The sequence below is a fragment of the Nicotiana sylvestris genome, chromosome 9, assembly GCF_000393655.2.
Source record: "Nicotiana sylvestris chromosome 9, ASM39365v2, whole genome shotgun sequence".
Classification (NCBI taxonomy): Eukaryota; Viridiplantae; Streptophyta; class Magnoliopsida; order Solanales; family Solanaceae; genus Nicotiana; species Nicotiana sylvestris.
Genome location: NC_091065.1, coordinates 35,976,226 through 36,048,314, shown reverse-complemented (window position 1 = coordinate 36,048,314; position 72,089 = coordinate 35,976,226). Strand labels below are relative to the sequence as shown.

Genomic DNA, 72,089 nt, shown 5'->3' with positions numbered 1-72,089 from the left:
AATCTACAACAATGATAACAATACTATCATCAAGTTATGGAAGGTACAACTATCGCACAACGAACGATAAGCTTATTTTATAATAAAATGGGCAGCATCTCCCCTATAATCTCTACTTCCTCCCAATTCGACATAACACCGCCAACAACAAGAGCACAATAATCGAAACATATATACATCATTTTCCAACCTTATATCCATAACAAAATACCACAAAACAACCCAACATACCCCGATCACTTCATACACAAAACAACAATCATAATAGTGTCAAACAATCCAACATGTTATGACGAACGACCAGCAAACCACCCTGTTATTATGTGGTGTTTCTCTACAACCTTTCCCCTCCCAAACTTCATATAAATAGTAGCAAAAGTGACAACCCAACAGCAACACGAAAGCCCACAAAACAGTCCCACAAGTTCAGCAACTCAAAATTGATTATTCAGTTTACTAAAACACGTTTCGCATTGTCTTTTCTTTCAAATTGAGCACCACACCAAATAGTACATAATTAAGACTCTTATCCAATAAACAAGGAAGGAATTCAACTTAAAATAAGTCTACAAACAGCAAACAGTGATGCAACAACAAACAACATACTAATATTTCGAAACTTGCTAGGTCTAGTCTTTATGATCGAGTTTTAACTCGTACAAGAATAGATAATGGAAGGAGAAACATATATTTACCTTGGACTGAGTAGAACCCACAAACACTAACTCTTCTTCATCGAAAATTAGTCCCCTAACACAGCTACAAGAAGGAGAAAGAGAAACTAATAAGCTGTCCGGTGTTTTCAGCACTAGAATCACATCGAAACACCCGAAATAACCTAGGGTTTGTGTGGGATTTTTGGGGAGGAGTTGCAGGGGTTCAATTTGGTTTTCTTGGTCTGAAAGATAGGTGAAATAAATGAGTTTAATATCCCTTAAAAGTACCCTCTTGTCCGACTTTGGAGCTTTTAATTGAGGTCTCTCCTTTTGGCAAGTAGGTGATGCACCTACTTGTCACCTACTGTCTGCGCAGTCTCGTAAAAATATGAATATCTCTCTACTCCAATATTTTATCAATGAACGGTTTAATTCATTGTAAACTAGACTCGTAGATCTTCAATTTTGTAGGTAGATCATCCCGTAATTCCAAGTACATTGGGATAAATGCTCAGTTACATTTGACCTAATTTTTATCATATTTATGAATGTAACTTGTGATGACCTTTTCCAACTTTTGTTTCACAACTCGCTTGACTTCAAAACATGATACATGACTATAAGACAACTACAATAACTCATAATATAATCTCCTTATAAGGTTAAGCACTATAGTCTCACCCCAAAAGTACATGTTATAACATTCCCAACTTGTCGACTTTTGACGAAATTTATTTTCTTCAATTCATTTAGGTTCGAAGCCTTAAAACCCTCTTAGTACTTGGTATTCATGATCTTAAATATTTGTAACCTCCATTGTAAAATGATTAACTTACCTTACATACTTTCAAAGTTGATCTCATTTCTGAGCTTACATCAATTAACTTACGAATAATCTAACGTACGAAAATATAGGGTGTAGCACGTACAAAGGTAAACAGGACAGATAACTGCTGTAGGCCGATTCATCTCGAGGTCTTCGGATCAAAGTCATATGTTCTTCTCACTGCTAAAAAAGAAGAACAATTTCATTTGAACCCCAAAATGCCAATAGGAATTGGAAGAATTAAAGCGGTATCTTTCGAGTCCACCATTGCATCATACTGCGAAAGCAGACGAACAACTCTACTTATATTTGGCAGTTTCGGAGGTCACGATAATTGGTGTTCTAGTTTGAGAAGAGCATGGTACACAATTTCTTATTTACTACAATAGCTTAAATTTAGTTGAAGCAGAGACCCAGTACCCACACTTAGAAAAATTAGCGCTTGCTCTAATAAGCGCATCTAGGAAATTAAAACCGTATTTTCAATGTCACCCAATTTGTATTGTAACCACTTATCCCCTTCGAAACATTTTGCACAAGCCCAAACTCTCAGTCCTACTAGCCAAATGAGTCATGAAAATTAGTAGGTAAAATAATGAGTATCAACCCCGAACAACCATCAAGTCTCAAATCTTAGTAGACTTCATGGCCGACATTACACCAGCACTCGTACCAAGGTCGAAAAGGAACTATTGCTAAAATCAGGTACATCCTCGAGGGTGTGGACCCTTTTCACAAATGGTGCTTCGAATGTGAAGGGTCCCGGGCTAGACATCGTTCTGAAGCCACCCCCAGTCAATATAATTAGACAATCTATCAAAACCCCTAAGTTGACTAACAATGAGGCCGTGTATGAGGCCATTATTGCAGGTCTCAAGCTTGCTAAAAGTTTGGGAGTAGAGGTCATCGAGGCCAAGTATGATTCCCAACTCGTGGTTAACCAAGTCAACAAAACCTTCGAGGTTGAGAAGATTGAATGCAGAGGTACTTGGACAAATTGCAGGTAACCTTACATCGGTTCTAAGAATGGACCCTACAGCATGTACCTCGAGAGCAGAACGGTGAGGCCAATGCCTTTGCAAATTTGGGGCCATCAATCGAAGATAATGAAATTAGCTCGGGGACTATCGTACAACTTTCAAAGTCGGTAGTCGAAGAAGGCCACGCCGAAATAAAATCCACAAGCCTAACTTGGGTGGAGGAACAAATATGTGGATTATCTAAGGAATGGAAAACTTTCGCTGGACCCTAAGGAATTGAGGACTCTGCGAACGAAAGTTGCACGATTCACATATGCCGAAGATGGAACATTGTACAAAAGGATGTGTCACACCTCCTGTTTCTACTACCGGAAGGGGTATAAGGGAGTTTTTCCAATTTAAGTGACAATCAAAATGAGATTTATTATTTAAAAATCAGAGTCGCTACTTGTGATAATTTATGGTGTCCCAAGTCACTGGTTTAAAATCCCGAAACGAGGAAGTTGACTCATAATTATGGTCTGCGAACACAGAAATCCGGGTAAGGAATTGTATTAACCTGGGAGAAGGTGTTAGGCATTCTCGGGTTCTGTGGTTTTAGCACGGTCGCTTTGATCATACTTGACTTAATCAAATTATCTAATTACTCATTTTAGAACCTATGTGCATTTGCCTTTTTAATTAGGAAATTATCTTGAAACGGGTCACGCGCATGCGTACCCCCTTTGTTTGGTGCGCCAAAAATCATGTCACGTGAACGTGTCCATAATTAATAACGCATTGTTATTATTAAGAAAGTTTGGTCGAAGTTGCGCGAACGCATACTCCGATTTTATTTTTAAAATCGTAATTATGTCACGTGAACGTGTCCACAACCATGACGATACATTAAACGTGCCTAAAGCGAACTACGAATATTCATTTTTCAAATATCTAAGTTATAGTATTAATGTGAGGGCCATAGGTGATTTGATTATGGATGGCACACCCCAATCTATTTTTAAAGAATTATACTTAACTAGGCCTAAGTATGTTCTTATTTACAAATGGTTTGAACTTAATACATAGCTATTAGTGGTAAAAAAAGGGTTTGAGGTACATGTTTTGGGCCTTTAATTTATTTGGGGAGAATTGGACCAACAACGGGCCCATTTGATCAAGAAAAGCGTGGTGTTGAGGCTGCCTGGGCTCGAAGCTGAGCCCAAAAGGCATGGATCTTCGAAAACCTCAACAGGCCCAAAAATGATCAAGGCTATTTATTTGGGTTGATGTCCAGCCCAACAATTCCACATTGAAAATCCTTTTCTTATTAAACTAACATAAAATTTTGAAAAAGAAAACAACCTAAGGCTGAAGATTATTGGGCTCCAAATTGAGCCCAAAGCAAAAAAAAGACCAAATCTGGTCACGTCCAAGCCTCCTGATAAATGGGCCGACTTATGAGGCCAAGAATCCAGCCCATATTCAAAACTAAACAAAAAACTTTAAACATGCCAAGGCTTTTCTTTGATATTCAAGATGCTCTGAACATACAAATCACAAAAATGATATTCAAGTTTGAAAATTAATATGCTGGATCAACTACACTATCTACATGACATTCAAAGCATGGATATTAGCTCGATAAGTTAAAAACAAATGCCCTAAATCAAACATGATGTTCAAGGGAATAAACTCCAACTAACTATGATTTTCAGAAACCAAAACAAACTAGAATTGATCCAAGCTTACCAACATGGCTCACACTTAATTGAGAACTATCAAACAATTACAAAATTGCTCTCAAAATCAAACAGATCTTAGCAGTGACCATACAAACTATTATGGTTGCCTACTGCTTCAAAATTGTCCAAAATAATACAAGGAATGGACTGAACTAAGTTGACTATTCATGTGAAATCATATAAATTGCAAAAAAAAAACAGTATGTTAAACGACACAAACTATGAACAGCAAACATATGAAGCCACAACTTTAACACCTTGAACATTGAGATTTCATATTACTAGCTCGAACACAATGCATTCTTTACAGCTTTGTTTGCATTTCAGAAAGTTCATAGAAGTACCTGAAGACAAAGAATAAAGCAAAAATAGGGTGAGGATTTCAGCAAGAGCAGAGGTATGTGCAAAGCAGCAATCAACGGCCTTCAACCCCTTTAAACCATCTTTAAACCCAGAAAACCAGAGATCTCATGAAAGCTTTTCAAAGTTCTTACAAAAAATAATTCGAGCTAATTTTTCTCAAAGTAATGCAGAAACCTTTTGTGTATTTTCTAGGGTCTGATCTATGATTTTTAGTGTGAAGGAAATGGTCTATATATAGCCCTTAAGAGTGCCATGTGCTGCTGAAACAGAATGAGAATTATTCCCTCAAACAACATCTTTTCTAACAGAAATGGGACAACTGTCAACCTCTAATTAGTTTCAGCATTTTGTGCTGGCCAAATAGGGCCAGCTGCCCCTATTCTAGAACATTCCCGCATGAATTTTACCCAATTTCAGAATTATCTACCCTCTTTTATGACCCCCTTAAGTTTTCTTTCGTTCAATTAGGTCCCTATAAGCAGGGGTGGATCCAGGGTGTAATATACGGGTTCCAGGGAACCCAGTAACTTTTGCGTAGACCTGTATTTTTGTTTAAAAAATTATTAAATATCTATTTGTGAACCCAGTTATTATTGTATATTAATTTAAAATTGTGATAGGAACCCATAAACTTAAAATTCTGGATCCGCCTTTGCCTATAAGTTGCTACTGATTTTCAAATCAGGCTAAACACAAATGGACATGCTAATATAAATCAAACAACAAAACTTGACAATGATTGAACTTTAAATTTCTGGACACTTAAAAACCTAAAATTAGCTAATTTCATAATGAACTTCTGATTTAAACACACAGAAACCTAATTCTACAATAAAATGTTATACCAATCAAATCGAATCTAAAAAAGATGAACAATGAAGCCTGAATTAGCATGAGGCATTCGAATCAATACTGACAACAATAATCACAATAGAACAAGAAAACAAGAGCATGCAACTAAACACAAAACGAAAAACAAAAGAACAAGAAAACAAAAGCAGGAAAAGGAAAAACAATTTAAGGATCCTAAAATTTAATTCATGTTACTGATTAATTAACCAAAAAACAAAAAGGAAAATAGAGATGCCTAAACAAAAACCTAATCAACATATTTTTTTCATTTTTTTGTTTTCAACCAGTGTGGACCAAACCATAAGTAAAAAAAAGAAATAGGACAAGAAAAATAAGGGGAAAGTAATACCTAATGAGATTCAAGAAGGAAGAAACTGACCCTGGACTTGCACAAGGCTGGCTAGTCTCTGATTGTGCTTCGAGCTGAGTCCAAAATTACATTAAGCAATCATTCTTGCTAGGAACGATTAGTTAATGTAAATTTTGGGCTCAACTCGTACCTTGAAACTCGAGGAACCAGAAGGAAATATGGCAAAATGAGTAAGCTAGGGTTTCGAATTTCCAGATTTGGAATTAACGGAATTGGGTGGGTCTTTTGGGGGAAAGGTTAGTAGATTGGTATAGAGGGGAGGCTAAGGAGTGTATATGGTGAATTTGGGTTAGTTTAGACGAACTAAGGTTTAGAGTCTAATTTTTAGATCTAAGATTTGAGGATTTGGGTGAGGACTTTGGGGAAGAAGTTTGTGGATTTGGAAAGGGGAGGGGAAGGAGATTATGAGGTGTTGATTTGGGGCTGTTTGGAGCACCGGAACTACCGTGAGGCGATTTTCGGTGGTGGTTAGAGGCGGAGGCGGCGGGGAATTTAGGGGCGGCTAGTCTCTTAGGGTTTGGTTGAAGGAGATAGGAATAAGAAAGGGTTCGAATGGGGGGTAAAGGGTTTTCGGACAGTTATATGAGTTTGGGATAACTAGTTCAGAACCATTGGATCACTAGGATCCAACGGTTGTGATCAGGGATGGGCAAAACGGGGTCGTTTAGTTTAGTGAGGGGTTGGACCGGGTAAGGGGCTTTTGGCTCGGGCGGATTTGGTTTAGGTAAAGGATGTGTTTGGGGCGGATTTGGGGCAAAACTTGGGCTTCAGCATCAATTGGCTCAAATTGGATTTTAAAACCAAGCTTTTCAATTCCCTTTTTCTTTTTCTTTTTTTGTTTTCCTTTCTTTCTTTAATTAATTAAAAATCTAAATTAAATTTCTAAATTAATCTAAGTTGTAAAATTAACTAATTATCAAATTATAAAATTTATAAAAATTAATTGGTCCTAAATTAAAAGAGAAGAACTACTGATCTAGAATTAAAAGCTAAAAAATATAAAAGTAAGCCAATTTTTGTGATTTTTATTTTTAATAAAGCAACTAATTTAATAATTAATCCTAGAATACGAAAACAAAATCTCAATGCAATGTATGGTATTTTTGGTATTTATTTTTTCATAATTTAAATAAAAGTAAACATGCACAGAAATGCAAACAATTAACAAAAAATCCTACAAAATCCTATAAAATTGCAAACAATTGGAAAAAATCTATTCTTAAATTTGTAGGAGTATTTTACATAGGGCAAAAATTACGTGCTCACAGTACCAAAGGATGTTCGATGGGTTGTTGGCAATATGCTTGGATCCGGGAGACACAAACTACGTCCTACGAGAAATTCACTAGGGTACTTGCGGGAACCATTTCGGTGCCAAATCACTGGTTCACAAAGTCATCAGAGCAGGGTATTATCGGGACAATATGGAAAAAGATACTAAGGAGTTTGTTCGAAAATGCGATAAATGCCAAAGACATGCACCGGGGAGCAGCTTCATTCAGTCTTATCCCCACGGCTTTTCATGAAATGGGGAATGGATAGCGTCGGCCCTCTGCCATGGGCCCTAGATAAAGCTAAGTTCATTTTATTTATGACTGACTATTTCTCTAAATGGGTTGAAGTACAGGCCTTCGAGAAAGTCAGAGAAAAAGAAGTCATAGACTTCATTTGGGATCACATCATATGCCGATTCGGTATACCCGCCGAAATCGTGTGCGACAACGGGAAACAATTTGTCGGCAGCAAAATAACAAAGTTCCTCAAAGATCACAAGATAGAAAGGATCTTGTCGATGCCATATCATCCTAGTTGGAACGGACAGGCCGAAACAACAAACAAGGCCATCATTTAGAACCTAAAGAAAAGGTTGAACGATGGGAAATCGACTGAAATTTTGCCCGAAGTCCTTTGGGCGTATGGAACAACATCAAAATCTAGTACGGGGGCAACACCATTCTCCTTAGTATATGGCATCGAAGCCCTGGTCCTGATCGAGGTCGGGGAACCTAGTGTCAGGTTTCGATACATAACAGAAGAATCAAATCACGAGGCTATGAACACGAGCCTCAAATTGTTGGACAAAAAATGGGAAGCCGCCCTCGTTTGAATGGCCGCCCAGAAACAACGAATCAAAAGATATTACAATCGAAGAGCCAATCTCTGACACTTGAAAATAAGGGACTTAATTCTATGAAATATCACCATCAACACTCGAGATCCAAACAAGGGAAAACTCGGCCCAAATTGGGAAGGACCATATCGGGTCCTCGGAGTCATCGGAAAGGGATCTTACAAACTTGGCACGATGAACGGCAAACAATTACCAAATAATTGAAACATATCGCTCTTCAAACAATACTATTTCTAAGTTATGACTCTTTCCTATGTCATTTATATTTGATACTAACTATTGCAGGTGTTCGGTCGAAGACTTCGAGAAGTTCTTCAACACAAAGACCTCAGGTTTTAAAGCATGTGTTGCACTCCTTTTTCCTTAGATCGGTTTTTTCCCAAATGGATTTCTCCGGCAAGGTTTTTAACGAGGCAACAATTATTTGTTCTACCTGGGGACAATTCAACAGTATCCGAGGCTTCCTTATAATCAACCTCAAATACTGGGGGGCATCACCCTCGGATGTTATGTTTTCAAGAAAAATACTTTGTGTCAACGGGGTCTCGATAGGTAAATTTTGTAAAGGGCCAAACGGTCAATTGAACCATGCCAGTGTAGACTACTCGAGCCCTAATGGAAAAACATGTACGCATGAACAATCTATTGAAAGAATTACCTTTTCCCTACCAAATGTTCCATGTCTAAGTGAAATTTCTACTTCACAATTTCATGCTTACGATCTATTGGAGACCGGCTCAAGAGCCAATCGTAACTAAAGCTCGAGCAATTAACCCCTTACCCGGGGACTGCCGTCCGAAAATTGACATGCTCGAATTACTAAACTTTGAAATCATAAGACCTTAAAAAGTCAATCCTCAATTTTACAGGCCAGGCCACCCCATTCGGGGACTGACACTTTGAACAAGTTCGAAGTATAAGCAAGCCCAAAGGGCAAATCTCAAGTTAAAGACTACGACCAAATTAACATGGTTCGGAGACGTCCGAATTCCGTAATCAAATAGGCCTTCAAATATTTTCATAAAACCGGTTGAAAAAGGGCTACCCTCGGGAAATTTACATAGGGTTTCGATAACAACAAAAACCTTAAGAGGTATCAAATTATTCGAACTCTCGAACAAACTTATGCTAAGGTATAACAAAGTTTTTCGATAACAATGAATCCTAATGGTTATAGATTTATCTCGTGCTAAGGCATAACAAATTTTTACATAATTAAACTTTTTAAGCCTAAAAAAGGAAAAAAGCCACTCTTTTAAGGCCATATAGGCCCAATTCAAGAGCCCAAGGGCCATTGTATTTTTGAGTTCGAGAATCCACCCTCACTCAATTAAAACCTAAGGATTTTTTACTTCGAGTTCGAGCAAATACTCACTCGATTATAGAGACTACACTAGTCCAATTTCGATCAAATCGCCAAAGTTTCTGGTTCTCAAACAAATTTTTTGCAAGACAACGAAGCGAGTCAAAACCCTCACAAGATATAAAAGTATATCAAAATTATTATAAGGTAAAGCAAAACAGAGTTTTCACAATTCACAAAACAGAAACCAGAGACAAATCGGAAAGAAAAACAATCTTTCATATATGCAAAAATATTTACAAAGACCACCCAGGGTCTTACACAAAAAATCCAAAAAAGAAGAAAAATTCTCAGTGCATATCTTCCCCGGGAGCCTCATCTTCATCCCCACCACTCTCGGATCCACTCGAGCTCCCAAAACCATCATCATCAGAAATCAAAGCTTTGGCTTCGACCTCTAGCACTTTCACGTTCTCGATATCGGCAGTAAGATCAATACCATGAGCATGAATCTCTTCGTGAGTCTCTCTCCGAGAGTGGCATTTGGCATGCTCAGCAATGCAGAACGATCGAACCTGAGAAGCATCGGAAATTTCCTTTGCCCGAGCGTGAGCGGCTTCAACGTCAGCTCGATAGACGGCCACGACGGCCTCTACTTTGGCCTTTACTCTTTCCGCCTCAGATGTGGCCTTTGTATAATCAACGGCCAACCGAACCTCGAGCTCCTCAATTTTCTTAGCTCGGGCCAAACTATCCGCCTTCATGTTTTGGAGTTGATGTTCGGCCGAAGATAGCTGGGCCCGAGTAGCGTCTTTCTCCGAGGCAAGGCGGTCCATATTTTTCTTCCACCCCAAGGTCTCTGCCTTCTTCATCTTGGCCTCCTCGCGAAGTTGCTCGATATTTTCGGCCTTCTCATGAACCTGCAAGATTGAAGTGTTAGTCATTGTCTTCAGATTAAATAAGACGAGCTTCCAAAAAATTGCTTTACCTGCTTAATCAAGTCGGTTTGCCCTTTATGAGCTATTACCAATTCAACTCTAAAGCCCTTGAACTCCTGTTCCTTTTGCTCAATAAGGAGTTTTAGGGAATCTCTCTCCTCTATAAGCTTTTTGAGATCGCTCTCATACCGGTCCAGCTCTGCCCGAATTTAGAAAACGAGTCCCGATGGAGCGTCAAAGCCTATGAAGAAAGAAAGGAAATCAGATAAGAAGAAATAAAGACAAAGATAATATTAACAAAGGAAGCTAAGGCTCACCTGACTCAGAAGTCGATGGGCTTCATTGAAGATACTCGATGCATCACCCAGATCGGAAGTCTCTTCGACCCCCGTAAAGCAGCCACGGAAAAGGTCTTCCCCTTCGTGGGTCGTTCCCATATCGGGGGTCCCGATGGCCTGGGATTTCTTAAATTTTCCCCCTAAAAAAATGCTGGGATGGGAGAATCGCTAATGTCTATTGCCCCAAGCGAGTCGCTTGGGGCGTTCTCTTCATTTTAAAGGGACTCAGAATTGGCCCCTTTAGGTACATCCACCGGTTGCCCGTCACGACGGGAGAAATCCTCAGCCTCTGATGACTCGGGGACTTTGCTCAAGCCATCTTCCGAGATTCCCTCGGTTCAAGGTTGAACCTCTTCGGTCACCACCGGCTCGACGGCCTTTGGGACCTCCGCGCTCCTCTGTCGAGCCACCAACTCGTAGTCAACATCATTATTCTCCTCTTCTTCAGGGGTCTGAATCACCACCTCCTTGTTTTCCCAACGACAATCTTTTTTCACCTGCTCAAGATTGCCATCAGTTATTGAGCATATGTATCTCGACATTGGCTCACATCGGCCAGGTACCGACGATGGTTTCTCAACTTTAAAGCCAGAAGTAAGATCACATGACCCAGGAACACACTCTTCAATGCGTGGCTCCACCGGCTTTTTATCGGCGACCGGCCGCGATGAATAGGCTTTTTCTTTTTGAGGAATGGTTTTCGATGTTTTCGCCATTTTTATACGAGTTCAGAGAAAGAAAAAGATAAAACTTGTTGTTTGATGAGAAGGTTGGCAAACGATATGTGAAGAATTGAAAAACTTGAAGGGAGAAGAAGTGCTTTGAAGATTAGAAGATTGATAAAATTATGAAGATGATCTATTTATAATATTTTTTATGACGGTTCAAGGGCACTAAGTGGCCGACCATCAACTGGTGCTAATTAATGATCTTGGGAATCGTACCGACGCGACGCTTCTGTCGTTTCCGTCGCTTACGTCACAAGAGTGAGATCATAAATGTTTGAGGTATAAAATCGAAGGCTCAGTTTGTTTCTTCTCATCACACTCCAAGAAACGAGGGGACTATCTATATGCGGTTGATTTCGGGCTTGCCCGATTTTGCTATTTAATCGAGACTAGGGAATCGCTTCGGGGGTCGGCCTCGTAATGGATTGGGCAAGAGTACGAAGACGAGGTGTCAAGTTCAAGAATTAAGGTGCCCATCGAGATCGAGGCCAACAACGATCGAGACTAAGTATGACCGACTTCGAGTGAAGTGCAATGACGAAAAGGCGAGATATCGGTAACCGGGCGGAGATCACGGCGAAAATTTCGGAACAGATCAAATCAAGAACGGTTATTCGTACCAATCATGGGATTTACTTCCATAATAGAATTGTGCCATAACTAGGATTCCTCTAGTATATAAAGGGGAGTCCCCATTATTTATAAGGAACTTACATTCGCGCAGACAAAAGCAATATAATATTCTCTCTTTAATTTACGTTTTCTTGTTCATCGGTTCACTGCCTTTTAATTGTTCTTGCTTTACTAATTCGAGGGTATTTCAACTCGAGGGCTCTGTCCAAACACTAATTTGCTTTACATTATTGTTAATTTCTGTTGCTTATCTTTACATTTCTCAATTAATATTAAATGAAATCACGTATCCTTAAAATCACATTACAAATTTAGTTATTACTTAATTTTTAGGGTAAACAAACATGAAGAATAAAGTTATGGATAGGAAAAGAAAACTTTATGACCAATTGCAGCAAATGTCTTGAAAGTGACATTGAATTGGACGAGTTGTCTTCTACATACCCCCATTAATCCTTATCTACGTATTTCGAATCTGATCAAAATATTTACGACAGTATCTGCTTTTATTCAACTCATTTTGAGTTATCTAATTTTTTCTCAACGTTCAGTTAAAACTTTTAGCGAAAATCAAAACCTTTGGTTATATCGCTTCGTTTAGACTAGCCTTACGATATATTCTCGTCCTCCAAATTTTTCATCGCGGTTGGTTTTTAGAAAATATCTTCGCGTCGAAACCGCGTCGAAGCGTGACAGGGTTATAAATGTAAAATCAAGAAGAGCTAACGTGCCGACAACCAGTCCCTTTTCCCCTATAAAATCCTCACTCTCTCTCATTAATTTCCTCACCCCGATCACAATTCTGCTTAACCCATTTCTTATTCAAGTACCAAAAAATGGCAGGAATCATTCACAAGATAGAGGAGAAACTCCACATTGGAGGCCACAAGGAAGGAGAGAAAGACAAACACCATGAGGCTGATAAGCACAAGGAAGAAGAGAAGCACAAAAAGGATCACGGCCATAGCAGCGGAGAGCACAAGGAAGGGATTGTTGAGAAGATAAAGGAAAAGATCCATGGAGAAGAAGGCGGAGAGCACCATCACAAGGAAGGAGAGGAGAAGAAGAAGAAAAAGGACAAAAAGGACAAAAAGGAGAAGAAGCACGATGGGCATGACAGCAGCAGCAGCGACAGCGATAGCGATTAGATCTAATCCTCGATCCCTAAATAATGATCCTTCCTTATTAGCCTTTCTCCAATGTATTTCCTACTGCTTTCTGATATAGATCTATCTTCCTTACCACTTAGCAGTTGCTTGTATGTTTTATTGGAATTTAATTAACGTTTGAATCGCTTGCTGTATACCATCTTTGATTTTCTTCTTATTTTTTTCTCGTTTTGCAATTAAGAAAGTCATGTGCAGTTCTTCGATTACATTTTAGCGGCCAAGGTGTCTCCGTCGGCAAGAGGAAGGGATATGGATTACTGAAGTCAAAGAAGTGGACAATGATTCTTCAAAATTTTTAAATACTATTTCTATATTTAAATCTTATTTAAAGATTACAATAAATGAAAATTGTTAATATGGATATTGAGAGTGTGTCATGCTTGTCCTAGTGGAAGGGAATAATTAGGGAGGGCGCAACTTGTCAGACACACCATGTTGCAGCAGACAACGCCTTTAATTTCACGCAATCAAGATCATGTATGTGATCAACTATGTGAATAATTATTGATCACATACCTGCATTTAGGCACAGAAGTTTTGATGTTAAAGGGAAATACTACTTCCTCAGGTTACGTGTGGTCTATTTTTTTTTATTCAAAAAAAATAATATCTTTTTATATTTTAAAAAATTAACTTTAATTTTAGTATGATGTTTTACCGTCACACAAATGTGTATCACAATATATCTTGGCCCACAAGTTTTAAATTTTTGTCCCTTTTTTTAAAATTTCATACTCAATCAAACTATATTGTACATAATAGGATTTCTCATTTTACTTTAATAAAATGATTTACAATCACAAAAATGTTTATGACAATATGTCTTGGTCCATAAGTTTCAATAAATTATTTTTCTTCTTAAATCTCATATGATGGACTATATATATCGCAGCGAATCAATTACACTATTATATTTATGTGTGAATTAAATAATTAGCACATACAGAGATTATTCGAGTTACCTCTTAAAGCATGAACAAAACAGATTAATCTCAGTTTCCAGTTTCAGAGTTGCAAGACCGCGACCTCAGCAAAACCTCCACAGTTTTCTACCGTGTTACCCAAATAATATCCGGAAAGAGAGATCTTCGGGTGGGCGAAATTCCAAGGAAGAAAAACGTGTAAAACAAGTGTAAAAAACGACTAGCCCTATATGGAGAATATCGTGTAAGGCCACGTAAAATTTTGTCTGAGGACCCGAAATTTTATGGTGCTGAGTTAGGCTTATTTGTTAAAGATTATAGAGATTCTTCGCGGCTCGTAAGCTCGCCGCGGTACAGACTTTTTGAGTTGAACAGTGCACTGGAAAGTTGAAGGAAAATGTTTGGCGAAGTTGGGCATTTTTGCGGCTCATTATGCGGCTGCATAATCACTCTGTGGGCCGCAGAATGGCCGCAGAGTGAGGCAATCTTTTGGTTCATTTTTTATGTCATTTTGGTGGCCAATTGTGCGACCACAGAATGACTTCGCGGGCCGCACACCTATCGCAGATCCAGCATGGAAGTATTGTCGGAGGGAGGTTCTGTGGTGCATTATGGGACCGTAAAACAAGTCCGCGGACTGGTCGCAGATTGAAGTAGAAAATACTAGTTTCGGAGGGCCAATTATGGGGCACACTTTGCGGATGGCAGAAGCATTATGCGGTCGCATATGCGACCGCAGACCTGTATTGGGGCTCCTATTTTTCTAATTTTTAAATCCGACCCCATCCTAATATAACTCCTTTGGGGGATCATTTTAGAAGGAAAAGCCTTATATTTCTAGAGAGAGAATACCATAAAGTGAGAAGGGAGTCCCTAAGCTCATCACTCATCAACTCTTGCTCAAAGCTGAGGAATTTGTGAGAAGAATTCACTAGGGCTTCATCCTAAGAGGTAAGAATCTATATTCTGGCCCTTAATTTCAAAAATTAACTAGAAGGGGTAATTAGTAAGATAGTTCATGAGGATGGGAGTTGCCTATCTTGTATACATGTGTGATAAAAGAGTGTAGGAAGATTGTGGGCTAAAAATGGTAAAGAGTGGGTTGAGGAGATGATGAAATCTTCCAGACATTGAAACCTTAATACACACTTGGTGTTTGATAAAATGCTCAAGTGAGCTACCATAATCGTTTTCCTAATTTTTGGTTCAATTTGTTATATTGCTAAAATAGATTGAAGTTACTAAGAATTTTGGAATATTTTAGAGTTTAAAGAAGCTCAATTGAGGTATGTTGGCTAAAACCCTCTTCTTAGAATTGAATCCCATGGTATTCCTGCAATCGGTGTAAGTCCCAAATTGATCGTTATAGAAATTACTATTCCGAATATGCTTGTGTTGAAAAATATATGTGAAATATGTATCCCAATGCTTTCATCATGTTATCTTATCATTTGAGGAGGTGTTCAATACATGAAATATGTGCTAAAAATGCCTAGACTTCAAGTCAAATTCGAATAAAGATTGTTATGCCAAATTGTGTGAAATGTCTCTATGTGCCTTAGATTCTAAATTGCTCACCTGTGTAATCAAAGACTTGAATGAAAAGCCTTGTTGTTGTTGATGATGATAATAATGTTGGAATGTGTAAAAGAACTTGAATTATGAAATACGACCAAGTGCCAAATATGATATAACAATTATGGCCATTAGTGCCGATGAATTGAAAGATGTGAAAGAAGTATGAAATGAGGTAATTAATAGAAAATGGTAATGTCTGGGACGAGACGGCCTAACCGACCAGACCGTGATCGGATGCCATGCTGCACACATAGTTATGACTGTACTGGAAATTATAAATGAAATTGTGATTATGATTGATGTCTCAAATGAGATGACCTAGCTGATTGGATCGTGATCAGACTCTGTGTAAGAATGCAGTGGTATTGTGGATGATGGTATATCGGTACTTAAGACCTGCCAACCTAAAATTATGGAAACTTACTTGAAAGTTTATGCGATTGTTAACTCGACGTTTTGGTATTGTTTGGGGTTTCTATTGAATTCGTGATTGTTCCTTCTTGTATTAATGATCGTTCTATTGAGATGGTGTTTAGTTATACATACTAGTAATATTCGACGGTACTAACGTCCCTTTTGTCAGGGGCGCTGTATCTTTAAATGGATGCGGGTGGTTCACAGTAGGTAGCATAATCAGTAATAGCAGTACATCCTCCTCCCAGCAGTCTTGGTGAGCCCCATTTTATTTTGAGGTCATACATCTTTTGTTCCTTATGTATTGTACTTGAGGTATAGCCGGGGCCTTATTGCCGGCACTTTTCTAGCACTCTTTTGTATCTATTAGTGGCTCCGTAAACACAGTGCGAGTTGTACATGGGTGTTGGGAAAGTCGGACGAAATATTATTGTGTTTGAGTCATTTATTCCACTTAAAACTATGAAAAACGTGTGTATTTTGAGACGTTAAAATGAAGTAACAAATGAAATGATGTAGTATTATATAAATGATCTCCCTATTATTTAATTAATGAAAATATGTCTTCTCTTTGTTCATGAGTGAGTTTGGGCAGAAAGAATCTAATAGGCTTGCTCAACCGGGTTCACTCGGTTGAGCATCGGTCGCGCTCCCTAAGTTTGGGGCGTGACCCACGTTTTTTTAGGTTAAAATCCTTTTCCAAAACCTGTTAGGTTTTCTTCTTCCACTAAGAAAAGATTTTCTTTATTTCCTATTATTTAGGCACAGTGGGGATCACAGAAATTAATTAACAAGGCTTCCTATTATGGAATTAATTTCGAAATTTGAAATTAATTTCTACCATAATAAATTATAAATTATTCCACTAAAAATTTATGATTACACTCCTTAGTTCAATTTCAAAATTCTTCCATAAACCTTGTTTAACTCCACATGTTAAGATTCAGATACTAACCAATCAAATTAAATTACTAACAATTTAATTTATTGATTGCTTCCTTTAGACTTCCGCTTAACTTATGTCATGTGTTGGATACAAAATCTACCATCTGGGTTTACACATTTGACATTATAAGCTTTCATAAAGGAGTATCATCAATCTAAAAAAATTGACACATAAATTTTGTCAACTAATTATTACTTCGCCAATGTATGTCATTATTGTCCAATTTATTATGCTTATTGATCTTCGAAAAAATCTTGCCTTTTAATAAATCAAAACAATAAATGACACACACAACTAATAATAACTATATCAAAATTAAGAGTATAACTACATTGAATGAACTAGAGAAATTATTTTATTAAATCAGTATAAAATACTTATCTCTACTTGATCCATTCAATACATACAAAATATACTAGCACAAGAAGTCAAATTAAACCATTCCCATAATCAAGATAAATTATATTTAATCTCTTGCTACAACCATTCCGATGGTCTTTTCAATTCCATCATTAGATTGTGAACATAAATTTTATGACTTAAAAAAATCGATGATTTAATTTTCCGTGTATAAGCTAAACTCTGTTCACTAAACCATCTACTATATAAACAATGGACACATAGACAAATACATGATCTATTTAAAATAAAATTTTATTGAATTGAATAAATGAATAAATAATTATTCCATAAAGAATATTATAACAATACACATGGTTTATAGTATATCCTAACAATCTCCCACTTAGACTCATAACCATGCGTCTAAAATTCTAACACACATTCTGTCTACATGCCTATCAAAAGTCTTATGTGGCAAGCTTTTAGTAAACTGGTCTGCCAAGTTTTTCTCCGATGCAATCTTGGTGACTACTACATCCCCTCTTTGCACTATCTCACGAATTAAATGATATTTACGCTTAATGTGCTTTGTTCTTTTATGGCTTCGTGGCTCCTTCTAACTTGCAACCGCACCACTATTATCATAATAAAGTGTTGTTGGTGCTTGAATCGAGAGAACCACACCCAACTCTCTTAGGAAGTTCCCAATCCAAACCTCCTCTTTGGCTGCGTCAAAGGCTCCACATATGCATCTTCCATAGTGGAATCAGCAACACAAGTTTGCTTGATGCTCCTCCAACTTATGGCTCATCCTCCCAGAGTAAACACATTTCCTGAGGTAGACTTTCTAGAATCTCTATCTAATTGGAAATCCGAATCAGTGTAGCCAATAGGCACAAGGTCATCCAAATGGTAGACTAGCATGTAATCCCTAGTCCTTTTTAGGTACTTGATTATATGCTTAACCATTGTCCAATGCTCTCTCCTAGGATTAGACTGAAGTCTTCTAACAACGCCAATGACAAAGAAGATATCAGGTCTAGTACATTACTTAGAATTCATCAGACTCCCCACATCAGATGCATAGGGGACTGCCTTCATCTTTTCTATTTCTTCATCAGTTTTAGGAGACTGATATTTAGATAGAGAAAATCCATGCCTGAAAGAGAGAAATACTTTCTTGGAATCATCCATGCTAAACTTGGAGAGTATTATATCAATATAAAGAGCATGGGATAAGCCTAATATCCTTTTCTTGCGACCTCGCAAAAGCTTGATCCCAAGGATATGAGTCATTTCTCCCAAATCTTTCATATCGAAGTGCGTGGACAAACACTGTTAACTGAACCCAACATGCCCACATTATTTCCTATGAGCAATATATCATTTACATAGATTCAAAATGCCACTTTGTCCTCATCCCACTTCTTGTGTACACAAGACTCGTTAAGACACTAATCGAAACCAAAAGTTTTAATCCCTTTGCCAAAACAAGTGTTCCATGCCCTAGATGCCTATTTTAGTCCATAAATGGGCCTTTTAAGCTTATACAACATGTGTTCCTTGCCACTTTCCATGAAACCATCTGGTTGAATCATATAGATGCACTCATCAATGCTTCTATTAAGGAAAGTTGTCTTGACATTCATTTGCCAAATCTCATAATAATAATGAGAAACAATGGATAAGAGAATCCTAATAAACTTAAGCATGACTACCAATGAGAAGGTTTCCTCATAATTGATCCTTTATTTCTGAATAAAACCTTTCGCTACAAGCCTTGCTTTAAAAGTTTGCACTTTTCCGTCTACACCTCTCTTTTTCTTATAGATCCACTTGCATCTAATGGGTTTAACCCCATCAGGTGGTTCTACAAGATCCAAGACTTGATTAGAGTACATACACCCCATCTCTGATTTCATAGTAGCAACCCACTTATCAACATCTTTATCATGTAGTACTTGGTCGTAATTGACATGTTCGGAAGTTGTCTCCTCAGGAAACCTATCATATGATTCTCCCAAGAGCATATAATGAACTAGCTGTCTTATTCCTCTCCCACTATGACTACGCACTACATCAGTTGCAGCTACACTATTATGATCTTGTGGTTGAACAACATCATTATCATGAACCTGAGTCTCCATGTTATCTATAGGAATATCAACGACTTCTTCCGTTGTGCGATTTGCTCAACATAACTCCCACTACTTTGTGGTAGTATGACTTCGGGCACTTGTTCTTGCGGGACATCAAGTCTATTGACATTTCTCCCATTACTAAAATGTAATGGTAGGTCAAAATCGAATTCCGGGGTTTGCATATAGTCATTTTGTTTTTTAAATGACCGAGTTTCCATTCCTTTGCTAAGTCCGTGTAAAACAAGTTTACTTCCACGAACATGGTTCATCAAATAGTCATTTTCAAGAAACTTGGCATTTGTGCTAATAATTACCTTCTTTACTTTAGGACAATAGAATAAACCACCTTTCGTCCATTTTGGATAACCCACAAATACACATACATCCGTTTTCACCTCCAATTTATCGGCTTTCCCTTTTAGCACATGTGCTGGACAAACCCAAACTCGAATATTCCGTAGACTAGGCTTGCACCTAGTCCCCACAATTCTGTAGGGTTCAAAGTTATTGACTTTAAAGGAACTAAATTCAGAACGTAATTTGCTATTTCTAAGGCACGTTCCCAAAAGGACGAAGGCAAACTGAAATAACTCATAATTAATCTAACCATTTCCATAGGAGTCCTATTTCTTCTTTTAGCTACACCATTTTATTATGGAGTTCCAGATGCAGATAATTGAGAGGTAATTCCACATTGTGACAAATAACTAATGAATTCTGAAGAGAGGTACTCCCCACCATGATCAGATCGTAGTGTCTTGATATATTTATTATGTCGCTTTTCAGTCTCTGTCTTAAATTCTTTGAACTTTTTAAAATATTCAAACTTTCGCTGCAACAAATAAATATATCTATACTTTGAGTAATCATCTGTGAAAGTCACAAAATACTCAAAACCACCTCTTGCTTTGACATTCATTGGACCACACAAATCAGAATGAATTAACTCTAATTTATCACTTGCTCGATTTTCTTTTGAGGGAAAATTTTGTTTTGTCATTTTTCCTTCTAAACAAGATTTATAAGTTGGTAGTGCCTCCATTTTTAATGAAATTAAAAGTCCATCCTTAACCAATCTTCAAATTCTATTCAGATTTATATGACCCAAATGCAAGTGCCATAAATATGTTTCACATAATTTAGAAGAACATTTTCTCTTATTTGGTAAATCAATATAATTCAGTTCTTTAGGTTGTAATGATTTAGGAATAGAGTCAATAATAAAAAGACCATTAATCAATGTAGTCGAAGAGAGATAACGCTTATTATAACTAATAACACATTTATCAATATCATGGAAATTAATGTCATAACTATCTCTCATAGCGCTAGAAACCGAAATTAAATTCCTTCTAATAGAAGGTACATATAATGTGTCCTTTAAAGCTAATACACTATCACTACCAAACGAAATACTAATATTTCCTAATGCTAAAGCTGGGGCTGCCGATCCATCTGCTTGATAAACATTGATTTCTCCTCTGCTTAGCCGCCGCATTACCTGAAACCCCTGCAAATAAGTGCAGACATGATTAGTGGCTCCCAAATCTGCACAACACGACATGGTAAAAACAGCCGTTAAAAGAGTTTCAATGTCAAGTAGATGTAAATCACTTGGTTTATTATTCAGCTTGGCCAAATAAACCAAATATTGCTTCTTATGATGACCAGGATTTTTGTAGTGATAACACTTGCCCTTATCCTTTTTCACACCAGCAGTTGCGACACCAACAATGGATTTTTGAGCCTTTTTCTTCTTCTGCCCGCCTCTCGTCTTAGAAGAAAAACTTACCTCAAAATTCAATGCCACAGGAGGAGCTTATTGCTTGATAATAATTTCTGCCGGCTGCAGCTCATTCAGCAATTTCGCAAGTGAAAAATTCATTTTGTTCATGTTATAATTCAGGAGAAACTGCTAAAAACTCTCAGGCAGAGTCTGCAGGATCATTTTAACCTGTGTATCCTTATCAATGATAGTTGCAAGGACCCCTAGTTCATTCAGAAAACTCATCATCTTCAGAACGTGGTCCCTAATAGATTAACCTTCAACCATTTTGGTATTTAGACGAGCTTTCATGGCAGTCTGCTTAGCCGTACGATTCTGATCTCCAAACATTTCTTTGATATTTTCCAAAATGTCATAATCAAACTCCATAGACTGATGCTGATGTTTCAAAACATTTGACATAGATGCCAGAATGTAACACCGCGCCATCTCATCAGCCTTAACCCATTTTTGGTAAGCTTTCTGCTCATTATCCATAGCATCATCTCCAGGGTTTTCTGGACACACCTCATCGAGCACAATTTGTACTCTTTAGCAATTAGGACAATATCCAAGTTTCGTTTCCAATCAACATAATTTTGACTCTCAAGTTTGTTTTGGGTAAGAATAGCAGTGAGGGGATTGAAAAAGTCATTGTTAACCTGAGAGACAATTAAATAAATAGATCAAAATCAGTCATGTATTATTGAATATTAAAGTTCAAAACACACTACATACATATAATTCATGCACTTTGAACAACAAATTTCTATGGGAAAAGAGCTATTCTTGTAATATACATATGTAATGACAGTTTATTCACTCCATGAATTTAAACAGGCCATACTCAGATGGAGCTTAAACTATTAATTTTAGTCAAGTGAATATCAACATTCAATATACTAGTCCCACTAAACCAACATGCATACTCAGATGGAGAGTAAATACAAATAATCAACAACTACTATAACCTAGTGATTATCTATAATGGGTTTATCTGATATGGAAGATGACCAATGTCAATATGTAAAAATATTATATCACCAGAATTTAACCTTGGAGTCCATAGGAAACGATCCCTACCACCATTGGATTAAAAACAACTCAAAAACAATTTTGGAAAATTTTCAGAAAATTTTAAAAAATGTCCAAAACACCATCTAAACGTCTATAGGAAATGATCCCTACTCCCAGTGGGACGTTTCGCATGGACCTGCCAAGTTTTAGGTCAGTCGGAGCCCGTCAACATGTTGACCTTCGATTTTCTGGCCAATTTGGCCAAATAGTGACTTTTGCAATTTTCATGGATTAGCGAAATTTTCAGATTATTCTAATCAAATATCATCAACAATAAGCAGATATTACATGATTTTTAGAATAATAATAATACTCGGAACAAATATTCATGCTAAAAATGATGCAGTTTTACAGAAAAATAATCTTTGCATGTAATTCAAAACTTGCATATTAACATGATACTATTTTTCCATGTTCATCCTAATCATTTAATTAGACATGAGTAGGCTCTGATACCAATCGATAGATTATATATATCGCAGCGAAAGCAATTACAGTATCATATTCACATGTGAATTAATTAATTAGATGATGGGACCCCCTTTATATACTAGAGGAATCCTAATTATAGTACAATTCTAATTACCGAAGTAAATCTCATGATTGGTACAAATAACCGCCCTTGATTTGATCTGTTCCAAGATTTCTGCCGTGATCTTCGGCTGATTATGGATATCTCGCCTTTCCGTTATTGCACTTTGCTCGAAGTCGGTCATGCTTAATCTCAATTGCTGCTGGCCTCGGTCTCAACGAACACTTCAGTCTTTAGATTTGATGCCTCTTCTTCGAGCTCGGGTGTGATTCATTACGAGGCTACCCTCGATGCAACTTCTTTGTCACAATCAAATAGTAAAATCGGGTAGGCCCGATTTTGATCGTATATAATAAGTAATGGAACGAGACACGAAGTTCTCGGTAGATCCAAAAATCCTAATTGAATACCCATGGTAAATAAAGTGGCTTCACCAAGCAAAATTTGTAACGATATAATTGATAGCGGCCTAGTACCCCTTGCCACCACCAGGAGCCACAATATCTATATACGCATGATGCCCACAGTGAGAATAGTACAATTATACCCACAAATATCACTGACTCCTTTCAATACATGAAAGTACGTGTAGTAAGGTCTTATACATTTCTGTTGATTTGGTACACAACTTATACACTGACGAGGAAAGGGGATATAAATAGTGTATTGACAGATAATGACCTATTAAGATTTTGCCACCTAAAATCACCAATAGTTTACTGATCTATGTCTATAATCAGGTTATGAGGACTAATTCTTTTGCTTCTTGTAACTAATAAGTGCAGAATATAAATAAGGCAAAAAGTTTACGTGAAAAACCTTCTTATTCAAGGAAGTAAAAATCACAATTCACCTTTGGAATTTTCTTCACTAAACTCACTAAAAAAATTAGTAGTTTGAGGTTTTAAATTTTTTATAACCTAAGAGACTAACCCTAATCACTTAGATAACCTACAACTAATAAGGTTGTAGCTATACTCTCTAAGCTAAACTCTTAGTTTCATGCCTAGAAGATTTCTCATAGAAAAGACACACCAATATAGTGCTTCTAGAATAGGCAAATAAGGTTATAACTTGAAATACCTAATGGAAGTTCTAGACAAACAAGTTCAGCACTCACTACTAAAAAACTGTCAAAAAGCGTCTAGAAAAACCGACTGAAATCGATCAGAATCGAACAAAAACCGACCGATTTCAGACCATTTTCAATTCATCGAAAAAAATGGTCGCAAATGGGGAGCGACCGCAATCGGTCGATATTTCTGACCGAAATCGGAAGGTAATTGTCGACACACTTTGACCAAATTATTTGACACAAAATAATCTTACCGACCGAATTCCGTCGGTATTGTTGAAAATAATTTTAAATAATTTTTAAATTAATGTCCAACTTTGGTTGTAATTATAATTTTTAATTTTTTTTAAAAAATTGTTCAATTCCGACCGATTTCGGTCGGAATTATTAAAATATTTAAAACTTAAAATAAAAAGTTCCGACTGAAGTCGGTCGATAGATTTAAATTTCTGGAAAATCAAACGAACATTTCCGACCGACTTTGGTCGGTAGGTGGTCGGTTTTTCTGGGTATTTTTTGGCAGAATACAGCTCTTTTATACCTGCACCACATGCCAACAACCAATCACTTATAATGACAACATTCCATTGCTTCCATTCAACCAATAACAACAATAACAACAACAACAACAACAACAACAACAATAACAATTATCAAAACTATATTATTAACAAAACATCATCTCCATTTCCACTAAACTATATTAACAAAACACCATACCAAATAACAAAACGTTACAAGTTAAAAGTTTCAACATCATTCAATGAGTGTTTTGACTACATCATCTCCATCTCTGTCACACTCCGATCTTAGGGATCGCGACCGGCGCTAAATAGAGATACTCAGATCTTAAATCAATCTTGGAGAGATACTTAGCACCCTGCAATTGATCAAATAAGTCATTTGTCCTTGAAAGCGGGTACTTATTCTTGATCGTGACCTTGTTGAGTTGCCGATAGTCGATACACATTCTCAGTGACCCATTTTCTTTTTTTTTACAAAGAGAACCGGTGTCTAAGGTGAAACACTCGGCCGGATGAAACCCTTTTCTAACAAGTCCTTCAACTGCTCCTTAATTCCTTCAATTATGCCGGTGCCATTCTGTAGGGCGGAATGGATACAGGCTACATACCTAACATCACATCGATTCCAAAATTAATCTCCATGTCTGGTAGAATCCTAGGGAGCTCATCAGGAAAGACCTCCAGAAATTCATTCACAACAGGCATAGACTCAAGTGTAGGTTCCTTAGCATCGGTGTCCGTAACTCAGACTAAATGGTAAATACATCCCTTGTTGATCATTCTCATGGCCTTAAGGTAAGAAATAAACCTACCCTTCGTCACCACATAATCCCCCTTCCATTCAATAACTGGCTCGTTTGGGAAATCAAATCAATAGTTTTGGTTGGGCAATCAAGCTTAGCAAAACATGAATAAAGCTAGTCCATCCCCATTATTACATCAAAATCAACCATCCCCAATTCAATGAGATACGCCATGGTGTCCCAACCACACAGTGTGACAACACAATCCCTATAAACCCACTTGGCCACAATAGACTCACCAACCAGAGTAGATACCGAGAACGGCTTATGAAGCTTTTCCAGTTCTATCCCGAATTCCATAGCAACATAGGGAGTGACACATGACAAGGTACAATAGGGATCAATAAGAGCATATACATCATGAGATTGGACGGTCAATATACCTGTGACAACATCTGGAGAAGCTTCTGAACTCTAGGGACCCTTCATAGCATAGAAGCAGCTGGGTCCTCCCGAACTCTGTGCACCACCCCTAACTACACCATGCCCTACGGGTTATGGAGTGCCTCGAGCCGGTGGAGGTGATATGGATGTAGTGGTTGCAGAACTGTTGGCTGCGTCGTACCCTTGCCCACACTCTGGCGGGACCAATAACAATTCCTCACAATGTGACCCTTGATACTGCACCCGTAGCATATGGGCTGGTCCATGAAACAGGCCCCAAAGTGCATCTTACCACACCTAGGGCATGTGGGCCTCCACTGCTGCTGAAATCTCCTATCAGGCCGACCTTGCTGATAAGATCCCCTGTTGCCCTAACTGGGCCTAAAAAGACTCCACTATTGCTGACTGGTCCTCAATGGCTATTCACTAACCAAATACTAAGCAAAGGAACAGGATGGCTCTGACGACCCTTCCCTAAACATTGACCCCACCACCACCACAAAAAATACCACTAAAGTTGCCCACTGACCGGGCCTTGTTGCTACCCTCTCACTCCATTCTATTCTTCAGTTTGTGAGTCTCTGTGGCTTGAGCAAATGCCACCATCTTATCATAGTTCATATGATAATTCAAGGCAGGTATAGCAACCTCATTGATAACCAAGGGGCTAAGTCCATGCACAAACCGGCAAACTCTAACCTCCATAGTGGGCAACATGTATATAGCATACTTGGAAGGCACACGAACCTCATATGATATTCCTACTCACTCAAGCTACCTTGTTTCAGACTCTCAAACTCGGCAGCACGAGCTGCCTTAGTCTCTTCAGGAAAGAAATGGTTGATAAAGGTGTCGATAAACTCCACCTTGCCAGAGGGCTCCCCTCCTCACGAGACTCCTCTCACATATAGAACCAAGAATAGTCCACCTTTTTCAGGCGGTAGAAGGCCAACTCCACTCCCTCTGTCTCAGTAGCACGCATGACTCAGAGAGTCTTGTGCATATCATCAATAAAGTCCTAGAGGTCGTCCTCGAGATTAGTACCCTTGAACACTGGAGGATCCAACCGAAGAAACATATTCACCCTAGAAATAGCAGAATCCCCTTGCTGGCTGGAAGAAACAGGTGAAACATTCGATCTCTTAGCCTGTGATGCCACTATCTGAGCTAACATCTGTATGGCTCCCCTAAAGTCCCCATCAGAAACACCGGGACCGGAAGCTGAGGCAGGAGGTAGAACTAGAATATCAGTCGGGGTGGAATAATTTCACCCTCAGTAGAAGTATGAATTGGTGCAATTGGAGTAGGAGTAGTCGAATTAGGCTGTGTAGTGACTGGAGGAATGTCCTCACCCCTTGGGTGTTCACCCACATCATCAGGTATAAAATCAATTGCCATTCCTGGGATGGCATTGGCTCCTTGGCCAGTTTTTGCTTTCTTCCTATGTGCCATATACTAAAAATTAGAGCAATGCATGAGTTAGAGGAGGAACAGTCTTACAATCAGCTCTATAGCATGATCTAGAACATCAAAGAAGGTTATTATTCCTAAATGCAAGTAGCCTCCTAATTATAGATGTGGTCGAAAACACACCGATAAGAAGGACTCTATTCGACACGGCTCTGAGATATCCTAGGATACTTTAAAACCTTAGGTTCTGATACCAAGCTTGTCGCGCCCCGACCTTGGGGAGCGTGACCGGCGCTCATCAGAGATACCCCAGTTGAGCAAGCCTACATAATGCTGACTACCTAACTCACCCATGAAGCAAGAGAAGAATTCATTCCATTATTACAGTAAGAGTTCATGTGAACAACACCGGTTCATTGCCCTAGGTTACATCATTAACAAGTCTCCAAAATAGTACACTACATAATCATAGTTAAAATGGAACATGTGATACGATTACATCATTTTTAGTTCAACCTTCTCAAAACAAGATACAATCCACACTATGTCTACAGATCCTCTAACAAAAACAAAAGAGTGCTACGACAATGTCGGCACACCGGCTATACCTCAAAAATATTATGTACAAAGGATAAGAGATACAGGACCCGAAATGAAGTGGGGCTCACCAAGTCAGATGTGGAGAGGGTGTACTACTATCACCGATCAATACCACCTACTATGGAATCACCTGCATCCATCAAAGATGCAGCGCCCCCAGTAAAAGGGACGTTAGTATATACGCAATAGTACTAGTATGTAAAACTAAAAACCCTCTCAATAGAATGAGTAACAATAAACGGAGAAGGAAACATGAAATCAATAAGAGACTCAAACAATATCAAGGTGTCAGGTTAGGAGAAAGGTAAATTTCAAGTAAGTTCCAATCTTTATAATTTGGGAGATCTTTAGAACCTATACACCACCGTGTTTTTAGCATTGAGTCTGATCCCAGCCCAATTGTCTAAGCCGTCTCACCTCGAGATATCCATTCACAATACCACCATGTGCGCGACATGGCGTCTCATCTCCGCCCGATCGGCTAAGTCCTCTCACCATAATGCCGTGTGGACCGACATCACATCACATATCGCTAGAAAAAATCTCATCTCATTTAAGGGGAAAACATCTCAACACATCAATCTCATCCCATATAAGGGGAAAACAACCTTATCACATTAACACAGGGATTTACCCCTCAATCACTCCTACACCAATACGTGTAGTTTTAGGGTTAGGTTATTTTTACCTACCCTTTCTCGGTAACTAAACGATTCCCAAAGCATTTATTATTTAAAGGATTACCACTCATTTCATAATCTTTTACATATCATTCATTTCATTGGCACCAATGGCCATAACGCAATATCATTCTTGGCACATTGGCCGCACATCATATTTCATGCTCTCTTCTTTCACTTTCAAATATCATCTTGGATAATCAACAACAAGGTTTTTCAAATTAAGACTTTGAATATACATGTGAGCAGATAAGGGTGTTAGGCATATGGAGTTTTCTTACACAATTTGGCATAACAACTTCCATTTGAACTTTACTTGAAGTCAGAATAGTTTAATACATGACACATGCTTTGAACATGCTCCCGAAGAGTAACATAATATTATAAGAATATTAGGAACACACACACACACACACACACACACACACACACACACACACACACACACACACACACACACATATATATATATATATCTTTCAACACCAAGCTTATTCGGAATAGCGAGTTTAAAATGAATAACTCGGAACTTACACGAACATTATGGGATTTTAATCTAACAGAGAGGTTTAGCCAACATACCTCGCCTTGAGCTTCCTTAAAGTACTACAATGTTCAGAAATCTTAGCCACTTCAATCTATTTAGAAATATAACAAAATTGAACACAAATTAGGAAAAAGTTCATGGTTCTAGCTCATTTGAGCAGTTTATCAAACACTAGGTGGGCATTGTGATTTCAAGGCCCTCCTATGGTGGATTCCTTCATTCCACAATGCAATATCAACCATTTTTAGCTTAACGACCTTCGTATAACTTTGTTGGTACATGCATGCATAGATATCACCCCCATACCTAAGAACCACACTCCCAATTATCCACCTTCTACCCCAAACTCAAAATTGAAGACTAGGGTATGGAACCTTACCTTTTGGATGAAGACCTTGTGACCTTTTCTTGTGAATTTTTCAAGACTTGAGCAAAGATTAGTAAATAATTAGTTTAGAGACCCCCTCTTACTCTAGAGCACTTCCTCACTCTCAAAATATTAGATTTTTTACCTTAAAAATGGTCTTCAATGACTATATATCAAAATTACAAAAAGTGAAGCCCTGATGCAGATCTGCAGTCGCATATGCGATCGTATAACACTTCTGTGGTCCGTAAAATGGACCGCACAATGACCCTCCAGAACTGGGTATTTCTTTGTAGGTATGCGACAAGCCTGCGGTCCGCATACCAATTCTGCTATTGCAGAAGGGACCACAAAACCTTCTTCCAAAATTTCTCATGCTGGCTTCTGCGATGAATGTGCATCCCGCGAAACAATTATGCAGCAGCATAATTGACCACAAAATAACTCTCAAAGTTTGGCCAATTCATTGCTTTACTCTGCCGCGGATCTATGGTTCGCAGATCATTTCTGCGATCATAGAATGGACCGCAAAAATGCCTTGATCTGCCAAAAAAAATTTTCAACTCCCCAACGCGCTGTTCAGACCAGCTCGCCACGAAGAATCTCTACAATTATCAATATAAGTTTACCTTGGCACCACGAAAACCCAGATTTTAGGTGAAATTTTACGGGGCCTTACAATATCCACTACTAGAAGCTTCATCATCAACATGGTTGGAAGGATCATGACCAGAAGGACTAGCATCTGGGGAAGGATCACAAAACCAGGGAATGGGGAAAGCAACACTAGCAAGAATATTGGCCAGCAGACCTTGAAGGACATTAAATTGTTGGTCCCTCTTTTCTAGCTAAACTTGAAGGGTATCAAATTGTTTATCTCTCTTTTGTTCTCTAGCCTTTGTCTCTTCAAGCTTTTTTCTCAGCTTTGCGATCTTCTTCTCCATAGACGCGAGGGTCGACCTATCAATTGCCTCGCCTTGGGCGAAAGTCCCTATACCTTGCAATCCATTCCTGTAGTGCCAGAATGATCTCTCTAGAAGGTCGTATGCTATACTCTTTTTAGGACCACCAACAACATCCAAACATATCTTCTGCGCTTCTTCGTCTGAAATGGGTGGTGGCTCACCTTGCTCATTCGGTGGAAATCTTTGAGTGTACTCCTCCACATTAGTCTTGTAGCGACCCTTTATTTAGAAGATAGAAAATTATTAACTATATAATCTGTTTACCGTGAAAATGGTATTAACAATTAAATTTGATTTAGTGGTTCTAAAAATACGTGATCTATTTCTATGCTAGTTGTTACACAGTTGATGCTATGTGAAAGACTTAGAATCGAGATAAGAGCTTGAGAGTATGGCGGTAACCAAACTGAATGATCAATAATCGGGCCTTGAGCTTGCTTATTCGAGGGTCTCAGGGTCGAGTCTGAAGCTCGGCTATGAACTATCAAAGGTGGTCGATGGAGACTAACAGTTACAAATAAATCAATGACGGCTCCTTATGGCCAATAATAAGCAATAAATGAAGAAAAATAAATAGAACACAATAAATATGAGCAATAAATGAGATAACGAGATCAAGAGAATATGTTATAGAGCAGAGAGAATGTTCTTGTGCATTTAGTATGGAGCAACAGATGTTTACAAAATGACAAGGATCCCCTTTATATAAGAGGGGGAATTCCAACATAGTACAAGTGCATTTATTACAAAGATATGGAGATGGGACAGCAAGTTAATGCCACGATACGGGCTTAGACTATCCTGACAGACTTTATCGGTTCTGGCTCTACGTCTTGGGAACTCCCCACTTTCTTTCCGTAACCGTTGGTCTCATACTGCCCCAAGGTCAAGCATCGATGGCCCTCGAGGGATGAAACTCGATCACGATTTCGAGCCTTTGAGACGTTATAACAATGGAAAATTGGACCCTCCAATTTTACCGTATACATATAGTCCCTGCATTTTTTAGAGTAGAATGATAAGAAATGACTTTGATAACCATCTTTCCGAATTTCCCCTGATAATGTTATACTGATGATGTCATACTCATGACATAGGCTTTTATGGCAACTGAGGCGTCCCGCTGACTTGTCTTTTCAGCACCTTTTAATGCAATGTCGATCCTCGTACTTCTAAGTGACAATATCGCTACCTATTCAATTCCAAAAATACATTAACTGCGCCTGCCGATACGTTTTTCAAGGAAATTGATAGTGCCGTCAGTCACGTTTTTCAAAAGAGTATTGATTGTGCCCGTCGGTTACTCTGCCCTTTCTCTATAAATGGGGGCTTTCTGGAACCAATTCTTTATTCAAGTGTTCTTCAATCAGCCTGTCCCATTTCTTCTCTCCATTCTCATCCACTATCGTTTCCCATGTCTGAGGCCCATGGCCTCAAAGTTGCCTGGTGGCGTTCTCATCAGTTATGCCGTGGCTTTTTCCCGGGGCTCTTCCTTACTGAGCGAGATTACACCAACTTCTTATTGTTGTTGTTGTTGTTACTGCTGTCGTTGTTGGCTTGAGACGAGGATATAGGGATGCCAATTTTTTCTATCCTGGGAAGGTATTTGGACTCTACATCGCTGCTCACAAGGGTGTTCGGACTATACACCGCTGCTCACCTTCCTACTCCGGCCTGGTGTGGCATTTCACCCCTTTTGATTTCCGTGGGGTGAATAGGTACCTCTAGCCGGTAGCTTGCACAACACAATGTCCCAAGAAGTGGACTTAAAGTACCGTGCAAGTGAGGCCATCGCCCCCCAAGTCTTCTACTGGGCCATGATCTTCCTGGCCTGGTGAAAGCCTTTGCTCTTTGGCGGGTTATGGCATTTTTTCATCCCTTTCTGCCTCTTCACTTTCCTCTTCTTCATCTTTCCACTTTCCTCTTCTTTATCTTCTCCCTTTCCTCTTCTTCATCTTCTCCCTTGGAGATACCATTTTGGAGGACCGAGATGAGACCCCCGAGGAGGTAGCGGTCGAAGATACTGCCGCTGAGGATGCATACCCGAGGGGATGATGCTTGAAGATACTTCCGCCGAGGATGAACCCTCGAGAATAAATTAGGCTCTTGGCTTTTACTACATGTATAATGTTACTTCTTTGTTTCTGTGTAAAGACCCCTTGTGGGATTTTGTAATTATATGTAAGGACCCCTCACAGGCTTTTATAATCAAGTGAATATAAAAATATTTCTTTAATTTGTCTCTGATGTATGCTATTTTCCCTTTATCTATACTTGTGAAGAACTTGAGTGCATTACTCTATCGATTGGTGCAAATATCGTGTCTGGTTGTGAATATTTTTTCTGACCTTTGGTTGATTAACACGGCTCCCCGCGAAACCCTTTGTCGTTTGGGCCGAGCCCAAGATGGACTGATAAACTTGAGTCGTCGAGTTGAATGAGAGTAGGGATTCGAACCCTTAGACCGAGACTTAGCCCTTTGACCCTGTGATAATCTTGGGAGGGTGGGGGTGGGGTGGGGGGTGGGGGGAGTTGGCTCGAAAGCCCGAGAATGGAGACTGCCCTTAGGCTTTTGGGAACAGTCCCAAAGTGGGGGTTTTCTCAAACTCGGGCCGTCTGGAAACTTGTTTTGAACTTAGTATAGATAGCCTTATGGCATTGTAGATAGATCCTGGACAAGGGCCTATCCGGTTTTAGATGGTACCCCGAGGCCAAGCCCATATGAGTTGAGTTTTAAGCGCTTATTTTCCTCTCGAGAGGAGCCTTCGAAACTGGGTACCATCTCGAATCTTGTAATGATATCGATGGCCCCTCGGAGAGATCCTCGAGATCGGGTACCATCTCGGGACTAGCGATGATGCCAATGGCTTCCTGGAGCCTAACTTCTTTTTGATGGAGGTCCTCGAGATCGGGTACCATCTTGGGACTTGCGATGATGCTAAAGGCTTCCTGGAGCCTAATTTGTTTTTGATGGAGGTCCTCGATATCAAGTACAATCTCGGGACTTGCTATGATGCCAAAGGCTTCCTGGAGCCTAACTTCTTTTTGATGGAGGTCCTCGAGATTGGGTACCATCTCGGGACTTGTAGTGATATTAATGGCTTCTTGGAGCCTTTCTTCTTTTTGGTAGAGGTCCTCGAGATCGGGTACCATCTCAGGACTTGTAGTGATATTAATGGCTTCTTGGTGCCATTCTTCTTTTCGATGGAGGTCCTCAAGATCGGGTACCATCTCGGGATTTGTAGTGATATTAATGGCTTCTTGGAGCCTTTCTTCTTTTTGGTGGAGGTCCTTGAGATCAGGTACCATCTCAGGACTTGTTTGGTGCGGGGGTCTCCGACCCTAAAATGTCACACGACATTCGTCGAATGGACGATACAGCTGTAAAGTGACCGAGGTGATCCCGCTATCACATCTTCCTAAAGTGATTTCGGCTAGCACTTTTATCGGCCTCTAAGGCAGGTGGATCATCGCCGCTCTTTTCATATATAGGGTTACTTCCGCCCTTGTGGAGATTCCACCATTGTGAGAAGTTACCCTTTTTTCCTGCATTAGGATTTCATTATTTCAGTATTAATGCTTTGGCCTAAATTCCTGCTCCAATTCTCTAATTTTGTTGTAGTCATGACTGCTACACCAGGATCCGTTGGGCAGGGAGGAGGGAGTTCCGCTTTCGGCTCTTGCCTAGTTGGCGAAGTGTCGCTGATGCTAGGCGGGCCTAACTCGGGGCATTTTGCTTCGAGAGGGGACTTTTCATTCGGAAAGTACCCTGATTCTCAGGATCAACGGGAGCATACCTTGAAGTTTACTTCTTCGATAGGAGAGGGACACCTTGAGTTGGTGAGGAAAGACTGCGGATGGGGGTAAGAGGTAGTACTGCAGGTACCTTCCCTGGATGAGAGTATTACGGACCACGCCGAGGGGTTTTGAATGTGTACACATATCCTTTCATGTTGGGCCCCTTTGATAGGGTCGTTCTTGACTTCTGTCGAAAGTATCAGGTTACCTAGGGGTAGATTCACCCATCATTTTGGCGAATAGTGTCGATGATGAGGTTCTTTTCGGAGAAGGCAGGGTTTGAATTTATGCTTAGTCATCTTATCAGGCTATACCAGCCTTTTCATCATTGAGGTCTGCTAACTTTACGATGGCGGTCGACCATGTCTTTTGTTGTTAATGATGGAGAAGATGTAGGTTGGGAGTGGATGAGTCGATTCGTCCGAGTACGGGCTGTTGATATTATTCCCATGGAGCTTATACCATTCCCTGAGGAATGGAATTATACACGTAAGTGGTACATTCGTGCCTTCGCAGTTTTTTAATTATAGCAAAGGAGTTTCCCATAAATGTTCGTTCTTTCCTTCTTCTGCAGCAATTTCATGGATGCCGCGTGAGGTCCCTGATCTGCCAGATTGGGCTCAGGAGTTGGAGACCCACTCGACCTGCGATGAGCGTAACTGGCAAGCTTTGTCTGGTGGAAGATGTGGAGCAAAACATCATGGTATGCACTGTGCGATCTGTTCCCTTTCCTTCTTTTAGTTAGAAAAACATTTTCTCTTTTTGCGTACTAACCCTGTTGTTGCAGGCATCAGAGAGCCTTCTGAGGCGAGGCCGTGCCCTCTTGGAGATGGAGAAGGATTGCTAGCTTCTAGGCTAAAGAATGATAACAATAAGCAAGCGATACCTTTGCAGGGCGACAATGCTCAAAGAAAGGGAGCCTGGACCGAGGGCCTGAAGTGTAAGTATTGACTGAGCCTGCCACGCCCGTGATTTCTGGTTTTGGAGACGCGGTTTCTACTCCGTTGTTGTCTTCTTTTTCTGTCGGAGGTATTTTGAGGGATACTCGAATCCCGGGATCATATGCACCAAGCAACCGTGCCCCGACCGCGGTCGACTCTTTCGGAGCTGAGGGAGCTAGGCTAGCAGATGTGCGCTCGACTTTCGAGGAAGCCTAGCGGCTTCATTCTGTGGTGAGTTTTGGCACAAGCCTTTTAAGTTTTGTGCCTTCCCTTCCTTATTGAGTTTTCTTTTGCAGGATTTTGACAAGCTTAAGTCGGAGCTGCTTCACCGTGAGGCCAGGCTGCGGAAAGCTCTGGATGAGGAGAAATCCCTTAGGCTCCTTTGTGGTGAAAGGGAAGTAGAGTTATCATGCTTACGGTATGAGGCGAGTCGGAGCTTGAATTATGAGAACTATTTGAAGGAGCAGGTAGTTTTAGTTCCGAGCGAGTGTGCGTTCCTTCTTCTATCTCCTGAGGCTAATGTTTCGTTCATTTTTTTTGAAAAAAAAGGAGGACTTGGAGCACCTTCAGGACAAGGTTGGCCGAGCCAAGCGTGAGTATGATGAGTTAAAGGCTCAGGCAGACGCTCAGGCTTCGGCGGAGAAGGGTGCTCTGGCTAAAGATTCCGCCCTTAAAGTTCAACTTTGCTTTGATAATAACTTGCTTCGAATAGATATGATTACGAAGCTCGAGTCTGAGCTCTTGAAGATAAATGCCGAGGTTGTGGATGCCTGGGCTGAAGATGTAATGAGCCGAACTAAGGCTGACCAGAAGCTGGCGGTCTATTTGAAGAATGCTGCTGATGCCCAAGCTGAGCTGAAGAAAGATCCTTGACCACGAAGACAAGAGCAAAGAATATGCTCAGTATAAGTCTCGGAGGAAAACCCTCGAGGAGATCCGTGCTAGGGGATTCGACCTCTCGAAAGAGTTGGCGCGGGCGAGGGCGGACGAGCGTAGTGTTCGGTTACTTCTGTCTGACACCGGGGACAGCGAAGATGAGGCCGATAGGCCATAGCCCCAAGGATATGTAGATTTTACTTTTTGATTATGTATATAGCATTTTCAAAGCACGTTTGTAAACGGAGCATGTGTTTTTTCGTACATGTGTTCAAAGGAAAACCTTGCGGTTTTATTTCTTCTATGTCTCTTTCTGTCTCAAATTTAGCCAGATGAACTGGTCTTTGAGTTAGGAGGAATCCTTAGATTCATAGTATGTCCTTGAGGCTCATTGGGCTAGCCCATAGGCTCTTACGCACTATGCCGATGTGAGCCTTTAGAATAAGCCGGCGTTTGAGCTCTTACGCTTTTGCTATTAGGCATGTTTTTGTCAACTGTTTTGGGCTCAGTCCCCGAGTTGGGTATCGACTCGAGCTCATTTGACCCTCAAGTTGTTGAATTTTAGGCTGGCAACAGTGGCTCTTACGCTTTTGGTCGATGTGACCTTTTAGTATAAGCCAGTATTTGAGCTCTTACGCTTTTGCTCTTAGGCATATTCAGTTAGCTATTTTGGGTTCAGCCTCCGAATCAGGTTTTGATTTGAGCTCATTCGACGCTCAAGTTTTTGAATTGCAAGCTGGCCATTAGGCTCTTTCACGTTAGGTCGGTGCGACCTTTTGTGTGGGCTGGAGACGATGGCTCTTACGCCCTAGGTCGATGCGACTTTTTATGTGCGTTGGCGACAATGGATCTTATGCCTTGGGTCGATGCGACCTTTTATGTGGGCTGGCGACAATGGCTCTTACACCTTGGGTCGATGTGACCTTTTATGTGGGTTGGCAGCAATGACTCTTGTGCCTTAGGTCGATGCGACCTTTTATATAGGCTTTAATTTTCCCTTTTTAAGGACTTTTTGAAATAATGTTTGCCTGGCTCTTCGACGGATTAATAAAAAACCTCAATTGTGTATCGTTATATGGCGATGATCGAGCACCTCGGGAGGTTTGGCTCGGAGGTTGAGTATCTCAAAGCCAGTATTTAGGAGCTAACGTGGTCGAAGGGTAGCCTGTTTAACTGATTCTTTTCGAAGTATATTCGAAGTAATTAAAGGCCTGTGATTTATAGCAACGGTCAGGCATCCCCGAGTCACGTTAGTTTGGCTGGTACATCCTTGTGACCGGAGTCATTTGTGTTTGTCCGGAGCCTTTAAGTCCGAGTGAAGTAGTTTCAACATCTATATCGAGTGTATGCTTTTTAGGGGTCTTACAAGTTCGATATATAACCGAAACTTTGAGATCAGGTTTATGCCTTTAGTAATGTCTTATAAGTTTTACATGCCTTTGAGGTCTTACAGTTTTGGATACTTGGTACAAGTATGGTTCATGCCTTGCTTGAGGTCTTCCAAATATTGTTGTTTCCTTATATAGGTCTTACGAAACCGAGGCTTCCCGCATGTTGTCTTATGTCCTCAGGTTTAGATAAATCGATGGAGATGGCGATTGACGGTAGTCCCCGAGTCATTAGGGATTTCTCGGCTCGAGAGCCATTATTTGTGAACTTGGTATTGCCTCATTGAGGGCTTGCAATTTTGGAGTTTCCGACCTGGAGGTCGTGTAGCCTTTAATTTTTGATGCCAGTCCCCGAGTGTTCGGGACATTTTTGGCGCTGGAACCACTTTGTGATCTTGATGTTGCCTCATTGAGGGCTTATGAGTTAGGATCTCCAACCCGGGGGTTGCATTGTTTCGAGTTGTTGATGCCAGTCCCCGAGTGTTTGGGGTGCCTGATCAGGGCCAACCCTACACCACTACAAAGTAGCGAGATTGGTCGAAGCAGCTTTTACCTGAGATGGTCGGGATCGAATTCATAGGGAGCTAGAAGTGGGTATTGGATTCCTATCTAAACTAGAGATGTGTAATTGCTCTTAATTACTCTTCCAAAAATCATTGGTTTTAATATTACTTCTAATTTTATGCTAATAAGATGCTAAATTAAGCTAAGAGTAAGATACTTGAAGGGTTGTCTAAATGGTTAAGGAGGCACTAGGGAAATGACTTTCTCCTAGGTGGATACTTGACGGGTTCTTGAGTCTAAGGCAAGATTGTCATGTTGGGGATTAAGATATAACCAATGCACGAAATTTCTCACTCTATACCTCTCGGTAGTTTGAGTGATTTTGCCCTAATTGACTTTCTCAAGACCAATTGGGTATGATAATTTGTGCAAGCAATTGAGGTTCAAGTCGGGTATTACTATCTCTAGGGTTAACCCTTTAATTGGGGATATCAATCTCTTGAATACGCCCCAATTCCTTGTTGGACTAATTTTCCTAGACTCAAGCTCTCTTTCTCAAGAAGAGCCCAAGTCAAAAAGGCACAAATTAGTGTTTGCAACCGCTAATTCAATATGGAAAACACAAATTAGTCCAAATATCAAACACCCATAGACATTCAAGCCTTAAAACTCAAGACCAATCAAATACCCACACTAGGGTTGAGCCACAACCCAAGCTAATGGGTCTAGCTACTCATGATATTAGAAGAAAACAAAGAAATAGATGAAGAAAAACCCATAAGATTTAATTACGAACTAAGATAAAGAATCTTCAGTGTTAAAGTAGCTACATATTACTCAAAATGGTCAAAACCCACTGTTCACGAGCGCCGCTGAAAGTTAGATTACAATTCATGACCTAAAAATGGGAAAATAAAGTATTTATACTAGGCCAAATTTTCTAGCGGTACCGCGAACCGCAAGAAATGGAGTGCGGCCGTGGTGAGGCTGTTTGGCTTCAAGTCTATTCTCTCTGAACTTGGCCACCACGGGCCGCATAAAATGCACCGCAGCCGCAGTGGCTTCAACTGCAGTCCGCACAAAAAGGACCGTGGACCGCATTGGCATTAATCTCCAAAACTCCTACTCTTTGAACTCCTTCTTTGTGGACTGCACAATCTCGATTGCAGCCGCGGTGAGGCTATTGCGGTCCACACAAATTGCTTTCCGGCTGCATTGCTTGAGTATCCAAAATAAGCACCTCTCTGAATCTCCTCACTGTGGACTGCACTAAATGGAATGCGGCCGCAGTGGATCTGTTGCACTGTGCTTGGATTCTTCTTGGTACTTGTGCATGTTTCACTCCTTTTTGAGCTGGTTATGACTAATTGTCACCTTTTTGACCAAGCCCTACAAACAAGTACAACATGTAAGCCTTTGGGATTATTTTGTACACATTTTTAGTCAAAACTCATGTAAGTAGGAGTGTAAAATAAACAATAATTCATAGTTATCAACTCGCCCAAACTTAATATTTTGCTTGTCCTCAAGCAAAAGAAATAAGACCCACCCCCTTAAGAGTAAATCCAAGAAAATTCAGCTAACCTAAAGTGACCTCATCTAGCATCAACTGGGACTAACAATTGCCCTCGATTCAAATGAATCATTAACAACATTCGACCTTCTAAACACCATTGATTTAGTGCGATACAAGAGCATCAAGAATTGACTCAACCCATCAAAGAAACTTTTTCTACTACTTTGGTCATTGTGGAACCCAAACTCATACTCCTCAACTCTCTTTAAGCAAACCTCACTTTTAGATTGTATCACTTAGAACAAGGATAGTGGAAACACACTCATCTCTCTCAAAGAAAGGTCACAAGTCCGGCTCTAAGTACCATAAGCTTGCCCCTTATGTGAGTCACCACTAATGTAAGCTTCATTCAACTCAAGATCATATAGGGCTTTTGTGGAGATATAGTGAAGGCTTTTGGTTCAGGGTAGGAAATGTTTGGTCTAAGTAGGTTCGATCTTCCCTTTAGCACGTCAATATGCTTCATTTTGGCACATATTCTCTTGACTTTTTAAGTCATTTAACTCCTTTCTTAGGGGTTAGAGAGACACAATGTCACTCTTTATTGTTCATTTCAAACCTTTTTCTCCTTTCTCAACTTTTTACACCTTTCATCGCTTTATTTTTATTGAATCCTTCATTTTTTTAATTTTTTTCCTACATTGATCATTCTTTTTATCTTTTTGATTTTCTTTCTTTTCCATTGCCTTTCCTTTTCTTCATTTCGTACCTTTTACCACTTTGTTGCATTCCTCATCTCTCCCCCCAAACTTATACTTTTGCCTTGTGCTAAGGAAAGATCGGGTGCCAAGAGAGGGTATTTTTGGAACGGGTAAAGGCTTGTAGCGCTGTTTTTGAAAGAAAAAGGTCTATGGCTCAAAAGGGTTGACTAGGGATATTATCATTGGTAGGCTATGGAAGTGTTCAAGATATCATTCAGATCAAGGAGAGCCTATAATCACATCTCAAGTCAAATTACACTTAGGATTTTGCCTAGACAAACATTCAGGGGAAGTTCTAGACTAATGGCTCGGGATTTGGACTTGTAATTCAAATTCTCACCACACAAGCTATGGGATTGCTAAAAAGACAAAGTCGGGGTACGCCCACAACAACCTTAGCTAATATTTGAGCAACACAATGGTCCCGAAAAACCACTTGATGATTATCGGCCAACACAAGAGTCTCAAGGTCACAACTTTCACCATCCTATACATAACAATTTGTTTTTGACCATAGGATCAAAGGCAAATGTGTTAGGCCTAAGTGAAGCTTTTCCTAAGGCACCATTACTCACTAACTACTATTTACACAAAAAGCAAAAAAAAAGACTCAAACCCTTAAGAAGGTTGTCATGTCATCCATCATCGGTAAGAGCCACCTGGTTCACACAAATTCCACCTTTGGAAAGAACCGTGACATTAAAAAAACAAAGGCTTATTGTACGCAAAAACTCAAAACAAGAATCTACAAAAATAAAATAAGAAGCTATGAAAGGAAAAATGCAGAAAGTAAAATGAATATATACAAGAGGGGATTTAGTCGAATATACATAAGGGAAAATGAAATGAATATATACATTAGAAAGTAACGTTATATACAGACAAAAAGTAAAAAGTATGAAAAGTGCAATAAAATGATAAAATTATGTACATACCAAAAGTAAAAAGAAAGCATAAAGAAAAAGGTAATGTCATATATACAGTCATCCAAATAGGGCTACCCCCTCAAATGAAAGCTAGCACTTTCCTCAATGCTAACTAACCAAAATAAGCACAAAAAAGATAAAGAGGAAAAAGAAACTCCCTATTGGCCCTCTATCTGCATATGATCCTGAGTCTGGGTCCCTGGGTCCTTGGTATGCTCGGGAACATATGACTGGCTCCTGTAATCTGTGTCTCCACTGGGACTGGGCCTGTACTTAGTCCTGGACCTGTACTAGAATCTGGGGGTGGCTAGAGGAGCCTCCTCGCAGGTCCTTCAACTCTATAATAGCATCATCCGTATGGGGAATCACCCTCTTCCTCTTGGGTGGCCTCTCTGTCTGGCTCAGGCTGGGCTGCTGAAGCCAGGTCATGTAACAGAAGGTCCAAAGACAAGTGATCCGCCTTCAACCTCTCCACCTCCACTCTCAACTCTTTCACCGACTCCTTGGATGCTCGAGTCTTCCTTAGTTTCTTTGCTTCTTTGGCCAAATCCTTCAATGCTTTTCTGTGTGAACCCAAAACGTCCAATATTAATTGTTGGTTCTCCAAGAGCTTCTTCTGGTTCTCCAGAAGCTCCTTGAGAGTGTCCTCCACTAACTGTGGGACCTATGGCTGAGGAGGTGCAGACTGGGCTGCCACCGAAGTAGAAAGTACAGACAGCTTAGAAGTGGCTGTCTGCATCTAGTTGTTGATACTGGCAAGGGTCTGGCTCAGGAAGTGGGCAGTCAAAGGATATGCTATGGATGAGGGGATATCTGAAACTATTGAAGTGGAAGGTCCTGGAGCCATGTCAGGTGTGGCTGAAGAAGGCTGAGTAGGAGCCACTACTGCTACTGGCTCTTCAGACTGGCCAGTTGAAGTAGTGGCTTTGCCTTTAGGGTCCTTGGGGTTGTCAGGACCCTTGGTGCTGTACCAGAAGAAAGGTGCCTTGGCTTTCACTTTCACATCAAATCTTCTCTTCTCCACATCTAGATCCTCAAAATACATGGTCAGGAAATTTGGGAAGGGGTAGGATCTATCACCTTCATTCACCACCCGTGTAATCACCCTGGACATCACATTCCCGATGTTGATCGGGTACCCCACCATGATAGATGCTACCAATATAGACCGGGAGATAGGAAGAATGTTGTCGTGAGTGATGGGGTCTATCATGATACAAACAAATGTCTCCCACCCTTTTACTTCAAAGTTCAGGGTCCTCCTCAGAATTTTCACTCCCGTGGTCAACCAAGCTAGGATGGTACCTGGGATTGCCAAGTACTCTACTAACCAAGGACGACTAGCCTCACCCAATGCCACCTTGTCTAAGTACAATGTCTCATCCTCCTCTAGGAAGCCCAGGTAGTCATTTATTGTTTTGTCATCAAACTTTACTTTAAAGTTTCGCACCTTAGTCACTGTGGTGCCCTTTTTGATGTGGGCAACATTAGTGTAGAACTCCTTGACTGCATCTTCCACATGGCCTATGGAATAATCCCAGTCTGCTCTCTCTCTGAACTGCCTCAGCACATTGGGTTATGAGGCAAAAGGTCCTTTGTGATGAATTTCCGCTCAGGTATCAACTTACTCTCGGGCCACCATTCTCTGAACTTGTGGTAGGCCACTTCACTCACAAACCTGTCTTGCCATGCCTCCGGGTTCCTGGTTCTCTCCACCCCTCCTACTTAGGGCTCACCCCCTCATTCTTCTTCTACAGGGTCCTCTTCCGATAGTGAAGCTATAGGTGAGGTAGAATATGCATTGTCACTACCCACAGTTGAGCCCTCAGACGACTCAGAAGATATGTGCACTGATGCTTGGGTAGTAGGAGAGCCCAGAGGTGTATCCCTCAATTTATTCCTCTCCGTCCAGTCAGGAAAATATTATGGCACGGAGTCTGAGTCGGATGCCTCCCGGGAGGGCTCATATTCACTCCCTGAATGGTCAATAGCTCTATCAGTAGCCTTTATGATCCTTCTGGTGTTTTTGATGGCTTGTCGGGCTTGCTGGGTCAATCTAATCATGCCTCGTCCCCTACCCCAGGAGGACTCTCCTTTCCATGTCTGTTTATCGCCTTTGCCTCGTGATTTCACCATTATATGCAAGGAGAATGCATTCTGTTTTTATTAGTATCCCAGTATTATATGAAGCAGTGCAAAATAAAAGTGCAGACAGTTGAAAATGAAAAGTAGAATTGCAGACCGCGGACCGCACAAAATAAAGTGCGGCCGCAAAGAAGCTACCACGGTCCGCACTGAGGTAGGTGTCAGGCTATCCACTCTCTGATAAAGGCCTCTGTGGACCACACAAATGGTATTGGTATCCGTATTGAGGCACCGCAGACCATACAAAATCCATCACGGCCGCAGTCCTCAATTATCAGCTTTCAGAAGTTCCATCATCGCGGTCCACACAAAATAGCATTGAGGACCGCATTGAAGCACCACGGACCGCACAAAATCCACCGCACTCCGCGGTAAGTTATGCCTAGCAACACTAATGTAGGGTTTCAATTTTTCATTTAGTCCAATTTTTCACCTATTATTGATCCCCTAGGTGCTCAGTTAGTGTTTTTAATTAATAATCCTAATCTAAACAACTGATAAAACCCTAGGCTAAAAATTAAAGAAACATTGGAGAAGAATCGAAGAACTAACAATTTAAAAGAAAATAAAAAACATTTAAAAGCTAAGGAAAGTTTAAAAGTACCATGAGTGAGATGCAATGTAGATGAATGAAACTCAACAATTGAATTCGTGCAGTTAGATGTGATGAATAGTACTTTTTTTACTATTGAGACCAAAAGGGTCGAAAAGTTTGAAATGAGGGCATCAGGGCCTATTTATAGAAAAAGGAACTAGGGCCCCTCTCACCTACCTACCGCGGTCCACACAAAATGGCACCGCGGTCCACGGTACTCAGAAATAAGAGGCATTGGTGAGATGTCCACTGCGGATAACAAGAAATGCAATGCGGCCGCAGTGGTCCACTGCGGACCGCACAAAATGCATTGTGACCATGGTGTTCGGCACCAACCCTACACCACTACAAAGTAGCGAGAGTGGTCGAAGCAACTTTTACCCGAGATGGTCGGGATCGATTCCATAAGGAGCTAGAAGTGGGAATTGGATTCCTATCTAAACTAGAGATGTGTAATTGCTCTTAATTACTCTTCCAAACATCATTGGTTTTGATATTTCTTCTAATTTTATGCTAATAAGATGCTAAATTAAGCTAAGAGTAAGATACTTGAAGGGTTGTCTAAATGGTTAAAGAGGCAGTAGGGAAGTGACTTTCTCCTAGGTGGATACTTGACGAGTTCTCGAGTCTAATGCAAGATTGTCATGTTGGGAATTACGATAAAGCCAATGCACGAAACTTCTCACTCTATACCTCTCGGTAGTTTGAGTGATTTTGCCCTAATTGACTTTCTCAAGACCAATTGGGTATGATAATTTGTGCAAGCAATTGAGGTTCAAGTCGGGTATTACTATCTTTAGAGTTAACCCTTTAATTGGGGCTATCAATCTCTTGAATACGCCCCAATTCCTTGTTGGACTAATTTTCCTAGACTCAAGCTTTCTTTCTCAAGAAGAGCCCAAGTCAAAAAGGCACAAATTAGTATTTGCAACCACTAATTCAACATGGAAAACACAAATTAGTCCAAATATCAAACACCTATAGACATTCAAGCCTTAAAACTCAAGACCCATAAAATACCCACACTAGGGTTGAGCCACAACCTTAGATAATGGGTCTACCTACTCATGATATTAGAAGAAAACAAAGAAATAGATGAAGAAAAACCCATAAGATTTAATTACAAACTAAGATAAAGAAATTTCCGTGTTAAAGTAGCTACAAATTACTCAAAATGGTCAAAAACCATTGTTCACGAGCGCCGCTGAAAGTTAGATTACAACTCTTGACCTAAAAATGGGAAAAGAGAGTATTTATACTAGGCCAAATTTTTTGGACAAAAATACCCCTGCGGGGGTACCGCGGACCGCAAGAAATAGAGTGCGGCCGCGGTGAGGCTGTTTGGCTTCAAGTCTATGCTCTCTGAACTTGGCCACCATGGACCGCTTTGGCATTAATCTCCAAAACTCCTACTCTCTGAACTCCTTCTTCACAAACTGCTTTACGGCCGTATTGCTTGAGTTTTGAAATAAGCACCTCTGTGAATCTCCTCACTGCGGACGGCACTGAATGGAATGCGGCCACGGTGGATCTGTTGCACTATGCTTGGACTTGTTCTTGGTAATTGTGCATGTTTTACTCCTTTTTGAGTTGGTTATGACTAATTGTCCCCTTTTTGACCAAACCCTTCAAAAAGTAAAATATGTAAGCCTTTGGGACTATTTTGTACACATTTTTAGTCAAAACTCAAGTAAGAAGGAGTGTAAAATAAACCATAATCCCTAGTTATCAGCGCCTTTTGGCTTTGGAGCCGTTTTTTGCAAAAATATCGAGCTTCCTTGAAATGCAAAATGCTTTTGGGAAGTATTCTTTGATTACTTGGTACAAGTATACATGTTTTTGCTGTTGCTGGCTCGGTTGTTCTATGCGGACACAGTTCGTTTGATCGTTTAGCCCGGTATATTATTTTCCTACCGAGACCCTTCTTGATGTATCTTGGCTTCTCTGAGTTGGTGACCTTCCCGGGAGATACCTCCCAGTATTCGAGGTTGATTACAAAAGAAACCTTGAATACTTGTTGAGTCTTCCTCAGGTAGCATATGGGTGTTGCCTCGTTAAAAACCTTGCCGGTAAAACACTTTTTGGGATAAAACCCCGGTCGAAGGAATAGAGTACAACGCATGCTTTTGAAACCTAAGGCCTTTGAGTCGGGGAGTTTTATGGCTATTTTGATCGGATATCTACACTTAGGTCAATGTAGAATGTAATTGAAAAAGAAAGGAGACGGTCATACCTTGGTGTAGAATGTGCCAGCGATATTTTGAGCCCTGATATATTTCAGTCGCTTGTGATGAGGGCGCGGTACAATCCCCTACTTTATTTAGTTGGGGATAGCCGAGAGTGTAGCTTGTTATCGCTATTTTACTATTTTTTTATCCTTCAGCTCTTTCGGAGGTGGAGGTACTGGTGTCGGGGCCATGTCGTGCACTGCGAACATTTCTCTTGCCGCATGTTGTCCCCCATAGACGGTCTTAATCCCATTTTTTGTGGGGAATTTCACCATCTTATGGAGGGTGGATGGTACTTCTCTCATTCAGTGTATCCATGGCCTTCCAAGCAAGGCGTTGTACCTCATTTCTCCCTCGATGACATGGAATTTGGCATTTTGGGTTGTGCTGGCCACGTTGACTAGGAGGGTGATTTCCCCTTTTGTTGTTTCGCTTGACCTGTTGAATCCATTGAGGACTTAGGAGGCGGGTACAATTTGGTCAAGCAGGCCGAGCTTACTACCACCCTTGACCTGATAATGTTGGCTGATCTACCTGGATCCACAAGTATTTACAAGAAAAAAAGATTACCAGTGCGTCGTTGTGAGGGTGAGATAAGGTCTCGATGTCCTCGTCACTGAAAGTGAGGGCATCCTCGGGTATATAATCCCGAGTTTGCTTTTCTCTGGTGATGGATATTTTTGTTCTTCCCATCATGGGCTCCTGTGGGGCATCGATGCCTCCCAAGATCATGTGGATGACATGTTGTGGCTCATTCGTTTCGTTCTTCTTGGCCGCCTCTCACTCTCAGAGTTGATTTTTTGCCCGGTCGCTGAGGAACTCTCGGAGGTGACCTTTACTAAGTAGCCTATCTACTTCCTCTCGGAGCTGGTGGCAATTATCGGTCCTGTGGCCGTGCGTGTTGTGATATTCACACACTAAGTTATGATTTCTTTGCAAAGGATCTAACTGCACAGGCCTGGGCCACGTGGCATATCTGATTTTACTGATGGCGAACACGATGTGTTATACATCTACGTTGAAGTTGTACTCCGACAAGCGAGGTGCCCCCGTTGGCCCCATGTTCCTGTCGAATCCTGCTCTGTTGACGATTCCCCGAGGGTTCTGGCCTCGGTCCATCCTTCGATCATTGCGTGGTATGTTACATATCGGGGCGTTTCTCCTGTTATCGGTATATGGCTGGTACCTTTCCTTGTTTGGCTTTGGATCCTTTGCCTGAATCTTGCTTGGGTATACCGAGCCCGAGGGGGCTCCTAGTTGGTTGTCCTCGACCCTGATTTTTGATTGATATCTATTGTGAACGTTTGACCAGGTCACAACGGGATATTCGACCAGGTTCTATTTCAGCTGCTTCGAAGCCACCGAGCTTCGCTCATTCAGAACTTGAGTGAAGGCCTGTACTGCCCTATTGTCGGAGACTGGTTGTAGTTCCATTTGTTCCATTTGAAAGCGAGATACAAACTCTCGCAACATCTCATTCTCCCTCTGCTTGATTTTGAAGACGTCAGACTTTCTTGTTGCAACTTTGATGGCACTAGCATATGCCTTTATGAAAGAATCTGCCAGCATAGCAAATGAGTCTATAGAGTTAGGAGCTAGGTTGTGATACCACATTATGGCCCCTTTCGAGAGTATTTCCCCGAACTTCTTTAGGAAGACAGACTTGATGTCTTCGTCTGGTGACTTGGTAGCTGAATGATCGCTATCTATTATGCCTGCAACATTTCAAAAATAACGTAAAGGCTAACCTCCCGTTCATCCCTAGCTGGGGTTTCATGAGCTTCTTGTCGGTCTCCTAGGTGCACGCTTCTGTTAGTGTGGGAGCTTACATTGACTTGTTGAGCATTGCATGAGACCGCGTCCACATGATTCAGTTTTGGTGCGTTCTCAGAGTTTCATGGTGGTACACCAACACCTGGAACATCCACGCCATTTTCTCCGTGGTTCTCAAGATTGTTGTTCACTGAGTCAGACATTTTCAGGCAGATTGTTGTTCACTAAGTCAGACATTTTGACCTGAAACAAGATCTTGGGCAAAAAAAGTGTGAAAGAACCAGCAAAAAAATAATCACTATTATTTTTAGCCCCACGGTGGGCGCCTAACTGTTTACTGTGAAAATGGTAATAACAATTAAATTTGATTTAGTGGTTCTAAAAATACGTGATCTATTTTTATGCTAGTTGTTAGAAAGTTGATGCTATGTGAAAGACTTAGAACCGAGATAAGTGCTTGAGAGTAAGGCGGTAACCAAACCGAATGATCAATAATCGGGGCCTCGAGCTTGCTTATTTGAGGATCTCGGGGTCAAGTCTGAAGCTCGGCTGTGAACTATCGAAGGTGGTCGATGGAGACTAATAGTTACAAATAAATCAATGACGGCTCCTTACGGACAATAATAAGCAATAAATTAAGAACAATAAATAGAACACAATAAATATGAACAATAAATGAGATAACGAGATCAAGAGAATGTGTTAGAGAGAAGAGAGAATGTTCTTATGCATTTAGTATGGAGCAACAGATATTTATAAAATGATAAGGATCCCCTTTATATAAGAGGGGGAATCCCAATATAGTACAAGTGCATTTATTACAAATATACGGAGATGGGATAGCAAGTTAATGCCACGATACGGGCTCAGACTATCCTGACAGACTTTGTTAGTTCTGGCTCCACGTCTTGGGAACTCCCCACTTTCTTTCCGTAATCGTCGGTCTCATACTGCCCCGAGGTCAAGGGCCGATGGCCGTCGAGGGATGAAACTCGATCGCGATTTCGAGCATTCGAGACATTATAGCGATGGAAAATTGAACCCTTCGATTTTACCGTATACATAATCTTATAAACATTAATTTCAAGTTATAGTAGTTGAAATTTACATATGTAGTCTCCGCCCGGTCCTCGACCCATCTACTTGGATCTGTCGGTACCTTCTTATTCTGGATGTGAGTCTCCATGAAGAACTCATCATGAGTCATCTTCCTCCCATATATTTTTTCTTACAAATATAATAAAACATGTTAACTAAATTAAAATGTATCTCTAGATTTTCACATCAATGAGGAGCTGCAAAAGGTTGTTGAACTGAGACAAGAAGATGGATGGAATGAGGAGCTGATAGACCTGACATATTCATAAGACATTGCGGATCACATCAAGCAATAGGTACAGATTGAAGGTAGTGAGGGATTCTGGCATAGACCTTGGTAGAAACCTACTGCTTCAGGCAGATTTACTGTGAGTAGTGCTTGGCAATTGGTGAGGCATAGGGAAAATCCAAATCCAGAATTCAAGAACATGTAGATCAAGGGCTTACCATTCAAGATATCATTCTTCCTATGGAAATTATAGAGCTTGAAACTGATCACTGATATCATGTGGAAACGGCAGGGCTAAATATATATGTCCAGGTGATGGTGTTGTCAAAACCCTCAGGAGGAATCATCTGATCACCTATTCTTGACAGGAACTACAACTACTAGGCTCTGGAGAACATTTCTAGGAGCAGTTGTGTAACGACCCGACCGGTCGTCTTGAGCTTTTGCACTTTGCTCGCTAGTTCTCGGGCATGGCTACCTCTTGTGATGTATTATGACATATGTAAATCGTCGATTTTGGTTTTAGGATAACCGGAATGAATTTTGAAGAAACAGTTCTCAATTTGAAGCTTAAGATTTGAAAGGTTTGACCAAGATTTGACTTGTTGGTATATGAACTCGAATCAGAATTCTTATGATTTGGTTAGCTCCGTTAACTGATTTGGGACTTTGGAGCATGATCAGATAGGTGTTTGGAGGTCCGTGAAAGGTTTAGGCTTGAATTGATGAAATTGGAATTTTGACATTTTCCGGTTGATAGGTGAGATTTTTGATATAGTGGTCGGAATGGAATTTTGGGAGTTGCAGTAGGTCTGCTGTGTCATTTGGGATGTGTGTGCAAAATTTCAGGTCATTTGGACATGTTTGGTAGATTTTTGATAAAAAGCGGGATTTGGAAGATTTTGGAATCTTAGGCTTGAATTCGATGTAATTTGATGGATTCGATGTTGTTTGAGGTGTTTTGGAGATTGGTATGAGTTTGGATATCGGTATATGACTAGTTTGTGCTTTTGGTTGAGGTCCTGGGGGCCTCGGGGTGATTTCGAATGATTGACGGAAGGTTTGAAGTTGAGTTGGGGCAGCTGAAGCATATTGTTGATATCATAACCGCACCTGCGGTTGGGAGGCCACAAGTGCAATGCTCGCAGAAGTGGAAGGCAGCCGCATATGCGGCCAAGAAGAGGATCATCAGGAACCACAGAAACGATGAAGTGGGTGCACCTGCGGTAGCGCAGGTGCATGGTTTTTAACCGCAAATATGAAAATGGTCATTTAAGTGAAAACCACAGATGCGGTGGATTAGGTCACAAAAGTGGGACCGCAGAAGCGGGAAAAGGACCGCATGTGCGAAAAGCCTGGGTCAGAAAGTAAAGAAGGTCTCGTTCGCAATTTTGAGCTATTTCTTCACAATTTTTATTCGTGTTTGAGCTTGGAGAAGCCATTTTGAAAAGGAATTCAAGGGATAATGTCTGGAGGTAAGATTGTTGAACCTGAAACTCGTTTCTATGGTATTATTTCATAGATTAGAGCTGTAATTATAGAAATTAAGGGTTAAAAATTGGGAAACTAGGGCTTGGTATTGGAGACCTTGACTTGTGGATTTGAGGGGCCATTTGTGGTCGGATTTTGGTACTTTTGATATGTATGAACTCATGGGGAGATAAGGAATCTATTGATGTAAATTTTATCAAATTCCGAGATGTAGGCCCGGGGTTCGGGTTTTGGTTAATTTCGGGATTTATGTTGTAAGTTGATTATTTTTGCATGGGCTTCGTCCCCTTAGCATATTTTGACGTCGTGATTCTGATTTTGGATGGATTCGACGCGAGATGAGCCGATTCGAGGAGCAAAGGCATCGTGGGCTAGAGTTTGGACCGGATTGGGGTGCATAATGATTTTAAATGTTGTCCCGAGGGTATGAAACCCTGGATCACACATCGTTGTGCTATATCAAGGTGACACACATGCTAGATGACGAGCGTGGGGTCCTTCACCATTGGGTATTGTGACTTAGTCCATCCCGAATACCTGTTTTACTACATATTTGATTGAAAACTATTTGCTATTATCATGTTTTGTGCTGAATGCCATATCTGGGCCTCGTGCCAACTATTTGGATCCTTAGGGAATTTTACTGATATTTCCTCACTATTTTGACTTTATACTTGTACTCAGTCATGCTGTATTCTACTGTTTTCATAACTCATCCATGTTTACTCTATTTTAATACATTAAATGATATTATAAATGATAATTTGAGCTGAGCATCACGTTTTACTGTTGCCCGAGTGGCTTATGAGATTTTGACTAAGTAAGGCCGAGGGCCTGTGTTGTGAGGATAGACTGATTTATGATTATGAGGCCGTAGGCCTGAGTTGTACGCCACGAGGTGGCTTAATATGAGGCAAATAGCCTATTGATTATGCTACGAGATGGCTTGATATTGCTCTTAGGCCGTAAGGGGCCCCTCCCGGAGTCTGCACATGCCTAGTGAGCGCGGGTAACCATTGTGATATGAGATATAGGCCGAGTGGCTTGTATTGTTCCATGTTGCCCGAGGGGCTGATTCTGTTGGTATTTTGCCCGATGGGCAGTTTTTATGTGTTTATCTTTTCTAGCTGCCTGTCATTTACTTGCTTAAATATTAAAAAGGTATTTTAAAGAAGCTTAAACTGAACTAAGGTGTTTTATGAGATTTCACTGTTTTATTGCACTTTACTTATTTTACTCTGCTTCTTTATAGCATGTTGTTGTGCTTTTACGTGATTTCTTATCGCTCAATCTTCATTTATTATTATTACTCACTGAGTTGGAGTACTCACTTTACTCCCTACACCCCACGTGCAGATTCGGGCGATTTTGGTCCTTCCAGTGAGGGTTGATTGCTTAGCAGGGTATTCAGAGTCCACTAGGTAGCTGCTCGGCATTCGCAGCCTAGTGTTTCTCCCTCATATTTTTATTTCCCGTGTCCTAGTTATGTAATAGCATCTGTAAAATCTTTCCAGACTTGTTGACTTACGATAGATGCTCATGACTAGCGACACCCCGATGTCGAGATGTGTTGGTTCTTCCGCAGATTGTAGTATTACATTGTTTTAATTGAGATTTAATCATGTTAATGACTTAATTATACTATTTTAATTGTTTAAAATGAATTGGGTGTTGTGTCGGATGGCCTTGACTTCACGAGAGGCGCCATCACGATCGGGTCTGGGTTTAGGGTCATGACAAGTTGGTATCAGAGCCTAGGTTACATAAGTCTCACGAGTCGTGATCAGGTTTAGTAGAGTCTCGCGGATCAGTACGGAGACGTCTGTACTTATCCTTAGGAGGCTGTAAAACCTTTAGGAAAAACATCACATTCTTGAATTCTCATCGTGCGTCCTTGATTCAACTTGAAATGTAACTCTTTGAATTCCTTCCACACGGTCGTATGCGCGCATGAGCGCTCGGTATCAGCTGTGCATTGATGGCTTGTGATTCCCTAATCGAGGGGCGAGATGTGATTTCTATGTGTTGATGTTGGGCCAGTCTGAAGGACTTGAGGCCGGGTTTTACCTATAGCTGGAGCACTAAGGTTCTGATTAGGTGAGCACATGCTTTTTGAATTTATATGTTCGATAGTGTCCATATTAGTGGAAGTGATGGCTGGATGACTATGTGATGAGTATGATGTGACTGCGAGATATATTTATATGATTTGGAAGCTACGAGAAGGGTCTACTTGAGGATAGAAGAACTATCCGGTGCTTGATTTCCATCTTGATTTGAGGTATAGCCCCGAGTAATGGGTGTGTGAAGAATATTTTCATGTTTTCTAGTTGGGGGAGTGAAGTGGATTCCACGTTGTGATATGAGTTCGGACTCAGGAAGATTAAGTGACTGCGTAATGTCTATGACGGTAGAAGGTATAAAGAAATGTTAGTTTGAGGTGAAGCAGGTGGGTTATCTCATGCGGAGTGTTCTGAAGTTGTGTGATCCTTATGAGGTCTGATGGAAGATCTCTTCTATTAGTGAAATGTATGTGCTGCAATTTGAATTTGGGTCGCCTAAGAGAGTGGGTTTGACTGCTACGAGGGCGGGTGCGAGATTTGCAGGAGATTTGAGGTACTAGATGGTCTGTGTTGTACGAACTTATGAAGGATTGAGTTAATCTCACTAGGTATTATGTCAGTGATAGAGTATAGGCATTATGAGTTATTATGTGATTTGATCTATGGCTTTGAGCCAAGTGGGGGAGTCTGCTATTGATTAGGTGATTGCACGGTTATGTGCTACGTTGGTTCTAGTTTGAGGCATGCTGGTGAGTCAGTTATGGCTTGCAGAGATTGAGACCGAGGATGGCTCGAGTAAAGGAAATTTCAATAAAGGTTATGCTATGCTTTATGGGTGTATGAGAGTCACGAAATGACTTGAGTTGTTATTGGTAAAGGATGCTCGATGCATAGGTCAGGAAGTTGCTTGGTTGTATTAAGGTGAGGTTACATTCTGCGATGTTAGAGTGCTAATGAGGCACAAATTGTTTGATCCGTTTGATCGGTCTAATTGTGGTTTGCGTAGAGTGGAGGGCTCTCAAAATTGGTTCTAATGGGTTCAAGATTTTACATGTAATAATCGGAGATTTTCAGGTTGTATAGCTGGCTAGAAACTAAGGTTTGCATTGGAGGGTGTCAAGACTCATGGTATTTTTATATGATTGCGCATTCTACACACCAATATCAGGAAGGTGAAAGTAATGGCTTTAAATTCGTAGGAAGTCTCTTCAGGGTAGGTATTTTGAATGTGGTGCGTTTGAAAAAATTTAAGAGAGTATTCGGCGGCTTATGAACCATACGATGGTGTGGCTTTATGCTTGGGTCTCGTGTGGCAATTCTGGGTCGAGAATTGTGGTGTTATAGCGAGAAGAAGTATCAAGTTGAAAGAAAATCAGAAGGAAACTCGGATAGATAGGGTAGCTTGGTAGTAGGCCGGATCGGTATGGTAAGGATATGATTAGCTCTTTGGATGCTTATGAGGTAATGAGTTTATACAGGTGTTTTGCGGCAATGCTCTTGGGTTTTAATGGCCTGCGTAGCTTGGTTGAGTTAGAAGGATTCAATCCTGACTGTTTAGTTTTGTGCAAGTGGAATTCGGAGAGTTCTTAATGGTTTCTACTACAGTTAGAGATGTACATTTTCTACGAGCGTGAGGAGCATGGGATGTATAGTGATTTTCTTCTAGATGGGATCAATAGAAAGTTCTTGGCGGGTTGAGTGCATAGTTCTTGTGGCTCGGAAGGGATATGAAGTTCTCATGTCTATCCTAGGATGGTATGGTATATGCGGTATGTTGTGTAGGATTGAGATTTGCATGTGTAAGGTCACGATTCAATTTTAAAAGGAAGGTCACAAATTCTTAGGTGGCATGGACAGTTCAAATGATTAGGGAAATGATATTACGAATTGATGTAGCTTGATGAGGGTATACATTTCAGAAAAAGGGCAATGTGATTGAGTTAATGATATTTCATTAGTATTGCGGCACTCTCTTGTTGAATCGACAACCGATATTCGAGTTTTCTTGGTGGCACGGAAGAATTCTCGGAGTATATCTCGTGGAAAGATTGGGTATTAGAGGTATGGCATGTGTTCGGAGGGGAGAATTGGGATCAAATATGGTGATTCGTGTGCTATATGGAGTTGGAGACTGGGAGTTCTCATAAACAGGTTATGTTGTGGTTGTGGGTCACGTGTATCGGTCTTGTGTGGTAACTATTGGGGGTTTGGAGACCCGAGTGGATCGTTGTTGCTTGGTATATTAGATTTTGGATGTGGTATTGAGTGTAGATTGGTTGTCTCAGTGTTGTGTTATGCTGTGCTGCTGCGCTAAAAGACGACATTGGCTATGCCGGGAATGCCACAGATTAAGTGGCGAGGTTCGACGGATTATGTTCACCGCAAGGTGATTTCATTTTGAAGACCCAGCGGAGTGTTCAGAAGGGTTGTCTTTCTTATTTGGCCTTCGTAATGGGTGTCAGGGCAGAGACTTCTTCCATTGATTCAGTTCCGGTGATGAGGGGTCTTCCGAATATGTTTCCTGCTACTAGGCATGTCGCCAGACAAGATTGTTGATTTCGGTATTGATTTGGTTCCGGGCACCGCAACGTATGGTACCGACGGAGTTAAAGGAATTTAAGGAACAACTTCAGGGATTCCTTGATAAGGGGTTCATTGGCAGGCCAATGTGGATGTGTGTACCTTGAGTCGGCTTGGTTGACTCCGAGTTGTATTGTTGAGGGATGTGTTGATTTGATTGTTGTTGAGCTTATTAGTGACCTGGGGGATCTATAAGTTACCTTTACGTATTTTGAGGCATTGGAATTTGTTAGGTATAAGCACATATGGTGTGGTTTATTGGGGTTTCATAGCGGAAGTCGAGCGGGAAGAGTACTGCATATTGCTCGACGGGTGGTGTATCGGTTGTGTCCTTTCGGCTTTGTGTAATATTATGTCAATTTCTTCGACGTGGTTATGATAATTTGCTTTGGTTCTAGAAATCAAATTGCGTGTGGTTGTCGATTTTGAGCATAGTGACTTAAGGTGTTTCATATGGCCTAGTGTTTGGATAGGGTCGTGCATGGCAGTGAAGTTATGTGGAGGTATGACCCTTCTGATTAGATTTGTATGTTCTGTTTTTACGATGTGTGATAGGTTCTCAACATTTTGTGTGGTGGTACTGGTGAGTTTGCGGTACAAATCTCTTATTTGAGTCATTTTTCGTGAATTGAGCTTGTTCGGATTGTTGCTTATTGGTGCGGGAGTTGCATGAGTTGTGGTTTTAGATGGTATTGTTATGTCATGTCACCAGAGTAGTTGTGTTGGATTAGATGAGATTGTCAGGTTTTAGAATGAATCCAAACAGATTCGATCTCAGCATGTTGGAAGGATAATATCGACGTTCAGCTCAGAAATTTGCTAAGGTCCTTGCCAAAGGTGGAGTGGCTTCACAAATGGTTGATCTGAGAAATGGTTATGACTTTCTAAGTGTTTCATTTATCATTGGTAGTATATGAATTTGTTGGAATGAGACTTTAATTGATAAGAGGTTTATTATTGGTATTCGATTGTGTGTGCAACTGTCGTGATTGGAAGTTATCGCTACAAGTGTATGAGTTATGCGATATATCCTGTGATTGCATTGAGGATTGCAGATATGGTTTTTTACAACATCTTCGGACTTATTCAAAGTATAGATGTGAGATTCTGATCGTATAGATGATTTCAAAAGTGGGAATGTGTTCTAAGGTTTATGGGCTAGGTTGGATTGTGAAATTTCAGTTACATTTTGTTATCGTAAATATATGAGATAGGGTGATGTGGGATCACCCCCGGGTATGTGCATGGTAAGGTTACACAATGATTTGATGGTTTTTTGGAAAAACGCTCGGCATGTTTGAGGACGAACATATGTTTAAGTGGGGGAGTATGTAACGACCCGACCGGTCGTCTTGAGCTTTTGAACTTCGATTGCTAGTTCTCGGGTATGGCTAGCCCCGTGTGATGTATTATGACGTATGTAAATCATCGTTTTTAGTTTTTAGGGTAACCGAAATGAATTTTGAAGAAATAGTTCTCAATTTGAAAGGTTTGACCAAGATTTGACTTGTTGGTATATGATCTCGGATCAGAATTCTTATGATTTGGTTAGCTCTGTTAGGTGATTTAGTACTTAGGAGCGTGATTGCAACGTGTTTTAGAGGTCCGTGGAAGGTTTAGGCTTGAATTGGCAAAATTGGAATTTTGACGTTTTTCGATTGATAGGTGAGATTTTTGATATAGTGGTCAGAATGGAATTCCGGGAGTTGCAGTAGGTCCGTTGTGTTTTTTTGGATGTGTGTGCAAAATTTCAAGTCATTTGGACATGGTTTGGTAGACTTTTTGATCAAAAGCGGGATTCAAAAGATTTTGGAACCTTAGGCTTGAATTCGATGTGATTTGAATGATTTGATGTTGTTTTAGGTGTTTTGGAGATTGGTATAAGTTTGGATAGCGCTATATGACTGATTTGTGCTTTTTGTTGAGGTCCCGAGGGCCTCAAGGTGATTTCTCATGGTTGACGGAAGGTTTGAAGTTGAGTTGGGGCAGCTGAAGCATATTGTTGCTATCGTAACCGCACCTGCGGTTGGGAGGCCGCAGATGCGATACTCGCAGAAGCGAAAGGCAGCCGCAGATGCGGCCAAGAAGAGGATCATCAGGAACTGCAGAAGCGATGAAGTGGGCGCACCTGCGATAGCGCAGGTGCGAGGTTTTTAACCGCAGATGCGGAAATGGCCATTTAAGTGAAAACCGCATATGCAATGAATTAGGCCGCAGAAGCGGGAAAAGGACCACAGGTGCGAAAATCCTGGGTCAGAAAGTATAAAAGGTTTCTTTCGCGATTTTGAGCTATTTCTTCACCATTTTTATTCGGGTTTGAGTTTGGGGAAGCCATTTTGAAGAGGAATTCAAGGGATAACATCTGGAGGTAAGATTGTTGAACCTGAAACTTGTTTCTATGGTATTATTTCACAAATTAGAGCTGTAATTATTGAAATTAAGGGTTAAAAATTGGAAAACTTGGGCTTGGTATTGGAGACCTTGACTTGAGGATTTGAGGGGCCATTTGTGATCAAATTTTGGTACTTTTGATATGTATGAACTCGTGGGGAGATAAGGAATCTATTGATGTAAATTTTATTGAATTTCGAGACGTGGGCCCGGGGTTCGAGTTTTGGTTAATTTTGAGATTTATATTGTAAGTTGATTATTTTCACATGGGCTTCGTCCCTTTAGCATATTTTGACGTCGTGATTCTGATTTTGGATAGATTCGACGCGAGATGAGGCTGATTCGAGGAGCAAAGGCATTGCGTGCTAGAGTTTAGATCGGATTGGGGTGAGTAATGATTTTAAATGTTGTCCTGAGGGTATGAAACCCCGGATCACACATCATTGTGCTATATTAAGGTGACGCACACGCTAGATGACGAGCGTGGGGTCGTGCACCGTTAGGGATTGTGACTTAGTCCATCCTGAACACCTGTTTTACTGCGTATTTGATTGAAAACTGTTTGTATCAGCATGTTTTGGGTTGAATGCCATATTTGGGCCTCGTGCCAACTATTTGGACCCTTAGGGGATTTTTACTGATATTTCCTCACTGTTTTGACTTTATACTTGTACTCAATCATGCTATATTCTACTGCTTGCATAACTCAGCCATGTTACTCTATTTTAATACATTAAATGATATTATAAATGATAATTTGGGCTGATCATCACGTTTTACTATTGCCCGAGTGGCTTATGAGATTCTGATTGAGTAAGGCTGAGGGCTTGTGTTGTGAGGATACACTAATTTATGATTATGAGGCAGAGGGCCTGAGTTGTATGCCACGGGGTGGCTTGATATGAGACCGAGATCTTATTGCGCTTGGGCCGTAAGGGGCCCCTCCCGGAGTTTGCACACCCCTAGTGAGCGCGGGTGCCCATTGTGATATGATTTATAGCCCGAAGGGCTGGTGTTGTTCCATGTTGTTGCCCGAGGGGCTGATTCTGTTGGTATTGTGCCCGATGGGTAGTTTTTATGTGTTTATCTTTTCTAGCTGCCTGTCATTTACTTGTTTAATTGTTAAAAAGGTATTTTAAAGAAGCTTAAACTGAACTAAGGTGTTTTATGAGATTTCACTGTTTTATTGCACTTTACTTGTTTTACTCTGCTTCTTTATAGCAAGTTGTTGTGCTTTTACGTGATTTCTTATCGCTCAGTCTTCATTTATTATTATTACTCATTGAGTTGGAGTACTCACTTTACTCCCTGCACCTCGCGTGCAGATTTGGGCGCTTCAGGTCCTGCCAATGAGGGTTGATTGCTCAGCAGGGTATTTGAAGTCCACTAGGTAGCTGCTCGGCGTTCGCAGCTTAGTGTTTCTCCCTCCTATTTCTATTTCCCGTGTCCTAGTTATGTAATAGCATGTGTAAACTCTTTCCAAACTTGTAGACTTATGATAGATGCTCATGACTGGTGATACCCCGATGTCGAGCTGTGTTGGTTCTTCCGCAGTTTGTACTATTACATTGTTTCTATTGAGATTTAATCATGTTAATGACTTAATTATACTGTTTTAATTGTTTAAAATGAATTGGGTGTTGTGTCGGCTGGCCTTGTCTTCACGAGAGGCACCATCACGACTGGGTCCGGGTTTAGGGTTGTGACAAGCTGAAATCACTGTTCCATTGATACAAGTGAAGTAAGTAATTAGGGCATGGTGGAATTCTAATTGTTATCCAAAATTGAAACCACTATATCAGGTAGCTCCAGTAATTATAACTTGGGAATTATTGAAGATGAGAAACACCAACAGGAATAGGGGATCTGTTTCAGTTCATATGGTTATCCATGAGATGAACAAATACACTACATTTTTTGGCAAAGACTAGGTACAATTGGCTGCATCATATGCATTTTCTTTGGCTGGATATAATCATATTCCTGGAGGGATACAAGCCTATTATTTTGACCAAAAGAGTAACATGGCAATTTCCATACAATGTCTGGTACAAGTGTAATACAGATGGGGCTTCAAGAGGCAACCCGGGTTCTAGTGCTATAGGTTTTTGTGTAAGGGATAGTGTAGGAGATTTGGTGTATGCTAGGGCACAGAAACTGGAGGAAACTACTAATATAGTGGCTAAAGATAGGGCAATCAGAGATGGTGTGCATTATTGTGTGAAGCTTGACCGACATCCTCTTATACTAGAAACAAATTCACTTCGAATGAAAAAGATCATAGAAGGAGAATGGGATCCTCCATAGTGCATTGTGGCAGAGGTTAAGAGGATTAAGGATATGAGAGAGGAGTTCAATGTGATATTTTAGCATATTTTAAGGGAGGGCAACACTGTGCAGATTTATTAGCTAACATTATTTTCTTTTTTGCTGGTACAATACAATTTCATTCCTTCTCTGAACTGCCTAGTGTAGAGAGGAGACTGATCAATATGGACAAAGCACAAATTCCTAATCTAAGGGTTAGGATATCCAAAAGAAAAGCAATTGATTGATTGCTAGGTATGTTAATAATAAGTCAGCTTCTACTTATTGTCTAGTTGGTATCAGTTTTTGTATATTACTAGGTCACTTTCTAGTGGTATTAGCATGGTATCATGCTCAATCTGGTAGTGAAATAAGGGTGTATGGAACAATTCATAAAAGAAGGCAATTGGTTTTAACACTAATTTCAGAAGAGTCAATTGGTACAGTCCAACAGGAATACAACAGTTGATTGTTGTGTACTATTGACGATCTAGATGCTGTTATGGCATTTTCCAGTGGTATTGGCATGGTTACATGCCTTTCCTAGAGATGATATGGCAGTACATGGTGTCGCACCCTCCTTTTTCCACTTCCGTCGGAGAGGAGTCCGGGTTTCAATATTCATGGGGTGTAATGACTCATTTCCCTTTTGGGAATTGGGTATTTTGAAGAGTCGCCACCTAACGATTTTAAGGTGCGTTAGGGCACCTATAAGGTTCAACTACAACTATGTTTGATGACCAGAGATAGGGTAAGGGCTTGAAATTATCCTAAGTGGAAGGTGTTAGGCACCCCTCAGGATCCACTAGTGTGGTTTCCGGCCAGATAGTTTTTGTGAATTTGTGCAATTAGCAAGTAATAAAATAAGGCTCAAATAAGAGGGGATTTAAGTTAAACACACAAGTGCAAACAATTATTGAAAGGCAGGGTTTTGAAAAGAGTTATAATCTAAACATGCTTGCAAATGAAAAAGGGGTCCTAGGTTTGTTTGTAATATGGATCAATTCAATGCAACACCCGGTATGACACTCCTCATAAGAGGGGATACATGTGGTATTAGCGCACCGGTCATCATGTCCATATCTACCCTTACACCCCGTTAAGGTATTAAAGCGAGGATTGGTCTCGATCTCTATTGCGTGTTGTTACCCGTCCCATCCCTATAAGCCCTGGAGGAATTTAGGATTACTATTCCTATAAGGGGGAGGTTTTGGGCTGACTCTTGGGTTTAAAGGTAAAAAGGCTAAGGCGACATACAAAACACGTAGGACTGCATTTAAAAGGGAAACATGTAAACAATTAGAAGGCTCATGTATACCTCCGCAAATAATGCATATAAATAGCATGACTTAAACACAATTAAGGTGTGAATTTTAAAAAATCTTAAAGTAGAGTTTGAGTCAGAACCAGATTCATTATATAACTCAGAAAAGAAGTCTGAATCAGGCCTGCCTGCTGGTTGTAGCAGTTGGTAACTAAAAAAAGGTAGATTCCAATTTTATTCGAGCAATTACCTAAGGCTTGCCTAGGTGTAGTAATGATGTCCTATGAGCATGATATCTATATTGATTAGGAATGCAGTGGAGCAGTGATTAATTTTAGATGGACAACTTGAGATTCTATAGACATGCTTTCTAATGGTATTAATTTAAGGCTGTGTTTGAAGCCTTATTAAAGAAGCGACAGATTAATTAACTAATCCAATTCAGAATAAACAATGTGAACTGAACGGCTTCTCCAACTAAACTGGTTTTGAGTTCTATAGGCATGATTTCTATTATAGCTATTTAGATCCTATAGGCATGGTTTATAATTGTGTGAAAGTAAAACATGCAGAATTTATTTTAAACCAGAGTAAATCCTATAGGCATGTTATCTAACAGACCATATTTGAATCAAAATAGACCCTATAGGCATGTTATCTACCCAATTTACCCACAATATACGACTACCCTCCCTTTTACACTAATCGCCCCGACATTGTTTACAAATTATTACAGACCAAATGATTGAATTACAAAAGAAGTGCAGAAATAAGAAATTACAACCAAAGGAAGCCTGATCTTGACTTCCTCTCTGAGTTATGTAATGAACCACTTCAATGCCAATATTTCAAAGCCTTTCTCATACCTGGGTGTGTCAAAGTTCCCTAAGGACCTCAAGGGATCCGGGGTAGTGCTCACACCCAGATTTGCATAACCAGACAGAATGAGTGCAGTGTGGAAGGTCCAGCCCTTATGTGTCCAAGTTCAGAAGGAGATCAAGGGTCCCAAGGCAAGGCTCACATAAGAGGGGCAGAACCTAAATTCTAAGAATATAGTGAAAGTGCAGAACACATGTTGAAAGAGATTTCTTTAAAAAGCTGGACTGATAGTCCATTTTTAAAGCAATTAGTAGCAGAGGTTATTGAAATCAATTGCAGTAGTAAAACTCACAACTACACAGAATTAGCAGTCATACGAAGGGGGGCCAAGGGATTTTGGGGAGTCACTTGTCTGTAAGCACATGACCCTAGCGGGGGTCGGGTTTGGTCATGCACAGTAATAGTTGATGCTGGCATAGTCACAAACCAGCCAAAAGAACACAAACACATAGAGGGGATATGAGTTTGGGATTCATAAGATAACAAGTACACAATCAAGTGACTAACAGAGTATGCTTCAAAACACACATAGGGGAAGACATTAATCTAAGGGGGAAGGGAACATATTACAGCATGCTAGTAATGTAACTTGACTGCAGAACCACAAGCAGAAGTAGAAAATAATGAGAGAAATTGGAACAATTAAGAAACATGTTGTTGTTGAGGGTTGAAAAATTTAACTAGGACATACCAGTAGAGAAAAGCAAGGTGCAGAAAGGTAAAGCAAGAAGGATTCTACAGTCTAGCCTTGGCTTTCAGCCGGCTAGACAAAGAAATAACACAAGTGGTAGTAGAGAAAGAGAGAGTTTTGAGTGTAAGTGTGTTTTCGAACTCAAATTGTTCGTATGTTTAAAGAAGAGAGAATACAGGTATTTATAGTTTTGAAAACGAGTAAAGAATAAGGTAACAAGTAAGGTTTTAATACAGACATGAAAATAATTACAATCAGAATCAATCAATACAAGTACTTCCCTTTAATCAGGGAATTACTGCTCAAACGGATACTAACAGGGTCAAATAAAGGAAAGAAATCAGTTTGGGACAGATTGATTCTTGCCATATAAGGGGGCAGTAAAAGTATGAACTATATAATTGAGTCTAAGTACAAAATATGCTTAATTTTGGGAAAGGATTGAGCAAGGTAAAACATCATAGTAATTAAGGAAGGGAATCAATCAATTTTAAACAAATGAGTAATAATTAGGTTTATAAGGGAACCTTTTGCAATCAGTCGTAACATTGAAGAAATCAAGAATAATCATGAAAGAATCATGACTCTGTACTTTAGCTTATAAATAGAACGAACAGAAATATCAGACATGCAAGGCCAAACGCATTGGCAAAAGAAACAACAGGATGCATACAAACATGCAGCAGTAACAAGAGTAAGCTAGGGCTCAGTAGTCAAACAGGTCAAATAGTCAGGGCTCACACGTAGAGCCAAAGTGAAGAACCCAATCCAACAGGTAAAGAGAGTCAGAAACAAGTAATGATCTCACAGTAACAAGTGAGGAAAACCTTTTAAGAAATTAAGCTTTCCACAATAGTAAGAACTCAGAATCAGATAAGTCAAACAGGGAAGAGGATTCAAACACAAAGAGCTTAATCGAAACAGGTATGCACACAGACAAACAAAGACATCTTCAGGACTCGGATAAAACCAATACACTTAGGGTTTTTAACACGAGGAACCTTATGGAAGAAACTATAAGCAAATCGTTAAAACAAAGTAAAACATTACTAAAAAATCGGAGAAGAGATCTTTGAAAAGAGTCTAAGAAAACCCTAGTTTGAAAACGAAGAGTCACTTTGAAAGATAATCGAAAACACCTTTTGGAAAACATCAAGAAGTTCCTAACACGCACAGATCTAAAATAGATTTGAAAGAAAAAACGAAAAACTCTTAGAGATAGGGTGTCAGAGAACATAGAGAAAGTGAGAAAGACTTTGAAAAGTTATCGATCTAGCCGGAAAAGTCAAGGATCTGACTTGAACATCCATGGATGGCCGGAAGAAGGCCATAGATAGAAGTTGAACCAAGACTCGACTAGATCCCTTTGAGATCTGTCCATGGAATCATGAAAATAGGCAACCGGCAGACATATGAGACGAATACACGCCTCAAATCGCCATGGGAGCCCATGAATTGGGTAGAGATTGCAAGGGATTAAGGTGGAATTGGGTGGCGGAGGCTAAGGTTTATGTGAGGCTATAGAGAGAATTGAGAGGAGAGGGATTCAAGGGCGGCAGGTGGTGAGAAATAAATTACGTTAAGGGGTCATTTGAGTTTAATTATGGAAGGGTGAATGGTGGCAGTGATCTAAATGAACAACGGCCTAGATTAAAAGGGTAGGTGGGGAATCCAGGTTTGGGTAGGGTTAAAATTGGGCTAGGGTCGGGTTTAATTCGGAATTGGGCTGGGGAATTGGGGTTCAATTTAGGCCAAAATTTAAAAACAAATAGGATGTTATTTTAATAACTAATTTTCCCCATTTTTAAATTATTAAAATAGTAAATGATTTCTAAAAACTAAATTAAAATGGCTAAAATGATTTGTAACACATAATTAATAATTTAAAAATACAAGCCTCAATTTTATGAATATAAGACACAATTAAACCTTAAAATGGCTAATATTGCAATTATGTGCAATTTAGCCTTAAAAATACTAAAAAATTGTAAAAATACGTAAAAATTATTTTAGCCATATTTTGGCATAAATATAGAAATCACATAAATGAATTATCAAAATAATAATTTTGGAAATAATCATTGGGGATTTTCTGGATGAAAAAAGGAAATAAATCAATTTAAAACCCTTAAAAATTATGGGAAAATAATTGAACACTTGGACATGCTTATATATGCATATATATGCTATTTTGAAAGTATTTTGCATATTGAAAATATATAGGGTAAAATTGGGTATCAACAACTGCCACTCTTTACCCGGGAAAGATGAAAGAGTTGTCGGGTAAAGATATGATGGCCAATTTTGACCGAGCGAAACAGTTTGAAGAGGTTTAGGCCGCACCCTGGCTTCTGAGTTGCCTACATATCCCTGGTTTTATAGGAATCAGGCCGTATGTAGTTCAGTATTCACCTGCGGAGTGTGCCAATGAAAATATTTCAAAAACGGACGCAATATCTAGGGCGGGGTGAGTGGACGACTTGCGGGAATGGTTAGGTTTGATAAGGTTGTGGGAACTGGAGTGGGACCACTCCTGCCGGGATGGTCGTTGCTCGCTAGTTTACCTGAAGTTAGAAACAATACAAGTATATATTGTGCATAAATTTAAATATGATGCAAATTTCTGTTGGACCATGAATGTCGTCTTCGGACGATGAGGATGACATCTTTAGAACATGATGTCCTGGGCCATGAAGCGTAAGATAAGGGATTTGAAGGCCATGAAATGATATTCTCGGGCTGTGAGGATGGTGCCTCCAAACCATGACGCCTTTAAATAATGATACGCAAAAGATTGAAAGGGATCCTCAGGCCATAACATGGTGTTCTCAGGCTATGAAGAAGGTGCCTCCGAGCGATGACGCATTTGGATGAGTTGGAGATATTTCAGCCCATGAAGGATGCAGTAGCATGATGCGGACAAAACAAAGTTTAGTCTTGCGAATTGAAGGGCAGAGCTTAGCCCGTAAGAAAATCGAAATAAACATTGCTTGGGACAGTGCTTAGTTTTGAAGAAAACGGGAGGTAGAGCTTAGCCTCGAAAGGCAGAATGGTAGCATTATGCAAGAAATAAGATAACAAATGACAGTAGAGTTTTCTTAGCTGATAGCAGATTGCGGCGTTGTGATTACTCGGAGCATTGCAACATACAGAGCATTACTTATGTGTGCTGATACCAAATGTTGGCAAGTGCAACGGTTCTGAGAATCGTATTTTTGAAAAATGTTGGTCCCATGAGCGTATGGTATGTTTAATGATTTCACAATACTAGTTCCTGCATCCAATGAAAAATCGTTAGTTTTGTAAGGGGGGAGGTTAGTTCGTGTCCTCGCTGGCTCAGCTTGACCTGTTCGGCTTTGGATCTGGTGATACTGTGTATATCATTGGAATAGCGTTGCTAAACAAAGTTGTTTCGATAATAAACATGAAATGATTTTGTAAAAGTATGACATAAGCATATAATTAAAATAATTTTTAGATGAACCGACGACTGTGACATGGTTCGGGACATTGCAACCTCTTTTGCTATGTAATTTTGAGGGTCCTCAAAATTCTACCCCAGTTTGATGGGTTGATGTTTCTGACTGTTGCTCGTACGACGATCAGGTGAAGTTACTTCAGAATTTTGAGGGCCCTCCTCAAAATTCTGCCCTAGTTTCTAATTGCGGGGGCAGATGGAATTTTTATTTAATGGTGACCGAACCCATAGGGCTGCCTACGTATCCCCTCTTAAACGGGAATCATATCAAGCGTAGTTCAATTTACATCATATAGGAAAGCATAAAGATTACATATAGTAACGCTTGACTGCATCAGAATTGATTGGCTTTGTCTAGACTTCTCAGTCCATTTCTGCAAGTATGAGGGCTCCTCCTGTCAGAACCCGATTTCTGCAAGTATGAGGGCTCCTCCTGTCAGAACCCGGTGAACTATGTATGGACCCTTCCAGTTGGGAGAGAACTTCCCTTTGGCTTCATCTTGATGCGGGAAACTTTTCTTTAACACCAACTGCCCTGGTGTGAACTGTCTTGGCTTGACTCTCTTGTTGAAGGCTCTGAACATTCTGTTCTAATAGAGTTTCCCACGGTAGACTGCATTCATTCTCTTTCCATTTATAAGGGCTAGTTACTCATAACGGCTCTTTACCGACTCTGCGTCGTTGAGCTCAGCTTCTTGTATGATCCTTAGGGAAGGAATTTCTACCTCAGCAGGAATGACAGCCTCTGTATCGTAAACCAGCATATAGTGGGTTGCCCTAGTTGATATGCATACTGTAGCACAATACCCCAGAAGAGCAAATGATAACTTCTTGTGCCACTATCTGTGATTCTCTATCATTTTCCTCATCAATCGAGATCTGATGATAACCAGCGAAGCAATCTACGAATGACTGTAGCTCATGCTTGGCGCAATTGTCAATTAGGATGTGTATATTTGGCAAAGGGAAGTCATCTTTTGGACTGACCCGATTGAGATCCCGGTAGTCGACACTGACTCTGACCTTCCCATCCTTCTTTGGTACTGGCACAATGTTGGCTAACCATGTCGAGTATTCTACTACCCTGAGAGCCTTAGCGTTGATCTTCTTGGTGACTTCTTCCTTGATTTTCAAACTCATATCAGGCTTGAACTTTCTGAGCCTTTGCTTTACTGGTGAACACATTGGATCAGTTAGTAGTTTGTGAGCCACAATAGACGTACTCAGACCAGTCATGCCATCATACGACCAGGCAAATATGTCATCATACTCCTTTAGAAATTCTGTGTATTCTTCTCTGACGACGACAGGTGAACGCTGATTCGTGTTTCCTTGATGTTTTCTACATCTCCCAGGTTGACAATTTCGGTCTCGTCCAGGTTGGACTTAGGTCTGTTCTCAAAGTTCTCAACTTCTTTGACAATCTCATCAGGTATGTCATCTTTCTCTGAATCAATGTCTGTTTGTTGCGTTATCTCATTGCATGTCACAGTCATTAGTTCATCAAACAAGTAATAGTAATGCTTTATAGGTAAAGTAATGAGAGAAAACGATAGCAATAAGTGTTAATTCATAAGAAGAGTCAAAATGCTATGATAAATTGCATAACTGTTTTGAACATTGAAGATCTTATACAGGAATTGAAAATGCAAAAAGAAAATCATTTAGTCAAAACAATGGATAATGCTTGTTTTAGCCTTGCTACCCCGAGGCTCGTTAGGCTCTGGTTGTCCTGATGGTCCAATTATTGAGGTGTGCCCCTCTACTTACAGCCTGTATGGAAGGGCCTTCCTCCCCTCCTCCTCGAGAACAACACAACAGTACATGTCATTGTCTTCTAGGAACAAGTTCTTCACCACTGCAAGTGCTTCTTCTTCATCTAACCCATAAATAATGTCGGCCTATTGGAAAGTCTGCTCCAGATATGGTATTGGCTGCTCTAGTGGGTAGTAAGGACCACACCATGGTGGCGACGAGTTGTTGAATTCCTCCTAGGTTTATTCATATCCTAAACCGAAGGTAGTGTCATGTTTCTTGAGTTTTATGGGCTTAACGATTCCTTGTAGGTTTTTGCCGAGCCCTTTACCAGGTTCGTACCCACTCCAATTCAGTATACTCTCAATTTTGTTACCCCACCCTTGTCTTTATCGACAGCATTGACCCGTTCAATGTGGTGGTAAGTCTCTCCACCTAGCTTCCTTCTTCCCTCGATCGCCGGAATGGTCTGGCGACTGTATATAGGGTTGCTACCGTCACTATGAATGATCACTTCCTGGTGATTCCATTCGAATTTTACTGCTTGATGCAGTGTTGATGCTATGGCCCTAGCGGCATGACTCCATGGCCGTCCAAGCAGTAAGTTGTAAGATGTTGGCACATATATCACCTAGAAATCGACATCGAACCATGTTGCTCCCATCTGTAAGCATAGAATAATCTCACCAATGGTGGACCTCTGGGAACCATCGAAGGCTTTCACATTGATATCTCCATATTTTATCTCGTGCAGACCTTTACTCAACTTCTTGAGTGTTACCAGCGGACAAATGTTGAGACTGGAACCTCCATCGATCAGGATTGTGGTGATGAAATAGTCCTCACATTGTACGGTGATGTGTCGTGCTTTGTTGTGCCCCAACCCTTTAGGTGGCAGCTCGTCCTCATGAAAGGTGATCTTATGGCTTTACCCATTCATGGCCATTAGGAACCTGAGTACCATGGCCATTAGTAGTCTCTACCCTCTCATTTGGGTTCTCTTTCCCGACGTTTTTCAAATCTTCCATATTGCTTTTGTTTTTGTTTTTGACAGGGCTAAGAGGAGGAGTGGGTGGACGGTCCCTCGATCTCATGGAATAAGATAATGATGCCAGAGTGCCCGAACTAACCTTTAGGGAGGGGAATAATAAAACAAAAAGTAAAAACAAAAAGGTAACCAAGTTAGTGAGGAGTATAAAAAGTATTGCAATATTTAAACACATAGTGCGGGAATGTAAAGCGTGTCCTAATTTGGGAACCTCTTTGTGCCCGAGGCGGGCCTAGAGACAAATTGATTTGGAGAACTTAGAATGCTAAATGACTCATTTTATTGATAAAAAATAAGACGAATCCCAAATTGACACTAAATAGACAGGAAATAAAAGTCACTAATAGCCCTCGGCCTTATTACATTCATAAAAGTGAAAAAGGTAAACTTCTATCTACTTGGCCCCAGAAGGACCTTCCCCAGATTTGGCATCCTTGGCTCCGTTGAACAGCTTCCCTAGCTCGCGAAGTCCCAGCAATAGATATGCTCTGGCTAGATGTCCGCCTTCAGTACTTTCAGCATTGTGACAATCTTCGACCCTCTTGAGAAATTTTCTCTCCAGTTCTACTATGCCTCACTCAAAATATCCTAGCCTCTTGTTGGCACTGACGACCATATCTTTCTATTCCTCAATCAGCTTCTGATTGGACTCTTGTATCTCGTGGTGTTCGCTTTCGTACTCACGGATCCTTTTGCGTAGTTGGTTGTACTTGAGATGTGCCTCCGCCTTTTCATCTATAATCCTGTGACCTCAAGCAAACCCTGGCTGGCCCGGACCATCATGATTGTCTTCCAACCAACCTGAGTAGAAAGGAGCACAACCGGTATGATACATGTCTGGTTCGATGGTATCTCTCCCCATTATAATCTTGCAGTGCCACATATGTTGAGCTTGACAATTGTAGGGACTATCATCATTTTGGAAGTCAACTCAAAAACGACTCATCTTGTTGACCCTGGGTATAACTTGCTTCCTACCAGCTTGCCTGATAACTCGGAGAGGGACGTTAGGGTATGTTCCTCTCAGACCAATCAGTATCAAGAAAGGTGCATCTCTGGATCGGGTGATGAACTCCTCGGTCGGAAATCACTCGAACATCTATTGAACCTGTTCTTCAGTCAGATTATCAAATAACTCAACCTATCCTTTAGCATTCTCAGGTTGAGCGAACATATCGGGGATGTAATTCATTCGCTTTGGATGATGGAAAGTGATGTGATCATCCCAGTCCCTTTACTGAATCTCTTGTCAGTATTTGCCCTTTTGGAGATATTCCATCAGCCAGATTTGAAGTAATAAATTGCAGCCTTTGAAGTGTTTTGCTCATCGTTGACACTTCTCCAAGGCTCGGTATATGTCTGCAATGATAATGGGCACGATATTGAATGGCTGCCCACCAATCCCCTCCATTAGGGTCTTAGTTACCATAGCCAGCCTAGTATAGATTCTCCCTTTCTTCATTGGAAACATGATCAGCCCCACGAAACAAAACATGAAGACGAAAACCCTTCGATGGATGTGTCCCAAGGATGTGATGGAAAACTCATCAAAGTAGGTGTGGTAGGATTTGTTGTGACCGTACCTTTCATAAAGGTAGCCAAAAGGGATGTATGACTCCTTCAGGCATGTCATTTCTGTATTCTTCTTCAAACCCAACATTTTGAGGAAGCCCCTGCCTTTGCGGTTCTCAGGCATTAGCAAACCCGGAGTCTCCCACACTAGACTGGCTAGTCCTCCTATCTCATCTAGCAAGGGTGTCATTTCAATATTCCCAAAGCGGAACACGACCCTTTCACAATCCCAAAATAGTGTGGCAGCTTCTATGATCATGTTATTAGGTTGGATCTCCAGAAGGGTTGGTAGATTTCCCAGATATTTGCGGATGAGAGTTTGGTCACTTGAGGGTAAATCTCTCCACCAGCTTAGCAATCTTGGGTGGACGTTGGTGACCATGCCGAATCTGGGGACTTTGTGCCTCATATTTCTACAAGATATATAAGGTTAGGCCCTTACCCCCACCAGACTCGACTATTTAATACCAACAATTAGCATGAAGAATTTAGTTCTCCAAATAAATGCACAGAACGTGGTGATGTCCGTTTGGGTTTAGGAAAACCTAGTGGACTTTTGATAAGGCTATCTTAAAGGGTCATTATGTGGACAACATAACTGACCCAGCTAGGTTTGACCACGATGCATGCACAATTTCAACAGTGTAAGTTTTCTATGGGGTTTTAGACTGGTACCTTGAGCGGACAACTCAAGGGGGAAGGCACAAAACTGTCGACCGCACCGCTGATCGATTAGTTTTATCGCAAATATGCCTTTCCGAATTTAAGGGGTAATGATATAGGAAGAGTGAAACCACTCATTAAAAGCGTTGCTATAGTGTTTGTTTGGCACGAGTGGAGTATGATGTTGAGCATGATTATGCAATAATTAAAAAAATATGTTGACATGTATTTACACATTAATAAAGCGATAAATACAGCAGTTTATAATTTGAAACAGCAATAAAGGAAGGAAACAAAGAAGATATGTCAGTTTTGCAGAGAAAAAGAAATTAAATGCTTAAAGAAATTTAAACAAGTAATTGTACATAAGGGAGGTACAAATTCACAAGAACAGTCTGAAATGGTAAAAGCCTAAATATCCTCAGCAGAGTTGCCATGCTGTCGCGCCCTCCTTTTTTCCCTTCCATCGGAGAGGAGTCCGGGTTTCGACATTCATGGGGTGTAATGACTCATTTCCCTTTTAGGAATTGGGTATTTTGAAGAGTCACCACCTAACGATTTTAAGGCGTGTTAGGGCACCTACAAGGTTCAACTACAACTATGTTTGATAACCAAAGATAGGGTAAGGGCTTGAAATTATCCTAAGGAGAAGGTGTTAGGCACCCCTCAGGATCCACTAGTGTGGTTCCCGGCCAGATAGTTTTTGTGAATTTGTGCAATTAGCAAGTAATCAAATAAGGATCAAATAAGAGGGGGTTTAAGTTAAACACACAAGTGCAAATAATTATTGAAAGGCAGAGTTTGGAAAAGAGTTATAATCTAAACATACTTGCAAATGTAAAAGGGGTCCTAGGTTTGTTTGTAATATGGATCACCTCAATGCAATACCCGGTATGGCACTCCTCAGAAGAGGGGATACACGTGGTATTAACGCACCGGTAATCATGTCCATATCTACCCTTCCCACCCCATTAATGTATTAAAGCGAGGATTGGTCTTGACCTCTATTGCGTGCTGTTACCCATCCCATCCCTATAAGTCCTGG

At 40.4% G+C, this 72,089-nt stretch overlaps 2 protein-coding genes across 2 annotated transcripts; one reads left to right on the top strand and one right to left on the bottom strand.

Moving 5' to 3' along the window:
* The first annotated feature begins 12,389 nt into the window (after positions 1-12,389).
* LOC104238721 (dehydrin HIRD11) lies at positions 12,390-13,145 on the top strand. Its single transcript, XM_009793182.2, has one exon. It carries the CDS (start codon positions 12,679-12,681, stop codon positions 12,988-12,990), a length of 312 nt encoding a protein of 103 aa, XP_009791484.1. The 5' UTR covers positions 12,390-12,678; the 3' UTR covers positions 12,991-13,145.
* Positions 13,146-47,100: 33,955 nt separating this feature from the next.
* LOC138877437 (uncharacterized) lies at positions 47,101-47,738 on the bottom strand. The gene is made up of 2 exons (XM_070157045.1): positions 47,678-47,738; positions 47,101-47,477 (listed from the first exon to the last, which is right to left on the bottom strand). Exons 1-2 carry the CDS (start codon positions 47,736-47,738, stop codon positions 47,101-47,103), a joined length of 438 nt encoding a protein of 145 aa, XP_070013146.1.
* Positions 47,739-72,089: the final 24,351 nt, after the last annotated feature.

Coding starts and splice junctions, on each gene's coding strand:
- LOC104238721 (XM_009793182.2), top strand. CDS start 12,679: ATGGCAGGAATCATTCACAAGATAGAGGAGAAACTCCACATTGGAGGC.
- LOC138877437 (XM_070157045.1), bottom strand. CDS start 47,738: ATGTCTGACTCAGTGAACAACAATCTTGAGAACCACGGAGAAAATGGC. Junction 47,478..47,677: donor AAATGGCGTGGATGTTCCAG/GTGTTGGTGTAC, acceptor GAAATGTTGCAG/GCATAATAGATAGCGATCAT.